Here is a 71,147-nt window from a genome sequence, read left to right as displayed (position 1 = left end):
TCAAAAGCGGTGTGCACATTTTTTGGCTTAAATCTGCCAGTATTGAAACTGAGGCATCCTACACCGCCAGGGCTGATACGGAATGAATTGATCAAATCAACTTTTATAATGCTGGGGAGGGATAGCATCTTTGAGGGGTCAAAGATAGACTCTGCTTGATTACATTTATACAACAAGGCAGGGTCTATTCTGAAGCAGCAAGCATACATTGTATTCCAAACCAACAATAAAAACGAAAATCCTCTGCAGGCTCCGTGATTCTGGGATTAAGCCTAATCTTCATTATCTGTTACTTAAATGTAGTTTTCACTCACGGACAATCTATGGTCAATAATATTAAGCTTTTCTTTTGAAATTGAAATCACCGATATATGTTTCTGTTTTTGTTTTTGTCTCTGTAACATTCAGATTTAAGTCAGTTTGGATTTTATCTGGTGCATGTCAATCCCTGGAGAAAATTTTATATTTCATTCGACATCTAATGCTGCCAACATAAGATTATGTTTCTATTCTCCTTTTAATCCCCACATTATCTGTTAAACCCTGCTATGGGTGCATGGAATATCTGTCTGTTCATGATATATGAAATGTGAACTTTAATCTGAAATGTATATTTTTCCAAAAAAAATAAAGCAGGGTAAAAAACAGGGAATTACAGACTGATTAGTCTACCCTCAGTGGTAGACTTAATACTAGAGTCAACTATGTGATAATAAGAGACTTAGAAAATGTCAAATATATTGGACAAAGATTGCATGCGTTTATGAAAGGGAAATCATGTTTGACAAACCTATTGTAGATTTTTTTGGGAATTAAATTGCAAAGTAGATAAGGGACAACCAGATGACGTGGTCTATATAGATTTTCAGAAACCTTTTGTTAAATGGCCACTTAAGTGGTTTGTGTACCAAATTGAAGTGCATGGGATGGCGGTTTGGATTGGCATATACTGAGAAAAGATTAGTAACAGGATAAAGAGAGCAGGAATAAAACAGTCTTTTTGAGAATGGCAGAAGTTGACAAGTGGTGTGCCTCAGGGATCAGTGCTTGGGTCCCAGTATTCAGAATAGACAAGAATGATTGTGATGAAGGAAGCAAAGGTAATATTTCCAAGGTTGCTGATGACACAAAGCTTTGAGGGAATGTGAGAGATGAGGAGGAAGTTAAGAGTGCCCAAGGAGATTTAGATAATTTGAGTGAGTGGGAAAAAACATGGCAGATGGAATATAATGTGGCTAGGTGTGAATTCATCCACTTGGGTACGAAAAACAGAATGGCAGAGTATTATCTACATAGAGATACGTTGGGAAATGTTGATATATGAAGAGACCAGTGTGCAGCACATGATCACCAGGCTGATTCATGGGCTGGCAGGATTGTCACATGATGGGGGAATGGGCCGATTCGGACTGTATACACTCAATGATTGTAGAATGAGAGGGGATGTATTTGAAATATATGAAATAGTGACAGCGCTGGTCAGGCTGGGTGCAGGGATGATGTTTCCTCTGGCTGAGAGGCCTAGCACATGTATTCACAATCTCAGGATCCGTTGTCGTCCATTTTGGGCTGTGTTGAGCAGAACGTTCTTCACTCAGAGGGTGGTGAACATGTGATTGATTTGCATTCATTTTGTAACCTCCAGTATCTTGTATTATATGTGAATGTATATATTTTTCCCTCCGTGTATCAGTCAGTATCTAAGACGTTTGCAAGAGTGGAATTAACTCTATCTTTAATATTTTAACGTGCTATCTCCAAAAGTGAGATTTCATTTAAATCTCTCCATATCTGGAACTAGATGTGAAGTTCAAATTGATATTCATATAGTCAACTGCTACAAGTATGTTTTCCTTGTGTGTCAATCGGTGATATATTGCCTGACTGTGGATTTGGCCCTGTAGCATTCGGATTTTTCTCATTGTTATGTTCTCAGTGTATGTTTGTGGTTTTATCCCTGTATTTCATTCACTGGTACTTTGCATCAGATGGGGATAGTTCATTGCTTCTCAGCATCTAGTATAATCTGTGAGTTTGGCCATGGTTCTATAATTGTCAGTCTCTCAAACTGAATGTGAGTGTGTAATAAATCAGTCTTTAATACCAACTAGCTGACAATGAGTGTGTGATTCTTTCAGCTGAACTGTGCACCTGGTTTGTATGGGAATGTGTCACTCTCTGCATATCTCTCAGTGCCCTTTACAGTGCATGATTTGGGGATTAATTTGAACACGACAGTTTCCAATAGGCGATGTGATTGTGCGGTTATTTCTGTATTTTTATGGTTTCAGCTATTCTATTTGAATGAGATCTTTTCTGCCTCATTCAGATTCAGGTAGTGTAGTGAGTGTGGGATTTATTATAAAGCTTTCAGACTTGGAAATTTGGGTGATTAACATCTGCATCATGGATTTTTCCTCCCCTGGCGCAATGTGTGTGGAGATAATTATGTAGTTGCCGTTCTCTGGTGTGCTTTGAATTTATTTTTGTTCATATAGCTGTATTTGGTCTGTGTTTGAACGTGTGAGTAATTTTGCACCTGAGAATTCTGCCCATCTAAGTAGGTATATTATTCAATCTGTTTCTGTTTTTCAACACTGTTGCAGGTAAGTGTGAGATAAGACTATATCTGGACTTTTATTGTAACGTGTTGGAATATATTTTTATGAAACCCTCAACATAGCAGTATTTGTTAACCTTTGGTTTAACCTATAATATTGGCTTCATGTGTTTTGTAGTCACAGGTTATATTCAATAGTTGCCCGGGATTGCCATTTGATTTTTAGCTCTGTGAAAACAATTGTGAATATTACAGCTCCTTTAATCAGATACACAGCCTCATATGTAATTTGTGCATTTTGGATAAAGGGATTGCTGTTGAATCTATACTGATGCCAGCATTTTTGGTGTGAAATATATAGATATGTCTAAATTCTAAGGGGCTGTGCTGCAATTTATTCAGTCCCTTCCAATCAGTTATTTCTTGCCTAATGATGCTCAGAATAATTAATTAATTTCTGACCAACGCAACACAATATAATTAAATCTGATATTTGGTGTGTTTTCTGTGAACATTTTGATTGATGTATGCTCCTCTCATCTAGGTTACATGGAAATAAAAACAAGCAACAGCAAAAAAATCAGACTGCTCAGTTTGTATCTTGCATTGAAAAGTTGTCTCTTCCCTTTGAAACAGTATGGGGATGAACAATTAATTGGTTGTGACTGTGGACATAATGACCTGGAAGTTTCTCTGCTCTCAGTGAAAGATGCTGTACCTACCTTGTGTTGCAGTTGGCTCACTTTTTAACCTTGGTCATTTTGTGACTTTTGAAGTTGTCACTATTATCGACCTTTGTCACTAACATCATCATGCACCAGGAATAACCATAGCACAGCTTGTGAGCTAAGATTTGTTTGTCTCTTTTCATGTTGTACCTTTCAACCATTATTCATTCCTGATATTTCGACTGCAGATTGATTTATTAATTTGGAGGCCTGTACTATTATTTCAGTAATTTTTCCATGTAGAAATATGAAGGTGAGTTTCACTTTTGGAACACATGGATGAAAATAGTATTTTGCCATTTTTATTTGAACAGTGATATCCTTCTTTGCTGGACCACTCCTCTGATTGCATTGACAATCACTGGGATGCATTTAAGTAGTTTATTCTGTATCTATTGTTTTCTGAGATGCAAAGGTGAAAGCTTTGTAACTGTTAATTTTTAAGTCTCATCACAATGTAAATGTCGAATTTAGTTTTGTCTGATTTTTCTCATAAATATTTAAATGCCAGGTTTGTTGTCCTCTAAGGCTGTGTTTCCGTCTCCATCTGCCAGTTTTTTTTATGAGTGTGAGTTTTAAACTGTCGGGTGTGCTTTCACATATGTGAGTATGAATTCCGTTTCTTAATCTGCTGCTGTATTTATCAGTTTCTGGGATTCTTAATGTGACTGCGACTCAGTACCTGTCAGGTTCTGGTAAGTGATTGCTGGTGTTAGAATGTCCATGTGAATGTCCAGTTGTTTTACTTTCTAGCACTTCCTTACTTGCTATTGAGCATTTTTTCCTCACTCTCTCCATTAGTTTGTGGCATGTGAATGTGAGTACTATTTTGTATCTGTCAATAACTGCATTGTGAGCATGGGTCATAATTGCAATTGACAGTTTTAGGTACGTGTCTGGAATGCAAATGTGAATTTTACACTGCAGTTCACACTTTTGAATGTCTGAACTTGTGTTTGAGATTACTTCACTGAGCCTGACAATGTAACTATGATTATCTCGTAATATTCTCAGTACATTTCCTATGAGTATAGCCTACATTCTTTATCTATTAGTGTCTTAGAAGCAAATGTAAGACTTATTCAAAATCTCTGAGTATTACAGAATTGTCATTGTGCGATTGATGATGTGTCTGTGCATGCCTGCTTTTATCTGTGTTTGTGTGTGTGTGAGAGACAGAGAGAGAGCACGTCTGAAGATGTGTGTGTGTGTGTGTGTTCACGGTGTGTTTTTGTGTTTACGCTCATTCTGTCTCTCTAATGTGTTTATGGACTTATCTTTTTATTTGTCATTGTTCAGTATAGAAATATGCATGTTGATTGGTACTCATAATTATCTGGCATGATGGCATGGATTCATTCTGTACATGTCCAATTCTTACCTTATCATTTATGACAGACTTGGCGTGTAAGCAGTAACTGTGAGGTTTGGTGTATGTAAGTTTGCATTTTATCAGTAGCTGACCTTTTCAGATATGAGAGTGTGGTATTCAATCTACCCACTCATTTTCAGTTTTTGTTGTGAGCATGTCTTTTACTTTGTTAAAGTGAACATGTAGTTTCTGAGACTCTGCATTTACAGTGAATGTGTTGTATGAATGAGGATTTTAATTTGTACCTATTTGATTCGGTTCCTTGTTTTATTTTCGTTGCTCAAAATCTCTGGTTTACAAGTGATATGTTCCATTCTGCTTGTGTCAATTTTTGAAGAACTGAACAATAGTTTTGCTGAGAATCTGTTGATTTTTTGTGTCTGAATATGGGATTTCCTTTGTACATGTCAGATTTTAGCATGAAGGAATGTTTATCAACTGCAACTAAGCAAAGCCAAAATATTCTCAGCTGGATGTTGGAAACCTCAAAAAAAGGGAAGAAAATTGCTGGGAATACTGACCAGGATTGTCCACATCTGTGGAGAAAAAGCTGAACTGCCCGTTATCTGAAATTCCTGATGTGATGGAAGGTCATTTGCCTGCAATGATCACTCTCAATCTTTCTCAACAGTTGTTGCCTTCCCTGCTGAATATTTCCAGCATTGTTAGTGTTTTTTGCCTTCCCCCTGTCTGTGTTAATTCCCAGCTGGTAAATATCACTCTGCAACTGACAGAGTCTGATAATTACGTTTCACATTTATTCTGTCAGAATCTCCAAGTGCATTTTACTCTGTGACTCTCATTTATGTGTGTGTCTGTGTCATTGTCGATTCTGTCAAACAAAAATATTTATGAATGATGGCCACATTTCAGTTTTCCATTTAGTATGAAAGCATGAACCTATTTTCCATGTCCCTCTCGGTTTATGGAACGGGGTGATTTGTTTTGATCAGCAACTTAAAATTTTTAATTCATATTCATGTGTGTTTTTACAGTAGCCATCAAGATCAGCGATGTGTGTAGCCATGCTTCTCCTGTTTTGAAAAGACTTATAGAAAATTTGATTTGTTTCTGCATCTCTATGTCCCTGGTATGTGCCTGTGGTTTTACAATGTAATTGTTTGTCTCTGTTATGGGAATCCGGGATAGTTCTGTTTTGGCAGATTCTGCTCCGAGAGTGGTTTTATATTATTCTCTGTACTTTTCAATATCTGCTTTGTGAGTTAAGTTTTAACCATTTTTTATTTGTAGTGATCTGTGGAAGTGAGTATTTATGACAATATTCCTCTGGCATGTCTATGCACGCCTCCATTAACAAAAATATACTCTATCTTGATTTCTGATATTGAATAAGATTTTTGGAATGGAATTTAACTTGTTGCTTTGCGAGAACTTTGCATGTATTCATGAATAATTCTGCAAACATTAATTGTCTGATATTTAAGTTGTAGCTAATGATCTACTCTTGTGACCTGAATGGACTGCCCTTCAATCTGATAATGGTTGCGATTTTGGACTGAAATTGGTGGTGTTGTACTTTCTTCTAAGAATCGACCACAGTGACACAGATACAGGTTTAGGACTGTTTATTAAAGGGGACAGAGGGAGGATCTGATCCCTTTGATTGTCTATAAACAGAACTCTACTGATTGCAGGATAACATTCTTTTTTAAACACTAAACCGTTCACGTACACATTACACTATTCTAATTCCAATCTTGGCAGTACATAATCACATGACAATCAGATGTCACCAGCCCGAGGAACATACCTTTGCTTTCGCAAGCAGGGCCTCTTCATCTCGTTCTAGCCTGGCTCTATCCCTGATACTTTTTGCCATCACACTGATGTGTTTATCTTCATCCCCCTTCTATCTCCTAACCAGTTAATCCCTTATGATCCCGAAGGTCTTCCTAGAGAGAGCTGCTGATACCGGCCCTTATGGTTTACAAGGTTTCACTGGAAAATTTTGCTGACCTTTGGTTTCACTAAAAACATAGAAATCGCTGCTTACCTCTTACAGTGGGTCTACCATTCAGCAGTACCGAGTAGTAGTGTTTTGTGGGGATTATAATTCAGTCTCCCCTGTGTGTTAGCCTACTGGATTGATCATGTGCATCAGGGTTTGAGTTCAATTCGAGTCTGACTATTTCTGCTCTGGGTGATGGTCACAGTGATGTTCTGTCTGTATCTGTGCACTCTTGGACCAGGATCGTACCTGCTGCCAGTTAGAAGGAGATAGCTGCACCTCTATGTTGGCTGGTGGAACTTGAGCTTGAAACTGATCCCTTCATTAACCTGCCAGAGAGGAAGAAAGATATCTCCAGTAACTCAAAATCAGCTGAGGTCAGGAAAAGGCAATAGATCAATGTAATATTTCAACTGATAATCAATATCAAAAACACTGTACATATCATGGCGGACAACGAAAAAACTACAGTGTCTGATTCCACTTCTAACTATTGAGAGACATTCAGAAACAACCCGCATCTGTACGGCTCCAAGGGTGTCACTACGCGGGCCCAGAGATATTGGTGCAGGACAGATTTCTATTTCCAGCTCCCTTTGTAAGAACCGCCAACTGAATCTAACTGTGGAAGGTACAATGTTTCTTTGAGACGCCTCAGCTGAACAGCTGGTGCCTGCAACACGTGTCGTTAACATTACTGCTCCACTCCTTACTCTCTGCCTGTTTCCACTATTCACTGTCCAAAAGCCAACAAGTTGTGTGAATCAGCAGCTAAACTTGGAATATGCATTACAGGGTTGAGGAGAGAAAAAGAAAATAGTAGTTTTCAATTGCAGCTTCCTCAGGTTCTGTCTCCCTCAGCAGGGCCACACACAGCCCCAGAAAGGCCTCTCCCCGTCCACCCGCTCACTCCAAGTTCTGGAACACGTTTCCGCTCCGCTCCGCCTCTTACAAACAGCCCCCGGTTCTCCCTGAACTTACCCCGAGTCAATGATGATTTCTGTGCCCACACTGACAAACCGGTGCCCTGCTGGAATCAGAACGCTGTTTACTCGCTTACCCGGGCCCCAGTATTTCCATTTCCGTCTGTTTGAAACAAAGGTCTTCGGCTCAGTGAGTAAAAGGCCGTCAAGGGCAGTGGTTGGGGGTGGAAGGGAAGCGCGCATGCGCTCGTCTTGTCACCGAGAAATTCCAGAACGCAGGGCTGCAATGCGCATGTGCTTTTGGAAACTAACTCCGAACAAACCAGGTCACCTGGTCCTTCCCCAAGTCAATTTCCTCAGGCTTGAGCATAGGAATTGCAATGTGGGAAAAGGCAGAGACGTTACGAGCGGGAGGGCCATCCCTGTATTAAATCCAAACTGGGCGTCTTTGCTGATCATTCCAGGATTCCGCAAATTAATCCTCATGTCGAATAGGTGTGTTTGCTGTTATAGCTCAGAACTTAATATCAGATCGTAAAAGTCTCAAGTTAATATAATCAGATTGAAAATGTCAGTCACTGACTGTCGTATTCAACAATTTTAGTCGAAGTTTTCCCGAGAGTTCCAGAGTTTATAGAATGTTACATTTCATTATTATTGCCTCAACATCTGTCACTTTCCTGGACTGTGGGACAGAAATGTCTCTGCCTCTCGTCCAATGTTAATGAGAGATGAGACCAGGCATCTCTCACCGCTGGTGGGATCTATAAGTGCCGGTCTTATTGATCAGCTCCAGAATATTGGGTGCTCCAATAAGGATAACTCTCAGTCTTCTAAGATCCAATGATTATAAATTCAACGTGTTCAAGATTTCCTAACCAGTCAACAAGATAATCGCAGGAAGCTGCTCATGAACATTCCCTGAACTGTACCAAGGGATCGATATTATCCTTTTGTTCTAGCGGATGTTTGAGACACAATTATGAATTGTGATATGTATATATTCTGTTGAAATAGTGACAGTGTGTCTTGTTTTCCCTCGATGATGGGTATGAGGGTCACTCATTGTTATATTGTCACACGGTAGAGAAATAGAGGCTAATTGCTCTCTCTCTCTCTCTCTCTCCCACACACTCACACACACTTACACACAGAATCACACACACACACTTGAACCCGCTCTTTGTCCCCCAACCCTCGAATTCTGTTGATGTGCATGTTACTAATGTTGTTGATAGGACAATGTCAACTAACACTCACACTCCATCCATGTGATGTGTAGGACTGTCACTGTTCATTCTCCTCTCAGAAATTCAGGTCTGATATTTCATCAGATTATCGCTAGTCAAAAATCGAAATGTGATCTGAGAAAATCTGTCACTGTCAGTAACGTGACGAGGCAGAACGTGCCTCCATTCATAACTGGACGTTGAGATTGGTGAAATTGTGACTTCTCAGTTCAGGAGGACCAACGTTAAATGGGAAATCTAGAGCGACTGGGAGCAGATAATTTGTATTGTCACCAGAAATAAACATCTTGATGTGAGCTATTCAGACAATTACCTGAAATCATATATAATTGGCTCGACCCCAGATTCTGCGAATCAGACTCTCTGCGGGTCCAATGCCTCAGAGAGTTTAATGTTCGCTGAATTCACAATAGACAGCAAATAAATAGAAACCGGAGCAAGGATCGAAAAGAGAAGGAAATCTCTACCGAGACATTCACAATTGTTCATCTTGTTGCCAATGAACCTTTAAATGTGAACATTGTGTAAGAGAGTGTTTGAAGTGGGCGGGCGAGTCAGAGGATTGAAACTGTGTTTGTGTGTCCGTTCTGATCAGGACATTTCCGAGTCCCGCTTAGGTAAAATAAAAATATTTTCCAAAGAAATACACCCCCTGCTCCCCAGCTTGACGCCAAGACAACTTATTTGTTGTTTTCTAGATTTCAGTCTAAAAGTAGAGGAGATGTCAGTGATCGGGTGAAGGAGCCGCAGTTAATAGGATTTAAATCGAAATTGGAGTCTTCAATTCGAGTGAAATATTTTCGACAGCGAACATTACAATGTCAGAGATAAGAAGGATTCAGTCTGGGACACTGCAGAGCCGGAATTTCAATGGAATTGGGGAGTTTGTGAGGAGAGAAAAACACAGAGAGGCAGCAGCAGCCTGGAGCTGACAGCAGCCTGTCTCCGCCCCGTCCGCTCGCTGCCTTTAAGTTGCTCAGTGCCGCCACCAGCGGCTTCATTTCTCAGCCCGTTCAGATCGACAGAGACACTTTTGTGCAGAGTCCCGGAACATGACCGATACTGCAGCCGCCGAAACGGCTCCTCCAGCCGCTCCCGCCGCCCAGGTCAAGACTCCCAAGAAGAAGAAGAAGGCGGCTCCCCGGAGCAGTGCAGCCGGTCCCAAGCTGGGCGAGCAGATCCTCAAGGTTGTGGCGGATTGCAGCGATCGCAAGGGGATGTCGCTGCCCGCGATCAAGAAGGCGCTGCGCGGCAAAGGGCTGGATGTGGAGAAACTGGGCTCCCAGATCAAGCAAAGCATCAAGAGGAATGTGAAGAATGGCTTCCTGGTTCAGGTCAAGGGCACGGGCGCCTCGGGCTCCTTCAAAGTCCCTAAGAACCCAACCCCGGGGAAAGTGGGAAAGAAGGCGAAGGTAGCAGCTGGCAAGAAATCTCCAGTGAAGAAAGCGGCAGCCAAGAAGGTGACAGCAAAGAAAGCAGCGGCCAAGAAGACTCCAGTCAAGAAAGCAGCGGCCAAGAAATCCCCAGCGAAGAAAGCAGCGGCCAAGAAATCCCCAGCGAAGAAAGCAGCGGCCAAGAAAACAGCCAAGAAGGCGGCAACTCCAAAAAAGCCGGTGAAGAAAGCAGCTCCCAAGAAAAAGTCTCCGGCCAAGAAGGTGACGGGCGTCAAAAAAGTGGCGATAGCGAGGGCCAAGCCCAAAACGAGATAAGCAAAGACAGAAAAGAAGGGAAAGATCCCGAGCAAATTGTAAACCTCTAAACCCAAAGGCTCTTTTCAGAGCCACCCACATTTCACATGAAAGAGCTGATCCCCTGATCATTTGATCCCTGTCTCCGCGCTGGGAACTGATTTCAGGTGGAAATGTTTTATTTTCCTGTAAATCCAATATTCCCGCTGAATCACTGAAATGCGCTTCACCCGCACTTCCACTCCCTCCCCCAACTCCGACTCTCATTCCTGCAATAACACACATCGATATCCTTTCCGATTAGTATCCGGGGTGTGTCCGAGAGCAGTTAATGTTTATCTTCCTTTCTTTATTCACATTTTCAGGGTGGGAGTCTGCAATAGAGAAACCAGGTGTAAAGGAAACTCCTCACAGCTGACACCCAAACCCATTATTTTCTCTCATTCGGTTGGGAGATGTTGGCAAAATTCCCAATCACCCTGGGAGGGGAGTTGTGGGTGGGGATGGAATTGGAGCTGGGGTTGAAATCGAAGCAGAATTTGACTCGTAAGGAAAGTTTATTATTGAGTCGGAAATGATCCGGACAAGACGATGTTTAATAGATTCGAGTTGCTAATTAGCTGCTTCATGATATTCAAGTGTGTAAGTTCTGTTCAAAAGACTCTGTTCACTTCCCTTTAGAATTTGACAAATACAATTCTGTTTCTGGCAGGCAGGAGGAGGAGCTGGTTTACCAAAGACGTTGTTCTGTCTGTCACTCAGTCTCTCCCGCCCCCCCTCTCTCTCTCTCTCTCTCCCTTCCTCAGTCAGGTCGGGGCGGGCTGTATAAAAGCAGAACGTGAAGCAGCTCCCCACTCATTCAGCAGCGATTTGACTGAAGAAGCATCATGTCTGGCAGAGGGAAAGGAGGCAAAGGACTGGGGAAAGGCGGAGCAAAGCGGCACCGCAAAGTGCTTCGCGATAACATCCAGGGCATCACCAAACCAGCCATCCGCCGCCTGGCTCGCCGTGGCGGTGTCAAGCGCATTTCGGGCCTGATCTACGAGGAGACCCGCGGGGTGCTGAAGGTTTTCCTGGAGAATGTGATCAGGGATGCTGTCACCTACACCGAGCACGCCAAGCGGAAGACGGTCACCGCCATGGATGTGGTGTACGCTCTGAAACGCCAGGGCCGCACTCTCTATGGATTCGGCGGCTAAACAAATCGACCCGACTCTATAACAAAACCCAAAGGCTCTTCTAAGAGCCGCCCACAACCTCACATTGAGAGCAGTGACTTCTGAAGGGGGAGAGGGGAAAATAAATCTTTGTATTTTTTTATTAAGAGGCACTGCTTTGCCACCAATGCATCCTCTTTTCACAATACCATCGTGAGTCCCAAAAATGCCTTGGTTTTATTTAGATCAGTTTTCACGAATTACCGATCTTCCTACCCGAGGACCACGGCTGTACCCAATGTAATGTCGAATTTCATCAGGAGAAACTATTCTCAAACCTTGTATTCCCCCTTCGTCGCTCTAACTTTATTTTTTTTTCCATCGGTTTCTATTTCTGGGTCTTTGACGCATGACAGGACCTGGGAGGTACCAGCTTTATACGGATCAGCCTGTATCGATGCAGCATGTTGTCTGAACAGAGCTTTATTCTGGCCTCCCTCTGAACAATCAGAAAAATAATCCGAATTCAAGACGGGTTATAAGGCAGACATTGACTGGCTCTTGCTGCCGATTCTATTCAGATCAGATTTTACAGCCGGCATGAATCAGACCAATATCGATTTACAGACATGAAAAATAAAACTACCCTTAATCACCTCTATTCTGCAACACGGGCCGAACAGAAGGTTTGAACAGATAGCTGTTTGATGGCCGCCCAGGACACGATGGACTGTTTCTATGTTGTACAACTTTATGACTGTATCAGAAGGGAAAACTCTGCTTTTGGCGCTCGGTTTGGACTATACTAAACATGCATTTCGGAATAATTGTGGAAGAGAGTTTGAATGAAAGTGGGGTATTGGATAAATCCATTAAATTGTGGTCCGCCGGGCAACGGCACATGGTTGTGATGTACAGTCAAAGGCCAAATGTTATTCACACCCAACACATAATGAAGCCGGAATGAGAGAGGGATGCAGTTTCCGCCAGTTCATTTTACCTAATACAATAATAAGAACATAATCGTTCATCAATGTAAATTTCGACAGATACACGGTTTAAATAAACGGTCTGCAAGCCCCCCTCCCCCATAAAGACCCCACGGCGCATCCATTCACCAGCAGAAACAGGAATCACACCATTTTCCCTTTAACATCTATAGAGCGTTGACATGAATAAACCCAGTCAGTTGATGAGGTTGATGTGTGAGGGCCAAAATTTCCCCCATCAATAGGAGTTTTATTCCAGCCTGTTGCAAACCGATCAGGGAATGAATGAGAATTTAATCCGAGTTCCAAACCAGGAAGTCGGAGCTGGGACCGAATTGGGACTCTCAAACATCGAGATTTTATGATATTTCTACTTTGAGATTGATTTTATCTGCCTTCAAACTAGGTTTATTTTAATGTCAGTTACTCGTCCCTCTGAAATTGGCGGGCATTTTGAAATTGATGAACTGTCAGTTTCTGCTCCACCAATCAGGGCCCAGAAATCCATGCAACCCCGCTGCTCTTTTCAAATTTCTCGGCGGAATTCCTTCTTATAAATCCTTCTTATCTCTAACACTGTAATGTTCGCTGTCGAAAATATTTCACGCGAATTGAAGACTCCCATTTCGATTTAAACCTGATTTACAGCGGCTTCTTCAACCGATCGCTGACATGACCTCTACTTTTAGACCGAAATCTTGAAAACAACAAAGAAATTGTCTTGAAATCTCACTTTGGGGTTAAGCTGGGGAGCAGGGGGTGTATTTCTTTGGAAAATATTTTAACCTTACCCAAGCGGGGCTCGGAAATTTCCTGATCAGAGCGGACACACAAACACAGTTTCATTCCTCTGACTCTCCCGCCCACTTCAAACACTCTCTTACACAATGTTCACATTTAAAGGTTCATTGGCAACAAGATGAACAATTGTGAATGTCTCGGTAGAGATTTCCTTCTCTTTTCGATCTTTGCTCCGATTTCTATTTATTTGCTGTCGATTGTGAATTCAGCTAACTTTAAATACTCTGAGGCATTGGAAGAAGGGAAAGATCCCGAGCAAATTGTAAACCTCTAAACCCAAAGGCTCTTTTCAGAGCCACCCACATTTCACATGAAAGAGCTGATCCCCTGATCATTTAATCCCTGTCTCCGCGCTGGGAGCAGTTTTTAGATGGAAATGTTTCTTTATCCTTCCACGTAAATCCTATTTTCCCGCTCAGTCACTGACACACTCTCCACCCGTCCCCTCCCGCACTGTGCAATAAGACACAGGGATATCCTTACAGCTCCCTAACCGGGATGTGTCCGAGTGTATTCAATGTTTATCTTTACTTCATTCACATTTTCAGGGTGAGAGTCTGCAATGGAGTGAGCATCGCTCAAAATTCCGCCTCACAACTAAGGCCCATACCTGTTGTTTCTCTAATTTTATTGGAAGAAATGTTAGCGAATTTCTCAATCCCTTTATTTCATTCTGGAGGGGAGAGGTCGGGGGCGAGTCTAGAGTTGTGTTGGTATAGAATAGGAGAGGGATTGAAATAGATGCAAACATTTGACGCTTAATAGAATTGCAGTATCGAGGGGGGCGGGGATATTACTGAGAGGATTGGATTTTTAACCCACGATTTTCTAACCAGCTGGTTTCAGTTACGTTTATCGAGGTGGTGGGGTGGGGTGGGGTGGGGGTGGGGGGGGTGGGGGGGGTGTGTGGGGGCGGGATATTACTGAGAGGATTGGATTGAATAAATTCGATTTTCGAGTTAATGATGTTGAAGTATTTCAGTTACGTTTAAAGCTCTTTGTTCAATTCTCTTCAGAATTTGATAAATAAATGTATTTCGGGTCGGCAGGAGGAGGAGCTGGTTTACCAAAGAGGTTGTTCTGTCTGTCACTCAGTCTCTCCCGGCCCGCCTTTCACACACACTCTCTCTCTCTCTCTCTCTCACTCTCCGTTCCTCAGTCAGGTCGGGGCGGGCTGTATAAAAGCGGAACGTGAAGCAGCTCCCCACTCATTCAGCAGCGATTTGACTGAAGAAGCATCATGTCTGGCAGAGGGAAAGGAGGCAAAGGACTGGGGAAAGGCGGAGCAAAGCGGCACCGCAAAGTGCTTCGCGATAACATCCAGGGCATCACCAAACCAGCCATCCGCCGCCTGGCTCGCCGTGGCGGTGTCAAGCGCATTTCGGGCCTGATCTACGAGGAGACCCGCGGGGTGCTGAAGGTTTTCCTGGAGAATGTGATCAGGGATGCTGTCACCTACACCGAGCACGCCAAGCGGAAGACGGTCACCGCCATGGATGTGGTGTACGCTCTGAAACGCCAGGGCCGCACTCTCTATGGATTCGGCGGCTGAACAAATCGACCCGACTCTATAACAAAACCCAAAGGCTCTTCTAAGAGCCGCCCACAACCTCACATTGAGAGCAGTGACCTTCGAGCGGGAGAGGGAAAGCGATATGTAGTTTTATATAAACACACAGCGTTTCTATCTGCGCATTTTCCATTAACAATATGATCGTGAGTCACACAAGTTTCATGGTTTAATTTAGTTCGGTTTTCAGGAATTCGCTTCCTTTATACCTGCCGAATCTCGATTCAAAGCTTGACTGAGGAACACGACAGCTCCCAAACTAACACCGAGTTCACAAGATAAAGGCCATCATTTATTACACTTTGATCAGGAGTAACTATTTTGGGATCTATCATTCTCGCTTGTTCGCACTGTTTACACCCTGTCTTCTTTCTTCGCCATCTGTTCCTGGGTCGTTGAGACATGACAGGGTCTGGGAGGTACCAGAATACGAGCGTTAAATGGATCAGCCTGTATCGATGCAGCATGTTGTCTGGTTCCTGGGAGCACTGAACAGATTTATTCTGGCCTGTATCAGGGCGATCAATGAAATAACCCAAATTTAAGCGGGAATGTAAGGCGAATATTGAGAGGCTGATTGAAAAATATGACGACACTTTATCACCTCGATTCTGCAACCCAGGACGGACGGAAGGGTGAAGTGGAAGCTCTGATTTTGGTGCATGGTTTGCACTGCGAAGATGCATTTACGCACATTGTGGAAGATAGTTCAAATATATAAACTTCGAGATAAACTTGATTTACAGAAAGTGTGCGCAATCCGCCCACCCACATCGCCTCCCCCAGCCAAAAAACACTAGAAACAAGAGCCAAGCCATTCTCTCTATAACACCTATAGGGCTTTGACATGAATAAACCGATAACGTTGATCAGGTTTATACGGGAGTCCAAAATTCCGCCCATCAATAGAAGTTTTAAACCAGCCTGCTGTAAACCGATCAGGGAATGAATGAGAATTTAGTCCGTGTTCGAAAGCAGGAAGTCGGAGCTGGGACCGAAATGGGGCTCGAAAACATAGAGACCTTGTGATATTTGTCCATTCAGATTGATGTTATCAGCATTCAAACTAGGTTTATTTTTAATTTCAGTTACTCGTCCCTCTGAAATTGGCGGGCATTTTGAAATTGATGAACTGTCAGTTTCTGCTCCACCAATCAGGGCCCTGAAATCCATGCAGCCCGCTGCTCTTTTCAAATTTCTGGGCGGGATTGCGCTGCATCCAATCAGGACAGGAGGGAGGTGACGGACATGTCTTAAATAGACAGACACAGAGCGGCTTGATCATTCTCAGAGTCTGTGTTCCACAGCGTTTGTTATCATGGCCAGGACCAAGCAGACAGCGCGCAAGTCGACCGGAGGGAAAGCTCCCCGCAAGCAACTGGCTACCAAAGCTGCCCGCAAGAGCGCTCCAGCCACGGGCGGCGTCAAGAAGCCCCATCGCTACAGGCCCGGCACTGTGGCTCTGCGGGAGATCCGCCGCTACCAGAAATCCACCGAGCTGCTGATCCGCAAACTGCCCTTCCAGCGCCTGGTGCGAGAGATCGCTCAGGACTTCAAGACCGACCTGCGCTTCCAGAGCTCGGCCGTCATGGCCCTGCAGGAGGCCAGCGAGGCTTACCTGGTGGGGCTCTTTGAGGACACCAACCTGTGCGCCATCCACGCCAAGCGAGTCACCATCATGCCCAAGGACATCCAGCTGGCCCGCCGCATCCGCGGGGAGCGCGCCTAGACTGAACCCTACCCGACTCTAGACTTACCCCGAGAACCACAAAGGCTCTTTTAAGAGCCACCAAGTCGGTCAGAGAAAGAGCTGCGATCTATTGTTAAAAGACGCCACCTCTTCTGCATATAATTTCCATTTTTTTTCACCCTATACCTTTCCTTTGCTGCCTTTGTTGGGCTTTGGAGAGACGGTTATTTTATTATTCCAGGAACGTTTTCCCAAGTAGTGACAATTGAGGAAAACACACATCCCATTGGCTTCTGCACGTTATCAGTCAGATCTCTGTTTGAGTGACCAATGTGGAGGATCCACGCATTCACTCATTTTATACCTTCGGGAGGAATGGCGGTGCGGTCAATGCTTATTGGTCCATTTTATTACAGCTGCTAATGTTCTTCCTATTACCAATCAGATCCCTGCATGATTCACCAACGTGGAGCCGTCACGTGGTTGACGTCCGAAAGTAATGGCGCCAAATCGTCAGTTACCGACCCATTATATATTTCAAATTTGCAAGACCGCCAAAAAAATACGGCACAAAAATCGTAATAGCTAATTCCCTTTTTAAATTATAACAATGCGCGATTCACCCAATTCTCTCCAACTTTTGGACATCCTGCAGTTTACCTGTATCTGTTAGTTTCTGACTTTTGAGTGCGGAGTTTCATGTATCTGACATGAAGCAGAAATTAAAGGCGCCAATTTTGCAGGAACCGAGCCTTTGTTTTATTGAACATTGAAAAGCCCGACGAAACGTGTGTAAAACGAATAAGTAATTTGATACAGAATATTGCCTTAACATATAACACAGTCATTTCCATAGTTTAAAAGATTGGTCTCCCTTATTGCACTATATCATATTTGATCACAAGCCCCAAATTGGCTATTAAAATCCGGAATCCATTCGGGTTTAATCTCGGACCGTTTTTCCAGTCCTCTTAGTCTATGTTCAACAGATTCTGGCATGTGAATATGGGCTTTTGTTAGGACTCTCTGCACCTTGTATATCATTGTCCGTTCTTTGAATATGATGCTCACTTTTCAACTTTTTAATGTAGCATGTGAACATGGATTTTAATCAGGACTTATCAGTTGTTGACTGTGTATAAGTGTCATATTCCTTCTGTATGTATCAGCCTCTGGTGCTGTGTATGAATCTTGCTAACCTTTGTTATGTGCCTGTTGTGGTTCTGGAAATGGCTGCAGAATTAATACTCTAAATGTAAATTTTGGACACTGTGGGCATTGAATTCGTTTTTTTCTTTCACCATATCTGTTAAGAATTGATGAATTGTGTGTTTTATTATGTGTTTTCACTTAGTTGAATACTGTGATAGAGTTGAATTAATCCTGTACCCACCAGTGTGTTGTATTGTATGTGGATGAATACATTTTGCCCTCTGTGTAGGACTCTGTACCTGCTATGTATGGAAGAGTGCATTCATTCTATCTGCAATATTTTCTGGTACTATCCGTGAGAGGGATTCCATCTGAATCTGTCAATATCTGGAACTAAATGTGAGAATGAAGTTGATACGGATCCAGCCAAGCTGTTTGAGAGCAATATTTTTTTTGTGTGTCAGTCAATCTGGGCAATTTTATGTCATTGTGGGTTTTTGGCTCTGCGTCCTTAAGACTTTTCTAAAAAGATTTGTGTATGTCTGTGGCTCCTGCTCTCCATTTAATTCCCTGTGGTTGAATAATGCATTGCTTCCCAATATATTGTTAGTTTCTTGCTCTATATTTATTAGTCCCTTAAATTGATGGAGTGTGTATTCACTCATTTAGCTGACAGTGAGTGTGATTCATTCAAATTATCCCTGCATCTGCTATTGCATGGGAATGTGCCACTCTCTGCATGTCTTTCAGTGCCTGGTACAATGCATGATTTTGGGATTAAATTGTACATGACAGCGTCCGGTAAGGTATGTGTTTGTGGAGTTATTTCTATAATGTTATGGCCTCTATGATTCTATATGAATGAGATTATTTTGGTATACTTCAGTTTCAGGTAGGCTAAGTGAATGTGGGGTTCATTATTTATCTTTCAGCCTTGGTGCTTTCCAAGAGTAAGTGCTAAGGGTAAACAAGAAGTGTTCAGAGAACTTACATTATGATTCTTAGTGAGAATATTGATATGGCACGTGTTGTGTATTAAGGTCTGTATTCATTAAAATTATATTTTACCTTTATTTCAGATATTGTATGAGATCTTTGGTGTGGAATTTAATATGTTGTTCTGTGGGGCGTCTGGGTACATTCTTAGCTTCACATATACAGCTGATTGAAATGCACAGATTTAAAGCTAAGACTCCACTCTTGTGAAAGGAATGGATTGTCTTGCAATCTGAAAATGTTTTTGGATAAGATTGATGGGCCTACCATTCTGTGACACTCAATGAGTGTGAATTGGGGATAATATTCTGTCTCCCCTGTCGTGTTTGAATGTTGTATTGAACATGTCTGCCCATTTTTGGTTTAACCTATAACATGGGTTCTACCAATGTTATAGCCATAGGTTATATTCTGTAGTTGCATCGGAGTTCAAGAATGGTGCTCAATTTGTAGCTCTGTGAAAACAATTGTGATTGCTGCATCCCCTTCAATCAACTATATAGCCTCACATGTAATTGATGCAGTTTGTAGTCAAGGAATTACCATTGTACCTTTATTCATGCAGAGCTTTTCATAGAATCACAGAATCACACAGTGCAGAAGAGGTCCTTCAGCCCATCGAGTCTGCAACAACACGTGAGAAACACCTGACCTACCTACCTAATCCCATTTACCAGCACTTGGCCCATAGCCTTGAATGTGATGATGTGCCAAGTGCTCATCCAAGTACATTTTAAAGGATGTGAGGCAACCCGCCTCCACCACCCTCCCAGGCAGCGCATTCCAAACCGTCACCACCCTCTGGGTAAAAATTTGTTCCTCACATCCTTCATAAACCTCTTGTCCCTCACCTTGAACTTACGCCCCCTCGTGACTGACTCTTCAGCCAAGGGGAACAGCTGCTCCCTATCCACCCTGTCCATGCCCCTCATAATCTTGTACACCTCGATCAGGTCGCCCCTCAGTCTTCTCTGCTCCAACGAAAACAACCCAAGCCTATCCAACCTCTCTTCATAACTTCAATGTTTCATCCCAGGCAACATCCTGGTGAATATTTTGTTAGACTGCTATGAAATATATAGCCCTGTCTAAATTCTGAGGCACTGCTTTGCGTTTTATTAAGTACCTTACAGTGAGCTATCTTATTTTCTGTTCTGGCTAAGAGCAGTTAAATAATATCTGATGAGAATGAAAGAGTGAATATGATATTTGTTGTGTATTCTGTTAATCCTTTGATATTCTGCTGGATTAGATGCTAGATGGATATATAAAGCAAGTTAATGAAGACTCACCGGATCTGTTTGTCTCTTGGATTGAACAGTTGTCTCTTCCCTTTGAAACAGTGTGGGAATGAATGATTATTTATTTGTGACAGTGGACATAATGACCTGGCAGCATCTCTGTTCTCTGTGAGCGATGCTGCACCTACCTTGTGTTGGAACAAGCTCACTTTTCATCTTGCTTATGTTATAACTTTTATAGTTATCACTATTATGTATCCACCTTAGTTACTAGCCTCATCTGTCAATGCATAGCATTGTTTGTGAGCTGAGATTTGTTCACTTCTTTTTAAATTGATCCTTTCAACCATTTTATGTTTACTATTGTTTCCACTCCATATTAATTTATTAATTTGCAGGCCTGTACTATTATTTGAGTAATGTTTCCATTTTAAAAAATGAGGCTGAATTTCACTTTCATAACACATGGGTGATAAGATTATTTTGTCATCTTATTTGAATTAGGATCCCCTTCTTTTCTGCAATTAATTCTATGAATTGCATGTAAAGTCACTGGGATACATTTAGGTATTTTAACTTGTATCAAATATATTTTTTTCTCTGGAATGGAAGTGTGATGTTGGTCTGTAACTCTCAGGCTGTATTTGCAATTACACTGCACGTTAATTTTGTTGTGAGTGAATGACTTTTTAAAAAATCCATCCATGTCTTTTTTTTTTAGCATAAGATGTGTTTCATTCTCTATTTTCCAGTTTTCTTTTAGATAATGAGTGTAAGTTCTGTATAATTGTGTGCATTTTCAGGTATGTGAGTATGATTAGTTTTTCTCCTCCAGTTGTATTTATTAATTTCTCAGAGGCTAAAATGTGACTTTGCCATGGTACCTGTCAGTTACTGGTAAGTGAGTGCTGGTGTTACACTGTCCCTGTGAATATCTGGTGTATGAGCATTACTTTGTAGCACTTCATTACTTGCAAGTGACTTTTTTTTCTCCCTCTGTCAGTTTGTGGCATGTGAGTTTGAATGTGTGTGTTGGGCTTACTTGGCATTTGACTGTTTTGTTACGTGTCTGCTAAGTTAATGTGAATATACACTTTTTTTTTCAGTTTTTAAAATGTAAACATGTGTTTGAGTCTTATTCCCGGTCTCTGACATGAAAATGAGGAAATACCATAAACGTTTCAGATTTTTTTTCTGTATGTGTCACATATATTCTTTAATCATTCGTCTCTTGTAAAGAAATTCTAAGATTTACTCAGATTCTCTCAGTAAAGTTATGTCATTGTGTGATTGTTGAACTGTGTGTGAGCCTGTCTGTGTGTGTGCGCCTGTCTGTGTGTGTGCGGGTGTGTGTGTGCGCCTGTCCTTGTGTGTGGATGTGTGTGCCTCCCTGTGTGTGTGCGCCTGTCTGTCTCTTTGCGTGCCTGTCTGTGTATGCGCTTGTCTGTGTGTGTGTGCCTGTCCTTGTGTGTGGGTGTGTGTGCCTGTTTATGCTCCTTTTGTCTCTCTTATGTGTGAATGGACTTTTCTCTCTATCTGTCATTTTTCAATATGTACTTGTGCACATTGACTGGCACTCACAAGTATCTGGCATGGTGTTAAAGGCTAATTTTGTACATATCCAGTTTTAGCCTTTCTCTTAGGATAGCCTTGGCTTTAAGTTGTAATATTCGGCTTCTGGTATGGAAGTGCACATTTTACCTGTACCTGACCCTTTTAGATATGAGATTCTGGTACTGAAATTGTCTGCTCGTTTCTAGCCTCTGATGTGAGCATGATTTTTACTTTTGTTAAAGTTAGCATTTTTAATGAGACTCTGCATTTACTGTGAATTTCAGTATCTGATCTACGATTGTGGATTTTAATCAGTCCTGATTTGTTTCTGTTTGGGATTGATATCTCTGTTATAGGAGTGATATATTCCATTCTGTTATTGTCTCTTTCTAATGAGGTGAACGATCCTTTTTGATCAGAATCTGTTTAATTTGGTGCCTGAATATGGGATTTGCTTTGCAATTGTCAGATTTTGACATGAAGGAATGTTTATAATCTGTAGCAAAAGCAAAAACAAAATATCTACAGGTGGATTCTTGAAATCTCAAGAAAAAGGAAACACAATTGCTGGGAATACTGAGCAGGCCAGACAACATCTGTGGAGACAGGAGCTGAATTACCCTCCACCTGAAAATTCTGATATCAGAAAAGGTCATTGAACTGTCATGTTCACTCTCATCCTGTCTCCACAGGTGTTGGCTTCCTTGCTGAGTATTTCCTGCATTGTTGGTGTTTCTTCCTCCCCCTGTACGTGTTAATTTCCAACAAGTGAATATGGCATCACTGATCACCTGCCAATGTCTGACAAATATGTTTCACTTCTATTCTGACAGGGTTTCAATGTAGAATTTGGTGTGCGTGTGTGCACATGTGCATGTTTCTAGAATGGAAGAAATTTATTTTTTCTGCACTTTACATAGAATGCTATGCGAATGTCAGTTCACCCTGTATCTGTCACTTTTTAACATGTTACTACGAGTCTTATTCTTTACCTGTCTATGAATGGGGATTTTAAAATGCACCTAGTTATTTGCTGCTGTGTGACTTTTTTCTTTTATAGATGTTTGGAATTAATTATGGGTTTTTTTAAAAAATATATACTTTATTCAAAAATTATCTGAAAGAACATTTCTAAATCGCCATCACAAAAAGTGCAATCAGATTCAACTTTTACACATGGATCAAGAGTTGCTTCAATACAATCAATGAATATTACAATCAATTCAATATGGTCATTACAGGCAGTCAGACAGCGCAATGATATTGGAGTTATCAACATACATCATGTTGCACTTTTGAGGTGTTTCAATACTATTACTATTCAGTGCAGATATTTTTTTGTGAGCCGTACAGCTTTACTCTGGGTATTTAACTCTCTGTAATGCACTTGTGGCTATTACTCTGCACCTGCCAGTGCCTGACATGTGAGGATGCATTTTGCATTCACTGTTGCTGACATGTAAAGCAAATTTTACTACTTAACTCTCAGTTACTGGTATATAGATGTGCAGATTTTATTCTGTATCTGTAATTCTGTGATATGTCAGTTTGATTCATTTTCCTGTTGTTTGGCTCAGGGTCAGAAATATGAGCATGGAAAAAAAAATATGTTGAAACACTTAGGCTATTTTAAATGAATGAGAATTTAATTATTTGCTTTCAATCCCCAGAATGAGAATGTGCCCTATGCTTATCATATTCTTGTATGTGAGTATTGTCTTTCCTCCAGGTCTGTATGCACCTTGTAGGTCATGGTCGGTTTTGCTGTGAACATGTCAGCCTGTATTACTTGATTGTGATGTTCACATTGCAGCATTCAATTTAGTGTGTGAGCATGGACCATTCGCTCCCTCCCCACAACCCCTCAACCCAAACCTACAGATTTTGATGCATGTTCATGTGTGATTTTACCGTAGCTATCAACGTCTGCTTTCTGGGTATCCATTTTCTTCCTATTTTTCAAATTCTGTTATGGGAAACTTGATTTTATTCTACACCTTTCTATCGCTGGTATGTGTCTGTGGTTTTACAATGTAAGCATCTGCCCCTGTCATGGGAATTCAGGTTTCTTCTGTATCTGTCAGTCTCTCCTATGACAAAGCTGTAATGTTATTTGCCGTACTTGTCAATATCTGCTTTGTCAGTTAAGGTTTAACCTATCTTGTTTGTAGAGATCTGTTGATATAACTATTAGTGAGTATATTGACCTGGCACGTGATGTGTATGTGTGTCTGTCTTAATGAATATGTACTTTATCATTATCAGGGGGAGGCGATGGTGTTGTGATGTTGTCATTGTTGTCACTATTAATCCAAAGACCTAGGGTAATACTCTGGGGACCCGGGTTCGAATCCTGCCGAGGTTTGGCGGATTGTGAATTCAATAAAAATCTGGAATTAAAAGAATAATGGTGACCATTGTCGATTGTTGTAAGAACCCACCTGGTTGACCAATGCCGGAAACCTGTTGTCCTTACTTAGTCTGGTCTACATGTGGTGTTGTGTTAGACCCACTTGGCCACTCACTTGTAATAAACTGCTAAAAAGTCACAAAAATGGAATGGAATCAGATGGACCACCCGACACTGACTGAGGCACCGGAAACAAAAATGACTAAATTCAGCCCTGTCGACCCTGAAGGTAGATGGGAACACCTCCAGCTAGAATTTCCCCTCCAAGTCACTGCACGATCCTGAATTGGAAATATATCCTGTTCCTTCACTGTCGCTGGGGAAAAATTTTGGAACTGCCTCCCTAACAGCACTGTGGGTGTACCTACACCACGTGGACAGCAGGAGTTCAAGAAAGCAGCTCACCACCACCTTCTCAAGGGCAACTAAATGGTGGCACAGCCAGAAAAGCAAACATCCCGTGAATGAATTTAAAAAAAGATATTATATGGGATCTTTGGTGTTGAATTTATGGTGTTGCTTTATGAATGCTGGGTGCACTCAAGGATTAATCCTGTAAATTTCAATCAGTTTTAATACCTGGTATTTAAATTGCAGGCGATGTTCTACTCTTGTGACATGAATGGGCTGCCCTTCAATCTGATAATGGCTGTGATTGTTGACTGCAATTGGTGGACCTGCAATTCAGCAGTACTGAGTAGGAGTGTACTGTGGTAAAATTATTCCACCTCCCCTGAGTGTCTGACCATTGGATGGAGCATTTGTACCTGGGTTTGAGATCAATTTGAGCCTGACTATTTCTGTTCTTGGTGATGGTGGAGCTGATGTTCTGTCTGTATCTCCGCACTCTCGGAGTAACATCGTACCTGTCAGTTAGAAAGAGGTGGCTAGACGTTTATTTTTCCTGGGATATCATCAGCTTGAAACTGATCCCTTCATTGATTTGCCTGGAGGAAGAAACAAAAGTCTTGTAACACAAAATCAGCAGAGGACATTGAAAGACAATAGGTCAACATAATCTTTCAACTGACAATAAATAAAAAAATATATATCTAGATGCAAAACATAACGATACAATAAATACTACAGTGTCTGATTCCACGTCAGCAACCTGCTTTGGTAGTTTTCAAGCAATTGAGTGATACTCAGAAACAATCCATATCTGTATGGCTCCAAGGGTGACACTCCCCGAGGATACAAAGACAGTTCAGATATCAATATCCAGCTCTCAGCCGGTGCTAAAATGTTTATATCTTAATAGCTGGTGCTTCCAAAGCGTGACCCCTACATGGTTACTCTCCTCCTTACTCTCTGCCTGTTACCACTGTTCACTGTCCAAATGCCGACAAGTTGCATGAATCAGCAGCTATACTTGGAATATGCATTACAGGTTTGAGGGGAGAAAATCCCAATAGTTTTCAATTGCAGCTTGCTCAGGTTCTGTCTCCCTCAGCAGGGCCACACACAGCCCCAGAAAGGCCTCTCCCCGTCCACCCGCTCACTCCAAGTTCTGGAACACGTTCCCGCTCCGCTCCGCCTCTTACAAACAGCCCCCGGTTCCCCCTGAACTTACCCCGAGTCAATGATGATTTCTGTGTCCACACTGACAAACCGGGGCCCTGCTGGAATCAGAACGCTGTTTACTCGCTTACCCGGGCCCTAAGATTTCCATTTCTATCTGTTTGAAACAAAGGTCTCCCGCTCACTGAGTGAAAGGCCCTCAAAGGTCAGTTCTTGGGAGAAATGAGGGGCGCATGCGCTCTTCTAGCCATGTCTGAGGAAACTGAAGGAGGGCAGCAATGCGCAAGCGCTTCCCTGGAACAGACGTCACAGAACAAACGTCTTGTGCTCCGCCCCTCATTCAATGTTCTCCAGCTTGAGCATCACAATGGGGCTGTGTGGAACGGGCAGAGTTTCAGGCAGGTAGACGATTCCTGAATGAAGCTCAAACTGATATCGCTCCCTGCAGCATCTTTGCTGTTCATTCACCGGTTTAGGAAATCAATCCGCCCAGTGAATCTATGTCAAAAAAAAACAGAATTACCTGGAAAAACTCAGCAAGTCTGGCAGCATCGGCGGAGAAGAAATCAGTTAACGTTTCGAGCCGTCTCAATTTCTCTGCTCCTCTCACCCATTCTAATCTGTCTCTCTCTGAACTCACTGCACTCCGTTCTCTCAGGTCCAACCCCAACATTGTCATCAAACCCTCTGACAAAGGTGGTACTGTTGTTGTCTGGCGCATGGACCTCTACCTCGCGGAGGCTGAGCGTCAACTCGCAGACGTTTCCTCCTACCTCTCCCTGGACCATGACCCCACCACAGAACATCAAGCCATTGTTTCCAGGACTGTCACTGACCTCATCTCCTCTGGAGATCTTCCTCCCACAGCTTCCAACTTGATAGTCGCCCAACCTCGGATGGCCTGCTTCTACCTCCTACCCAAAATCCACAAACAGAACTGTCCTGGCAGACCGATCGTGTCAGCCTGTTCCTGCCCCACGGAACTCATTTCTCGTTATCTTGACTCCCTTCTCTCTCCCCTTGTCCAGTCCCTTCCCACCTACATCCGTGATTCCTCTGACACCTTACGTCACATCAACAATTTCCAGTTCCCTGGCCCCAACCGCTTCCTCTTCACCATGGATGTCCAATCCCTCTACACCTCCATCCCCCACCAGCATGGTCTGAGGGCCCTCAGCTTCTTCCTTGAACAGAGGCCCCAACAATCCCCATCCACCACTACTCTCCTCCGCCTGGCTGAACTTGTTCTCACACTGAACAATTTCTCCTTTAACTCCTCTCACTTCCTCCAAATAAAAGGTGTGGCTATGGGTACCCGCATGGGCCCCAGCTATGCCTGTCTCTTTATGGGGTATGTGGAACATTCCTTGTTCCAGTCCTACTCCGGCCCCCTCCCACAACTCTTTCTCCGGTACATCGATGATTACTTCGGTGCTGCTTCATGCTCTCGTCGGGACCTGGAAAAATTTATTAATTTTGCTTCCAATCTCCACCCCTCCATCATCTTCACATGGTCCATCTCTGACACTTCTCTTCCCTTCCTTGACCTCTCTGTCTCAATTTCTGATGATAGACTGTCCACCAATATCCATTACAAGCCTACCGACTCCCACAGCTACCTCGACTACAGCTCCTCACACCCCGCTTCCTGTAAAGACTCCATCCCATTCTCTCAGTTCCTTCGCCTCCGTCGCATCTGTTCTGATGACGCTACCTTCAAAAACAGCTCCTCTGACATGTCCTCCTTCTTCCTTAACCGAGGTTTTCCATCCACGGTCGTTGACAGGGCCCTCAACCGTATCCGGCCCATATCCCGCGCATCCTCCCTCACGCCTTCTCCTCCTTCCCAGAAACATGATAGGGTCCCCCTTGTCCTCACTTATCACCCCACCAGCCTCCGCATTCAAAGGATCATCCTCCGCCATTTCCGCCAACTCCAGCATGATGCCACCACCAAACACATCTTCTCTTCACCCCCCTTGACGGCATTCCGTAGGGATCGTTCCCTCCGGGACACCCTGGTCCACTCCTCCATCACCCCCTACTCCTCAACCCCCACTTATGGCACCTCCCCATGCCCACGCAGAAGATGCAACACCTGCCCCTTCACTTCCTTTCTCCTCACCGTCCAAGGGCCCAAACACTCCTTTCAAGTGAAGCAGCATTTCACTTGCATTTCCCCTAACTTAGTCTACTGCATTCGTTGCTCCCAATGCGGTCTCCTCTACATTGGAGAGACCAAACGCAAACTGGGCGACCGTTTTGCGGAACAACTGCGGTCTGTCCGCAAGAAAGACCCAAACCTCCCTGTCGCTTGCCATTTTAACACTCCACCCTGCTCTCTTGCCCACATGTCTGTCCTTGGCTTGCTGCATTGTTCCAGTGAAGCCCAACGCAAACTGGAGGAACAGCACCTCATCTTCCGACTAGGCACTTTACAGCCCACTGGGCTGAATATTGAATTCAACAACTTTAGATCTTAAACTCCCCCTCCCCCCATCCCCACCCCGTTTCTTTTCCCCCCCCCCCACCCGCTTTTTTTTCAATAATTTATATAGATTCTTCTTTCCCCACCTATTTCCATTATTTTTAAATCTAAAACTAAAACCTTTAGTCTTTCCACCCCCACTAGAGCTGTACTTTGAATATCCTGTTTTCCATTCTTAATTAGCACTTTTCTCAGACAAAGACCACCACCTTCAACACCTCTTTGATCCTTTTGTCTGTGACATCTTTTGATTATCTGCTCACACCACACCCTCAATGTGTCTCTTCCCCCCCCCCCCACCCCCCACCCACCTTAAACCAATTTATATTTCTCCCTTGTTGAAACTATGCTGCAGTTCTGCTGAAGGGCCATGAAGGCTCGAAACGTTAACTGATTTCTTCTCCGCCGATGCTGCCAGACTTGCTGAGTTTTTCCAGGTAATTCTGTTTTTGTTTTGGATTTCCAGCATCCGCAGTAGCTTTTAGCTTTTTGTTTTTATCAGTGAATCTATGTGTTTGCTGTGACCAGGCAGAAGTTAATGTCTGGTCTTAAAAGTCACTGTTTAATATAATCCGTTTGAACCTCTCAGTCACTGAGTGTCAATTCGAACATTTTGTGTCCAAAGTTTAAAGAGAGCTCCAGAGATTATGGATCATTACATTTCGGATACTATTCACCTCACCCACTGACATTACTTCTGTTTGTGTGATAGAAATGTGTCTGCCTTTGGCCCAGTAATAGCTGGAGCTGAATCACGTCATCTCTCACCTCTGTGGGTCTGTCAGTTTTAAATTAGTTTTCCCTATCAGGTTCAGAATCTTCGGTGTTTCAAAAAGGAAACCTCTCAATCTTCTAAGTTCCAATGATTAAAAGTTCAACTTGTTTATGATTCCCTCATCAGCCCACAGCATCATTTCAGGAATCTAGTCAGGAAAATTCACTGAATAATTTCAATATAATTATATCCCTCTCTGGTTCTAAAAGATGTTTGGGACAAAATTATTAATTATCATATTTTTATAATCTTTTGAAATAATTATAAAATGTATGCCTCTATCCGATGATAGATGCGAGGGCCACTCATTGCTATATTGACACGTGGTAGCAATAGAGAGAGCGATTTCTCTGTTTCTCCCTCCCTTGCTCCTTTTATCTCCTTCACTCTTGCTCCCTCCCCCCCCTATCTCGCGACTTCTGTTACTAATGTTAATGATAGGTCAATATACACTGGCAATGTGAACACTCGCCCCGTGTTATGAGTCAGAATGTCACTGTTCCTTCTCCTCTCGGAAATTCAGGCCTGACATTTGATCTGATTACTAAATTGATTTCAGGTGAAGAAGAGTCAGACTGACTCGAAAAGTTAACTCTGTCTTCCTCTCCACAGAGGCTCTCAGACCTGCTGAGTTTTTCCAGCTATTTTTGTTTTTGTTTCAGATTTCCAACACCCGCACTATTTTACTTTTATTTCATCGGATCATCTCCAAACAAAAATCAAAACAAACTCTGAAAACACCTTTCATTTTCAGGAACGTGACTATGCACGTCTTTGTGTTCATATATAACTGGCCCGCTCTGGTTGTTGAGGTAGGGGTACATTGCAAACTGTGAAATTGTGACCTGTCAGTTCAGGAGGAGCAACATAAACAGGGAAGTCTGGAGGGACCAGTTGCAGTAAATTTATATTGTCACCAGAAATAAACATCTTGATGTGAGCTTTTCAGATAATAGCGTGAAATGACATATCACAGAATCACACAAAGTGCAGAAGAGGCCCTTCGGCCCATCGAGTCTGCACTGACACGTGAGAAACACCTGACCTACCTACTTAATCACATTTACCAGCACATAGCCCATAGGCCTGAATGTTATGACTTGCCAAGTGCTCATCCAGGCACTTTTAAAAGGATGTGAGGCAACCCGCCATGACCACCCTCCCAGGCAGTGCAATCCAGTCCGTCACCACCCTCTGGGTTAAAAAAGTTATTCCTCACAGTCGCCATGAACCACCTGCCCCTCACCTTGAACTTATACCCCCTTGTGACTGATCCTTCAGCTAAGGGGAACACCTGCTCCCTATCCATACTGTCTATGTCCCTAATAATCTTGTACACCTCGATCAGGTCGCCCATCAGCCCTCTCTGCTCCAACGTAAACAACACAAGAGAATCCAACCTCTTTTCATAACCTAAATGTTTCATACCAGGCCACATCCTGGTGAATCTCCTCTGCACCACCTCCAGTGCAATCACATCCTTCATATAATGTGGCCACCAGATTGTACTCCAGCTGTAGCCTCACCAAGGCTCTATACAACTCCAACATGACCTCCCTACCTTTGTAATCTATGCCTCGATTTATTAAGGCAAGTGTCTCATGTGCCTTTCCCCCACCCCACTAACATGCCCCTCCACCTTCAGAGATCTAGGGACGCACACGCCAAGGTCCCTTTGTTCCTCAGATCTTCCTAGTGTCATGCCGTTCATTGAATACTTCCTTGTCAAATTACTCCTTCCATAGTGTATCACCTCACAGTTTTCAGGGTAAAACTCCATCTGCCACTTATCTGCCACTTGACCATCCCGTCTATATCTTCCTGTAGCCCAACCCACTCAACCTCGCCGTTAAACACCAATTTGCGAATGAGACCATCTACGGCTCCCATGCCTCAGAGAGCTAAACGTTCGCTGAGTTTACAATCGACAATATTCTTCATAGAAAAGGGAGAAAAGTACGAAAAAGAGGAGGAATTCACGCCTGAGAGATTCACATTATTGACCGTTGTTGCCTGTAAACATGTAGATCTGAACATTGTGTAAGAGAGTGTTGGAACTGGGCGGGCGAGTCAGAGGAATGAAACTGTGTTTCCGTATCCGTTCTGATCATGAGATTTCCGAGTTCTGCTTGCCTAAACTAAAAATATTTTATATTCAAAAGTTCCCTCTTTTCCCCAGCTTGACGCTAAAGTGAGATTTGAAGACAATTTCTTTGTTGTTATCTAGATTTCAGTCGATAAGTAGAGGATATGTCAGAGATCGGGTGAAGGAGCCGCAGTAAATCCGGTTTTAATCGAAATTCGAGTCTTCAGTTCGCGTCAAATCTTATCAACAGCGAACATTACAATGTCAGAGATAAGAAGGATTTAGTCTGGGACACTGGAGAGCCGGAATTTCCATGGAATTGGGGAGTTTGTGAGGAGAGAAAAACACAGAGAGGCAGCAGCAGCCTGGAGCTGACAGCATCCTGTCTCCGCCCCGTCCGCTCGCTGCCTTTAAGTTGCTCAGTGCCGACACCAGCGGCTTCATTTCTGAGCCCGTTCAGATTGACAGAGACACTTTTGTGCAGAGTCCCGGAACATGACCGATACTGCAGCCGCCGAAACGGCTCCTCCAGCCGCTCCCGCCGCCCAGGTCAAGACTCCCAAGAAGAAGAAGAAGGCGGCTCCCCGGAGCGGTGCAGCCGGTCCCAAGCTGGGCGAGCAGATCCTCAATTTGGTGGCGGATTGCAGCGATCGCAAGGGGATGTCGCTGCCCGCGATCAAGAAGGCGCTGCGCGGCAATGGGGTGGATGTGGAGAAACTGGGCTCCCAGATCAAGCAAAGCATCAAGAGGAATGTGAAGAATGGCTTCCTGGTTCAGGTCAAGGGCACGGGCGCCTCGGGCTCCTTCAAAATCCCTAAGAACACAACCCCAGGGAAAGTGGGAAAGAAGGCGAAGGCAGCAGTTGGCAAGAAATCTCCAGTGAAGAAAGCGGCAGCCAAGAAGGTGACAGCAAAGAAAGCAGCGGCCAAGAAAACTCCAGTCAAGAAAACAACGGCCAAGAAGACTCCAGTCAAGAAAGCAGCGGCCAAGAAATCCCCAGCGAAGAAAGCAGCGGCCAAGAAAACAGCCAAGAAGGCGGCAACTCCCAAAAAGCCGGTGAAGAAAGCAGCCCCCAAGAAAAAGTCTCCGGCCAAGAAGGTGACGAGCGTCAAAAAAGTGGCGAAAGCGAGGGCCAAGCCCAAAGGGAGATAAGCAAAGACAGAAAAGAAGGGAAAGATCCCGAGCAAATTGTAAACCTCTAAACCCAAAGGCTCTTTTCAGAGCCACCCACATTCCACATGAAAGAGCTGATCCCCTGATCATTTGATCCCTGTCTCCGCGCTGAGAGCAGATTTCAGATGGAAATGTTTCGTTTTCCTCCCACGTAAATCCTATTTTCCCGCTCACTCACTGACACACTCTCCACCCGTCCCCTCCCGCACTGTGCAATAAGACACAGGGATATCCTTACAGCTCCCTAACCAGTGATGAAAACAAAAATAAAAACAAAAATTAAAAAGACAAAAATAACTAAAAAACTGCAGATGCGGGAAATCCAAAACAAAAACAGAAATACCTGGAAAAACTCAGCAGGTCTGGCAGCATCTGCTGAGAGGAACACAGTTGACGTTTCGAGTCCTCATGACTCTTCAACAGAACTAAGGAAAAATAGGAAAGGGGTGAAATATAAGCTGGTTTAAGGGGGCGCGGTTGTTTGGGACAAGCAAACAGTGTTAGGAGGAGATAACGAAAAGATGTCATAGACAAAGGGTCAAAGAGGTGTCGAAGGTGATGATATTATCTAAAAGGATGTGCTAATTAAAATTGGAGCGCAGGACACGCAAGGTAGCTCTAGTGGGGGAGGGGTGAAATAAACCATGGGTGGAATACATTTAAAATTAATGGAAATAGGTGGGAAAAGAAAAATTATATAAATTATTGGAAAAAACAAAAGGGAGGAGGAAGAAACGGAAAGGGGTTGGGAATGGAGGAGGGAGTTCAAGATCTAAAGTTGTTGAACTCAATATTCAGTCTGGAAGGCTGTAAAGCGCCTAGTCGGAAGATGAGGTGCTGTTCCTCCAGTTTGCGTTGGGCTTCACTGGAACAATGCAGCAAGCCAAGGACAGACATGTGGGCATGAGAGCAGGGTGGAGTGTTGAAATAGCAAGCGACAGGGAGGTCTGGATAATTCTTGCGGATAGACGAAAGGTGTTCTGCAAAGCGGTCGCCCAGTCTGCGTTTGGTCTCTCCAATGTAGAGGAGATCGCATTGGGAGCAACGAATGCAGTAGACTGAGTTAGGGGAAATGCAAGTGAAATGCTGCTTCACTTGAAAGGAGTGTTTGGGCCCTTGGACGGAGAGGAGAGAGGAAGTGAAGGGGCAGGTGTTGCACCTTTTGCGTTTGCAATGGTAGGTGCCGTAGGTGGGGGTTGAGGAGTAGGGGGTGATGGAGGAGTGGGCCAGGGGGTCACGCTCCCTAAGCGGGATGTGTCCTAGTGCATTCAATGTTTATCTTTTCTTTATTCACATTTTCAGGGTGAGAGTCTGCAATGGAGTGAGCATCGCTCAAAATTCCGCCTCATAACTAAGGCCCATACCTGTTGTTTCTCTAATTCTGTTGGAAGAGATGTTAGCGAATTTCTCAATCCCTTTATTTCATTGTGGAGGGGAGGGGTCGTGGGCGAGTCTAGAGTTGTGTTGGTATAGAATAGGAGAGGGATTGAAATAGATGCAGATGTTTGACACTTAATAGAATTGCAGTATCGAGGGGGGGATATTACTGAGAGGATTGGATTTAATACCTACGATTTTCAGAATAGCTGGTTTGTGATGTTGAAGTATTTATTTTACCTTTAAAGCTTTTTGGTCAGCTCTCTTCAGAATTTGAGAAATAAATGTATTTCGGGCAGGCAGGAGGAGGAGCTGATTTACCAAAGACCTTGTTCTGACTGTCACTCAGGCTGTCTCGCCCCGCCTCTCTCTCACACACACACACACACTCTCTCTCTCTCTCTCTCTCTCTCCCTTCCTCAGTCAGGTCGGGGCGGGCTGTATAAAAGCGGAACGTGAAGCCGCTCCCCACTCATTCAGCAGCGATTTGACTGAAGAAGCATCATGTCTGGCAGAGGGAAAGGAGGCAAAGGACTGGGGAAAGGCGGAGCAAAGCGGCACCGCAAAGTGCTTCGCGATAACATCCAGGGCATCACCAAACCAGCCATCCGCCGCCTGGCTCGCCGTGGCGGTGTCAAGCGCATTTCGGGCCTGATCTACGAGGAGACCCGCGGGGTGCTGAAGGTTTTCCTGGAGAATGTGATCAGGGATGCTGTCACCTACACCGAGCACGCCAAGCGGAAGACGGTCACCGCCATGGATGTGGTGTACGCTCTGAAACGCCAGGGCCGCACTCTCTATGGATTCGGCGGCTGAACAAATCGACCCGACTCTATAACAAAACCCAAAGGCTCTTCTAAGAGCCGCCCACAACCTCACATTGAGAGCACTGACCTCAGAGCGGGAGAGGGAAAGCGAGATGTAGTTTTATATAAACACAGCCTTTCCATCTGCGCATTTTCCATTAACAATATGATCGTGAGTCACACAAGTTTCAAGGTTTAATTTAGTTCGGTTTTCAGGAATTCGCTTCCTTTATACTTGCCGAATCTCGATTCAAAGCTTGACTGAGGAACACGACAGCTCCCAAACTAACACTGAGTTCACAAGATAAAGGCCATCATTTATTACACTTTAATCAGGAGTAACTATTTTGAGACCCATCATTCTCGCTTCATCGCCCCATTATCACCCTGTCTTTTTTCTTCGCCATCTGTTCCTGGGTCGTTGAGACATGACAGGGTCTGGGAGGTACCAGTATACCAGCTTTATATGGATCAGCCTGTATCGATGCAGCATGTTGTCTGGTTCCTGGGAGCACTGAACAACTTTATTCTGGCCTGTATCAGGGCGATCAATGAAATAACCCAAATTTAAGCGGGAATGTAAGGCGAATATTGAGAGGCTGATAGAAAAATCTGACTACAATTAATCACCTCGATTCTGCAACCCAGGACGGACTGAAGGGTGAAGTGGAAACTCTGATTTTGCTGCATGGTTTGGACTGTGAGATGCATTTACGCACATTGTGGAAGATAGTTCAAATATGTAAACTTAGATATTAACTTGATTTACAGAAAGGGTGCGCAATCCGCCCACCCACATCGCCTCCCCCAGCCATAAAACACTAGAAACAAGAGCCAAGCCATTCTCTTTATAACATCTATAGGGCTTTGACATGAATAAACCGATAAGGTTGATCAGTTTTATATGTGAGACCCAAAATTCCGCCCATCAATAGGAGTTTTATTCCAGCCTGCTGTAAACCGATCAGGGAATGAATGAGAATTTAATCCACGTTCAAAAGACGGAAGTCTAAGCTGGGACCGAAATGGGGCTCGCAAACATTGAGACCTTGTGATATTTGTCCATTCAGATTGATTTTATCTGCCTTCAAACTAGGTTTATTTTAATGTCAGTTACTCTTCCCTTTGAAATTGGCGGGCATTTTGAAATTGATGAACTGTCAGTTTCTGCTCCACCAATCAGGGCACAGGAATCCATGCAGCCCGCTGCTCTTTTCAAATTTCTCGGCGGGATTGCACTGCATCCAATCAGGACAGGAGGGAGGTGACGGACATGTCTTAAATAGACAGACACAGAGCGGCTTGATCATTCTCAGAGTCTGTGTTCCACAGCGTTTGTTATCATGGCCAGGACCAAGCAGACAGCGCGCAAGTCGACCGGAGGGAAAGCTCCCCGCAAGCAGCTGGCTACCAAAGCTGCCCGCAAGAGCGCTCCAGCCACGGGCGGCGTCAAGAAGCCCCATCGCTACAGGCCCGGCACTGTGGCTCTGCGGGAGATCCGCCGCTACCAGAAATCCACCGAGCTGCTGATCCGCAAACTGCCCTTCCAGCGCCTGGTGCGAGAGATCGCTCAGGACTTCAAGACCGACCTGCGCTTCCAGAGCTCGGCCGTCATGGCCCTGCAGGAGGCCAGCGAGGCTTACCTGGTGGGGCTCTTTGAGGACACCAACCTGTGCGCCATCCACGCCAAGCGAGTCACCATCATGCCCAAGGACATCCAGCTGGCCCGCCGCATCCGCGGGGAGCGCGCTTAGACTGACCCTACCCGACTCTAGACTTACACCGAGAACCACAAAGGCTCTTTTAAGAGCCACCAAGTCGGTCAGAGAAAGAGCTGCGATCTCTTGTTAAAAACTCCAGCACCTAAAACCCTCAAACCTACAATTTATTTTCTTTCCTTCTGTTTACCCGTTTCCCTCCCTCTGATGCATTTGGGGATATGAGGTGATTCCGTTTATATTTGTTTGTAATTTTACATCATTTAATTGGAAATGGGATGAGTTAATTATTCAAAGAACGTTTTCCTGAACATTGTCAATTGATCATATATAGATGCAGCACAGACTCCTGGTGTCTGGTACAGGCAACAGCACCAGCGTCTCGTTGTAACCAGCGCTTTCACAGATCGCATTAGAAATATAATGTCATTCCGAATCGATAGGGATGTTATCGCGCATCCGGATAGACAACAGGTCGCCCCTTTCACTGATCAAGTGAGTGGCTCTGAAAAGAGCCTTTGGGTTCTCAGTTTAAAGAATGGTCGCTTCACTTGGTCTTGGTGGCTGCAGAGGCGCCGCTTTTCTTGGGCAGCAGCACGGCCTGGATATTAGGCAGCACCCCGCCCTGAGCGATGGTCACCCCTCCCAGCAGCTTGTTGAGCTCCTCGTCGTTGCGGACGGCCAGCTGCAGGTGCCTGGGGATGATGCGGGTCTTCTTGTTGTCCCGGGCCGCGTTGCCGGCCAGCTCGAGGATTTCAGCCGTCAGATACTCGAGCACGGCGGCCAGATAGACCGGGGCTCCGGCACCCACACGCTCAGCGTAGTTCCCCTTCCTCAGCAGTCTGTGAACGCGGCCCACCGGGAACTGCAGTCCGGCCCGGGAGGAGCGAGACCTGGCCTTGGAACGAACTTTCCCACCGGTCTTTCCTCTTCCAGACATTATAACAATCTCACAAGCACTTTCACAGAGAATGCTGATATCCGCCTTCTTTCAGTTCTCTTATACCCTCAGGAGGAATGGTGGTGCGCTCAGAGCTGATTGGTCAATTATATTTTAGCTCATAATATTCTTCATGTTACCAATCAGATTTCTGCCTGACTCACCAATGCGGGCAAGCAACGTATGAAGTCGGAAGTTAAGGACGCCAAATCATCAGTTAAACAAACGGTTATATATTTCAAATTGGAAAAGACAGACAAAAATTTAATCAAAGGAAATATCGCACAGAAATCGTCTTAGCTAAACAAAGGATAATTCCTTTACAAATCGTTCTAATGCTTAACATTAAAGCAGTTCTCTTACAGAATGTTAGAAGGTTTCTCGCTCTCTTTTCCTCGATAACAGTTTACCCGAAACTGTCAGTTTCTGGTTTTGCCTGTGGACAAGAGGACAATAAAGGATCCAATTTTCCAGATTCAAAACTGTTGTTTTATACAAGTTCGTGAGTGTCAAAAGCGGAGTGCACATTTTTTGGCTTAAATCTGCCAGTATTGAAACTGAGGCATCCTACACCGCCAGGGCTGATACGGAATGAATTGATCAAATCAACTTTTATAATGCTGGGGAGGGATAGCATCTTTGAGGGATCAAAGATAGACTCTGCTTGATTACATTTATGCAACAAGGCAGGGTCTATTCTGAAGCAGCAAACATACGTTGTATTCCAAACCAACAATAAAAACGAAAATCCTCTGCAGGCTCCGTGATTCTGGGATTAAGCCTAATCTTCATTATCCGTTACTTAAATGTAGTTTTCACTCACGGACAATCTATGGTCAATAATATTAAGCTTTTCTTTTGAAATTGAAATCACCGATATATGTTTCTGTTTTTGTTTTTGTCTCTGTAACATTCAGATTTAAGTCAGTTTGGATTTTATCTGGTGCATGTCAATCCCTGGAGAAAATTTTATATTTCATTCGACATCTAATGCTACCAACATAAGATTATGCTTCTATTCTCCTTTTAATCCCCACATTATCTGTTAAACCCTGCTATGGGTGCATGGAATATCTGTCTGTTCATGATAGATAAAATGTGAACTTTAATCTGAAATGTATATTTTTCCAAAAAAAATAAAGCAGGGTAAAAAACAGGGAATTACAGACTGATTAGTCTACCCTCAGTGGTAGACTTAATACTAGAGTCAACTATGTGATAATAAGAGACTTAGAAAATGTCAAATATATTGGACAAAGATTGCATGCATTTATGAAAGGAAAATCATGTTTGACAAACCTATTGTAGCTTTTTTTGGGAATTAAATTGCAAAGTAGATAGGGGAAAACCAGATGATGTGGTCTATTTAGATTTTCAGAAAGCTTTTGTTAAATGGCCACTTAACTGGTTTGTGTACCAAACTGAAGTGCATGGGATGGCGGTTTGGATTGGCATGTACAGTGAAAGGATTAGTAACAGGATAAAGAGAGCAGGAATAAATCAGTCTTTTTGAGAATGGCAGAAGTTGACAAGTGGTGTGCCACAGGGATCAGTGCTTGGGTCCCAGTATTCAGAATAGACAAGAATGATTGTGATGAAGGAAGCAAAGGTAATATTTCCAAGGTTGCTGATGACACAAAGCTTTGAGGGAATGTGAGAGATGAGGAGGAAGTTAAGAGTGCCCAAGGAGATTTAGATAATTTGAGTGAGTGGGAAAAAACATGGCAGATGGAATATAAAGTGGCTAGATGTGAATTCATCCACTTGGGTACGAAAAACAGAATGGCAGAGTATTATCTACATAGAGATACGTTGGGAAATGTTGATATATGAAGAGACCAGTGTGCAGCACATGATCACCAGGCTGATTCATGGGCTGGCAGGGTTGTCACATGAGGGGGGAATGGGCCGATTCGGACTGTATACACACAGTGATTGTAGAATGAGAGGGGATGTATTTGAAACATATGAAATAGTGACAGCGCTGGTCAGGCTGGGTGCAGGGATGATGTTTCCTCTGGCTGAGAGGCCTAGCACATGTATTCACAATCTCAGGATCCATTGTCGTCCATTTTGGGCTGTGTTGAGCAGAACGTTCTTCACTCAGAGGGTGGTGAACATGTGATTGATTTGCATTCATTTTGTAACCTCCAGGATCTTGTATTATATGTGAATGTATATATTTTTCCCTCCGTGTATCAGTCAGTATCTAAGACGTTTGCAAGAGTGGAATTAACTCTATCTTTAATATTTTAACGTGCTATCTCCAAAAGTGAGATTTCATTTAAATCTCTCCATATCTGGAACTAGATGTGAAGTTCAAATTGATATTCATATAGTCAACTGCTACAAGTATGTTTTCCTTGTGTGTCAATCGGTGATATATTGCCTGACTGTGGATTTGGCCCTGTAGCATTCGGATTTTTCTCATTGTTATGTTCTCAGTGTATGTTTGTGGTTTTATCCCTGTATTTCATTCACTGGTACTTTGCATCAGATGGGGATAGTTCATTGCTTCTCAGCATCTAGTATAATCTGTGAGTTTGGCCATGGTTCTATAATTGTCAGTCTCTCAAACTGAATGTGAGTGTGTAATAAATCAGTCTTTAATACCAACTAGCTGACAATGAGTGTGTGATTCATTCAGCTGAACTGTGCACCTGGTTTGTATGGGAATGTGTCACTCTCTGCATATCTCTCAGTGCCCTTTACAGTGCATGATTTGGGGATTAATTTGAACACGACAGTTTCCAATAGGCGATGTGATTGTGCGGTTATTTCTGTATTTTTATGGTTTCAGCTATTCTATTTGAATGAGATCTTTTCTGCCTCATTCAGATTCAGGTAGTGTAGTGAGTGTGGGATTTATTATAAAGCTTTCAGACTTGGAAATTTGGGTGATTAACATCTGCATCATGGATTTTTCCTCCGCTGGCGCAATGTGTGTGGAGATAATTATGTAGTTGCCGTTCTCTGGTGTGCTTTGAATTTATTTTTGTTCATATAGCTGTATTTGGTCTGTGTTTGAACGTGTGAGTAATTTTGCACCTGAGAATTCTGCCCATCTAAGTAGGTATATTGTTCAATCTGTTTCTGTTTTTCAACACTGTTGCAGGTAAGTGTGAGATAAGACTATATCTGGACTTTTATTGTAACGTGTTGGAATATATTTTTATGAAACCCTCAACATAGCAGTATTTGTTGACCTTTGGTTTAACCTATAACATTGGCTTCATGTGTTTTGTAGTCACAGGTTATATTCAATAGTTGCCTGGGATTGCCATTTGATTTTTAGCTCTGTGAAAACAATTGTGAATATTACAGCTCCTTTAATCAGATACACAGCCTCATATGTAATTTGTGCATTTTGTATAAAGGGATTGCTGTTGAATCTATACTGATGCCAGCATTTTTGGTGTGAAATATATAGATATGTCTAAATTCTAAGGGGCTGTGCTGCAATTTATTCAGTCCCTTCCAATCAGTTATTTCTTGCCTAATGATGCTCAGAATAATTAATTAATTTCTGACCAACGCAACACAATATAATTAAATCTGATATTTGGTGTGTTTTCTGTGAACATTTTGATTGATGTATGCTCCTCTCATCTAGGTTACATGGAAATAAAAACAAGCAACAGCAAAAAAATCAGACTGCTCAGTTTGTATCTTGCATTGAAAAGTTGTCTCTTCCCTTTGAAACAGTATGGGAATGAACAATTAATTGGTTGTGACTGTGGACATAATGACCTGGAAGTTTCTCTGCTCTCAGTGAAAGATGCTGTACCTACCTTGTGTTGCAGTTGGCTCACTTTTTAACCTTGGTCATTTTGTGACTTTTGAAGTTGTCACTATTATCGACCTTTGTCACTAACATCATCATGCACCAGGAATAACCATAGCACAGCTTGTGAGCTAAGATTTGTTTGTCTCTTTTCATGTTGTACCTTTCAACCATTATTCATTCCTGATATTTCGACTGCAGATTGATTTATTAATTTGGAGGCCTGTACTATTATTTCATTAATTTTTCCATGTAGAAATATGAAGGTGAGTTTCACTTTTGGAACACATGGATGAAAATAGTATTTTGCCATTTTTATTTGAACAGTGATATCCTTCTTTGCTGGACCACTCCTCTGATTGCATTGACAATCACTGGGATGCATTTAAGTAGTTTATTCTGTATCTATTGTTTTCTGAGATGCAAAGGTGAAAGCTTTGTAACTGTTAATTTTTAAGTCTCATTACAATGTAAATGTCGAATTTAGTTTTGTCTGATTTTTCTCATAAATATTTAAATGCCAGGTTTGTTGTCCTCTAAGGCTGTGTTTCCGTCTCCATCTGCCAGTTTTTTTTTATGAGTGTGAGTTTTAAACTGTCGGGTGTGCTTTCACATATGTGAGTATGAATTCCGTTTCTTAATCTGCTGCTGTATTTATCAGTTTCTGGGATTCTTAATGTGACTGCGACTCAGTACCTGTCAGGTTCTGGTAAGTGATTGCTGGTGTTAGAATGTCCATGTGAATGTCCAGTTGTTTTACTTTCTAGCACTTCCTTACTTGCTATTGAGCATTTTTTCCTCACTCTCTCCATTAGTTTGTGGCATGTGAATGTGAGTACTATTTTGTATCTGTCAATAACTGCATTGTGAGCATGGGTCATAATTGCAATTGACAGTTTTAGGTACGTGTCTGGAATGCAAATGTGAATTTTACACTGCAGTTCACACTTTTGAATGTCTGAACTTGTGTTTGAGATTACTTCACTGAGCCTGACAATGTAACTATGATTATCTCGTACTATTCTCAGTACATTTCCTATGAGTATAGCCTACATTCTTTATCTATTAGTGTCTTAGAAGCAAATGTAAGACTTATTCAAAATCTCTGAGTATTACAGAATTGTCATTGTGCGATTGATGATGTGTCTGTGCATGCCTGCTTTTATCTGTGTTTGTGTGTGTGTGAGAGACAGAGAGAGAGCACGTCTGAAGATGTGTGTGTGTGTGTGTTCACGGTGTGTTTTTGTGTTTACGCTCATTCTGTCTCTCTAATGTGTTTATGGACTTATCTTTTTATTTGTCATTGTTCAGTATAGAAATATGCATGTTGATTGGTACTCATAATTATCTGGCATGATGGCATGGATTCATTCTGTACATGTCCAATTCTTATCTTATCATTTATGACAGACTTGGCGTGTAAGCAGTAACTGTGAGGTTTGGTGTATGTAAGTTTGCATTTTATCAGTAGCTGACCTTTTCAGATATGAGAGTGTGGTATTCAATCTACCCACTCATTTTCAGTTTTTGTTGTGAGCATGTCTTTTACTTTGTTAAAGTGAACATGTAGTTTCTGAGACTCTGCATTTACAGTGAATGTGTTGTATGAATGAGGATTTTAATCTGTACCTATTTGATTCGGTTCCTTGTTTTATTTTCGTTGCTCAAAATCTCTGGTTTACAAGTGATATGTTCCATTCTGCTTGTGTCAATTTTTGAAGAACTGAACAATAGTTTTGCTGAGAATCTGTTGATTTTTTGTGTCTGAATATGGGATTTCCTTTGTACATGTCAGATTTTAGCATGAAGGAATGTTTATCAACTGCAACTAAGCAAAGCCAAAATATTCTCAGCTGGATGTTGGAAACCTCAAAAAAAGGGAAGAAAATTGCTGGGAATACTGACCAGGATTGTCCACATCTGTGGAGAAAAAGCTGAACTGCCCGTTATCTGAAATTCCTGATGTGATGGAAGGTCATTTGCCTGCAATGATCACTCTCAATCTTTCTCAACAGTTGTTGCCTTCCCTGCTGAATATTTCCAGCATTGTTAGTGTTTTTTGCCTTCCCCCTGTCTGTGTTAATTCCCAGCTGGTAAATATCACTCTGCAACTGACAGAGTCTGATAATTACGTTTCACATTTATTCTGTCAGAATCTCCAAGTGCATTTTACTCTGTGACTCTCATTTATGTGTGTGTCTGTGTCATTGTCGATCCTGTCAAACAAAAATATTTATGAATGATGGCCACATTTCAGTTTTCCATTTAGTATGAAAGCATGAACCTATTTTCCATGTCCCTCTCGGTTTATGGAACGGGGTGATTTGTTTTGATCAGCAACTTAAAATTTTTAATTCATATTCATGTGTGTTTTTACAGTAGCCATCAAGATCAGCGATGTGTGTAGCCATGCTTCTCCTGTTTTGAAAAGACTTATAGAAAATTTGATTTGTTTCTGCATCTCTATGTCCCTGGTATGTGCCTGTGGTTTTACAATGTAATTGTTTGTCTCTGTTATGGGAATCCGGGATAGTTCTGTTTTGGCAGATTCTGCTCCGAGAGTGGTTTTATATTATTCTCTGTACTTTTCAATATCTGCTTTGTGAGTTAAGTTTTAACCATTTTTTATTTGTAGTGATCTGTGGAAGTGAGTATTTATGACAATATTCCTCTGGCATGTCTATGCACGCCTCCATTAACAAAAATATACTCTATCTTTATTTCTGATATTGAATAAGATTTTTGGAATGGAATTTAACTTGTTGCTTTGCGAGAACTTTGCATGTATTCATGAATAATTCTGCAAACATTAATTGTCTGATATTTAAGTTGTAGCTAATGATCTACTCTTGTGACCTGAATGGACTGCCCTTCAATCTGATAATGGTTGCGATTTTGGACTGAAATTGGTGGTGTTGTACTTTCTTCTAAGAATCGACCACAGTGACACAGATACAGGTTTAGGACTGTTTATTAAAGGGGACAGAGGGAGGATCTGATCCCTTTGATTGTCTATAAACAGAACTCTACTGATTGCAGGATAACATTCTTTTTTAAACACTAAACCGTTCACGTACACATTACACTATTCTAATTCCAATCTTGGCAGTACATAATGACATGACAATCAGATGTCACCAGCCCGAGGAACATACCTTTGCTTTCGCAAGCAGGGCCTCTTCATCTCGTTCTAGCCTGGCTCTATCCCTGATACTTTTTGTCATCACACTGATGTGTTTATCTTCATCCCCCTTCTATCTCCTAACCAGTTAATCCCTTATGATCCCGAAGGTCTTCCTAGAGAGAGCTGCTGATACCGGCCCTTATGGTTTACAAGGTTTCACTGGAGAATTTTGCTGACCTTTGGTTTCACTAAAAACATAGAAATCGCTGCTTACCTCTTACAGTGGGTCTACCATTCAGCAGTACCGAGTAGTAGTGTTTTGTGGGGATTATAATTCAGTCTCCCCTGTGTGTTAGCCTACTGGATTGATCATGTGCATCAGGGTTTGAGTTCAATTCGAGTCTGACTATTTCTGCTCTGGGTGATGGTCACAGTGATGTTCTGTCTGTATCTGTGTACTCTTGGACCAGGATCGTACCTGCTGCCAGTTAGAAGGAGATAGCTGCACCTCTATGTTGGCTGGTGGAACTTGAGCTTGAAACTGACCCCTTCATTAACCTGCCAGAGAGGAAGAAAGATATCTCCAGTAACTCAAAATCAGCTGAGGTCAGGAAAAGGCAATAGATCAATGTAATATTTCAACTGATAATCAATATCAAAAACACTGTACATATCATGGCGGACAACGAAAAAACTACAGTGTCTGATTCCACTTCTAACTATTGAGAGACATTCAGAAACAACCCGCATCTGTACGGCTCCAAGGGTGTCACTACGCGGGCCCAGAGATATTGGTGCAGGACAGATTTCTATTTCCAGCTCCCTTTGTAAGAACCGCCAACTGAATCTAACTGTGGAAGGTACAATGTTTCTTTGAGACGCCTCAGCTGAACAGCTGGTGCCTGCAACACGTGTCGTTAACATTACTGCTCCACTCCTTACTCTCTGCCTGTTTCCACGATTCACTGTCCAAAAGCCAACAAGTTGTGTGAATCAGCAGCTAAACTTGGAATATGCATTACAAGGTTGAGGAGAGAAAAAGAAAATAATAGTTTTCAATTGCAGCTTGCTCAGGTTCTGTCTCCCTCAGCAGGGCCACACACAGCCCCAGAAAGGCCTCTCCCCGTCCACCCGCTCACTCCAAGTTCTGGAACAGGTTTCCGCTCCGCTCCGCCTCTTACAAACAGCCCCCGGTTCTCCCTGAATTTACCCCGAGTCAATGATGATTTCTGTGCCCACACTGACAAATCGATGCGCTGCTGGAATCAGAACGCTGTTTACTCGCTTACCCGGGCCCCAGTATTTCCATTTCCGTCTGTTTGAAACAAAGGTCTTCCGCTCAGTGAGTAAAAGGCCGTCAAGGGCAGTGGTTGGGGGTGGAAGGGAAGCGCGCATGCGCTCGTCTTGTCACCGAGAAATTCCAAACGCAGGGCTGCAATGCGCATGTGCTTTTGGAAACTAACTCCGAACAAACCAGGTCACCTGGTCCTTCCCCAAGTCAATTTCCTCAGGCTTGAGCATAGGAATTGCAATGTGGGAAAAGGCAGAGACGTTACGAGCGGGAGGGCCATCCCTGTATTAAATCCAAACTGGGCGTCTTTGCTGATCATTCCAGGATTCCGCAAATTAATCCTCATGTCGAATAGGTGTGTTTGCTGTTATAGCTCAGAACTTAATATCAGATCGTAAAAGTCTCAAGTTAATATAATCAGATTGAAAATGTCAGTCACTGACTGTCGTATTCAACAATTTTAGTCGAAGTTTTCCCGAGAGTTCCAGAGTTTATAGAATGTTACATTTCATTATTATTGCCTCAACATCTCTCACTTTCCTGGACTGTGGGACAGAAATGTCTCTGCCTTTCGTCCAATGTTAGTGAGAGATGAGACCAGGCATCTCTCACCGCTGGTGGGATCTATAAGTGCCGGTCTTATTGATCAGCTCCAGAATATTGGGTGCTCCAATAAGGATAACTCTCAGTCTTCTAAGATCCAATGATTATAAATTCAACGTGTTCAAGATTTCCTAACCAGTCAACAAGATAATCGCAGGAAGCTGCTCATGAACATTCCCTGAACTGTACCAAGGGATCGATATTATCCTTTTGTTCTAGCGGATGTTTGAGACACAATTATGAATTGTGATATGTATATATTCTGTTGAAATAGTGACAGTGTGTCTTGTTTTCCCTCGATGATGGGTATGAGGGTCACTCATTGTTATATTGTCACACGGTAGAGAAATAGAGGCTAATTGCTCTCTCTCTCTCTCTCTCTCCCACACACTCACACACACTTACACACAGAATCACACACACACACTTGAACCCGCTCTTTGTCCCCCAACCCTCGAATTCTGTTGATGTGCATGTTACTAATGTTGTTGATAGGACAATGTCAACTAACACTCACACTCCATCCATGTGATGAGTAGGACTGTCACTGTTCATTCTCCTCTCAGAAATTCAGGTCTGATATTTCATCAGATTATCGCTAGTCAAAAATCGAAATGTGCTCTGAGAAAATCTGTCACTGTCAGTAACGTGACGAGGCAGAACGTGCCTCCATTCATAACTGGACGTTGAGATTGGGGTTAAATGCAATTGGTGAAATTGTGGCTTCTCAGTTCAGGAGGACCAACGTTAAAAGGGAAATCTAGAGCGACTGGGAGCAGATAATTTGTATTGTCACCAGAAATAAACATCTTGATGTGAGCTATTCAGACAATTACCTGAAATCATATATAATTGGCTCTACCCCAGATTCTGCAAATCAGACTCTCTGCGGGTCCAATGCCTCAGAGAGTTTAATGTTTGCTGAATTCACAATAGACAGCAAATAAATAGAAACCGGAGCAAAGATCGAAAAGAGAAGGAAATCTCTACCGAGACATTCACAATTGTTCATCTTGTTACCAATGAACCTCTAAATGTGAACATTGTGTAAGAGAGTGTTTGAAGTGGGCGGGCGAGTCAGAGGAATGAAACTGTGTTTGTGTGTCCGTTCTGATCAGGACATTTCCGAGTGCCGCTTAGGTAAAATAAAAATATTTTCCAAAGAAATACACCCCCTGCTCCCCAGCTTGACGCCAAAGTGAGATTTCAAGACAACTTATTTGTTGTTTTCTAGATTTCAGTCTAAAAGTAGAGGAGATGTCAGTGATGGGGTGAAGGAGCCGCAGTTAATAGGATTTAAATCGAAATTGGAGTCTTCAATTCGAGTGAAATATTTTCGACAGCGAACATTACAATGTCAGAGATAAGAAGGATTTAGTCTGGGACACTGGAGAGCCGGAATTTCAATGGAATTGGGGAGTTTGTGAGGAGAGAAAAACACAGAGAGGCAGCAGCAGCCTGGAGCTGACAGCAGCCTGTCTCCGCCCCGTCCGCTCGCTGCCTTTAAGTTGCTCAGTGCCGACACCAGCGGCTTCATTTCTCAGCCCGTTCACATTGACAGAGACACTTTTGTGCAGAGTCCCGGAACATGACCGATACTGCAGCCGCCGAAACGGCTCCTCCAGCCGCTCCCGCCGCCCAGGTCAAGACTCCCAAGAAGAAGAAGAAGGCGGCTCCCCGGAGCAGTGCAGCCGGTCCCAAGCTGGGCGAGCAGATCCTCAAGGTTGTGGCGGATTGCAGCGATCGCAAGGGGATGTCGCTGCCCGCGATCAAGAAGGCGCTGCGCGGCAAAGGGCTGGATGTGGAGAAACTCGGCTCCCAGATCAAGCAAAGCATCAAGAGGAATGTGAAGAATGGCTTCCTGGTTCAGGTCAAGGGCACGGGCGCCTCGGGCTCCTTCAAAGTCCCTAAGAACACAACCCCGGGGAAAGTGGGAAAGAAGGCGAAGGCAGCAGCTGGCAAGAAATCTCCAGTGAAGAAAGCGGCAGCCAAGAAGGTGACAGCAAAGAAAGCAGCGGCCAATAAGACTCCAGTCAAGAAAGCAACGGCCAAGAAGACTCCAGTCAAGAAAGCAGCGGCCAAGAAATCCCCAGCGAAGAAAGCAGCGGCCAAGAAAACAGCCAAGAAGGCGGCAACTCCAAAAAAGCCGGTGAAGAAAGCAGCTCCCAAGAAAAAGTCTCCGGCCAAGAAGGTGACGGGCGTCAAAAAAGTGGCGATATCGAGGGCCAAGCCCAAAACGAGATAAGCAAAGACAGAAAAGAAGGGAAAGATCCCGAGCAAATTGTAAACCTCTGAACCCAAAGGCTCTTTTCAGAGCCACCCACATTTCACATGAAAGAGCTGATCCCCTGATCATTTGATCCCTGTCTCCGCGCCGTGAGCTGATTTCAGGTGGAAATGTTTTATTTTCCTGTAAATCCAGTATTCCCGCTGAATCACTGAAATGCGCTTCAGCCGCACTTCCACTCCCTCCCCCAACTCCGACTCTCATTCCTGCAATAACACACATCGATATCCTTTCCGATTAGTATCCGGGGTGTGTCCGAGAGCAGTTAATGTTTATCTTCCTTTCTTTATTCAAATATTCAGGGTGGGAGTCTGCAATAGAGAAACCAGGTTTAAAGGAAACTCCTCACAGCTGACACCCAAACCCATTATTTTCTCTCATTCGGTTGGGAGATGTTGGCAAAATTCCCAATCACCCTGGGAGGGGAGTTGTGGGTGGGGATGGAATTGGAGCTGGGGTTGAAATCGAAGCAGAATTTGACTCGGATAGAAAGTTCAGTATTGAGGCGGAAATGATACGGACAAGACGATGTTTAATAGATTCGAGTTGCTAATTAGCTGCTTCATGATATTCAAGTGTGTAAGTTCTGTTCAAAGCGTCTGTTCACTTCCCTTTAGAATTTGACAAATACAATTCTGTTTCTGGCAGGCAGGAGGAGGAGCTGGTTTACCAAAGACGTTAGTTGTGTCTGTCACTCAGTCTCTCCCGCCCCGCCTCTCTCTCTCTCTCCCTTCCTCAGTCAGGTCGGGGCGGGCTGTATAAAAGCGGAACGTGAAGCAGCTCCCCTCTCATTCAGCAGCGATTTGACTGAAGAAGCATCATGTCTGGCAGAGGGAAAGGAGGCAAAGGACTGGGGAAAGGCGGAGCAAAGCGGCACCGCAAAGTGCTTCGTGATAACATCCAGGGCATCACCAAACCAGCCATCCGCCGCCTGGCTCGCCGTGGCGGTGTCAAGCGCATTTCGGGCCTGATCTACGAGGAGACCCGCGGGGTGCTGAAGGTTTTCCTGGAGAGTGTGATCAGGGATGCTGTCACCTACACCGAGCACGCCAAGCGGAAGACGGTCACCGCCATGGATGTGGTGTACGCTCTGAAACGCCAGGGCCGCACTCTCTTATGGATTCGGCGGCTAAACAAATCGACCCGACTCTATAACAAAACCCAAAGGCTCTTCTAAGAGCCGCCCACAACCTCACATTGAGAGCAGTGACTTCTGAAGGGGGAGAGGGGAAAATAAATCTTTGTATTTTTTTATTAAGAGGCACTGCTTTGCCACCATTACATCCTCTTCACACAATACCATCGTGAGTCCCAAAAATGCCTTGGTTTTATTTAGGTCAGTTTTCACGAATTCGCGTTCTATCCATCCGAGGACCACGGCTTTACCCAATGTAATGTCGAATTTCACCAGGAGTAACTGTTCTGAAACCTTGCATTCCCCCTTCGTCCATCTAATTTTATTTTTATTTTTCCATCGGTTTCTATTCCTGGGTCTTTGACGCATGACAGGACCTGGGAGGTACCAGCTTTATTTGGATCAGCCTGTATCGATGCAGCACGTTGTCTGAACAGAGCTTTATTCTGGCCTGTCGCTGAACAATCAGATAAAGATTCCGAATTCAAGACGGGTTATAATGCAGACATTGACTGGCTCTTGCTGCCGATTATATTCAGATCAGATTTTACAGCAGGCATGAATCAGACCAATATCGATTTACAGACTTGAAAAATAAAAATACCCTTAATCACCTCTATTCTGCAACACGGGCCGAACAGAAGGTTTGAACAGATAGCTGTTTGATGGCCGCCCAGGACACGATGGACTGTTTCTATGTTGTACAACTTTATTTCTCTATCAGAAGGGAAAACTCTGCTTTTGGCGCTCGGTTTGGACTATACTAAACATGCATTTCGGAATAATTGTGGAAGAGAGTTTGAATGAAAGTGGGGTATTGGGTAAATCCATTAAATTGAGGTCCGCCGTAGCAAGGGCACATGGTTGTGATGTACAGTCAAAGACAAAATGTTGTTCAAACCCAACACATAATGAAGCCGGAATGAGAGAGGGATGCAGTTTCCGCCAGTTCATTTTACCTATTACAATAATTAGAACATAATCGTTCATCAATGTAAATTTCGACAGATACACGGTTTAAATAAACGGTCTGCAAGCCCCCCTCCCCCATAAAGAACCCACCGCGCACCTATTCACCAGCAGAAACAGGAACCACACCATTTTCTCTTTGACATCTATAGCGCGTTGACATGAATAAACCGAGTCAGTTGATGAGGTTTCTGTGTGAGTGCCAAAATTTCCCCCATCAATAGGAGTTTTATTCCAGCCTGTTGTAAACCGATCAATGAATGAATGAGAATTTAATCCACGTTCCAAACCAGGAAGTCGGAGCTGGGACCGAAATGGGGCTCCCAAACATCGAGATATTATATTTCTACTTTGAGATTTATTTTATCAGCTTTCAAACTAGGTTTATTTTAATGTCAGTTACTCGTCCCTCTGAAATTGGCGGGCATTTTGAAATTGATGAACTGTCAGTTTCTGCTCCACCAATCAGGGCCCAGAAACCCATGCAGCCCGCTGCTCTTTTCTAATTTCTCGGCGGGATTCCTTCTTATAAATCCTTCTTATCTCTAACACTGTAATGTTTGCCTTCGAAAATATTTCACGCGAATTGCAGACTCCCACAACTCTTTCTCCGGTACATCGATGATTACTTCGGTGCTGCTTCATGCTCTCGTCGGGACCTGGAAAAATTTATTAATTTTACTTCCAATCTCCACCCCTCCATCATTTTCACGTGGTCCATCTCTGACACTTCCCTTCCCTTCCTTGACCTCTCTGTCTCAATTTCTGATGATAGACTGTCCACCAATATCCATTACAAGCCTACCGACTCCCACAGCTACCTCGACTACAGCTCCTCACACCCTGCTTCCTGTAAGGACTCCATCCCATTCTCTCAGTTCCTTCGCCTCCGTCGCATCTGTTCTGATGATGTTACCTTCAAAAACAGTTCCTCTGACATGTCCTCCTTCTTCCTTAACCGAGGTTTTCCACCCACGGTCGTTGACAGGGCCCTCAACCGTGTCCGGCCCATCTCCCGCGCATCCGCCCTCACGCCTTCTCCTCCCTCCCAGAAACATGATAGGGTCCTCCTTGTCCTCACTTATCACCCCACCAGCCTCCGCATTCAAAGGATCATCCTCCGCCATTTCTGCCAACTCCAGCATGATGCCACCACCAAACACATCTTCCCTTCACCCCCCTTGACGGCATTCCGTAGGGATCGTTCCCTCCGGGACACCCTGGTCCACTCCTCCATCACCCCCTACTCCTCAACCCCCACTTATGGCACCTCCCCATGCCCACGCAGAAGATGCAACACCTGCCCCTTCACTTCCTCTCTCCTCACCGTCCAAGGGCCCAAACACTCCTTTCAAGTGAAGCAGCATTTCACCTGCATTTCCCCTAACTTAGTCTACTGCATTCGTTGCTCCCAATGCGGTCTCCTCTACATTGGAGAGACCAAACGCAAACTGGGCGACCGTTTTGCGGAACACCTGCGGTCTGTCCGCAAGAAAGACCCAAACCTCCCTGTCGCTTGCCATTTTAACACTCCACCCTGTTCTCTTGCCCACATGTCTGTCCTTGGCTTGCTGCATTGTTCCAGTGAAGCCCAACGCAAACTGGAGGAACAGCACCTCATCTTCCGACTAGGCACTTTACAGCCTTCTGGGCTGAATATTGAATTCAACAACTTTAGATCTTAAACCTCCCTCCCCCCATCCCCACCCCGTTTCTTTTCCCCCCCCACCCGCCTTTTTTTCAATAATTTATATAGATTCATCTTTCCCCACCTATTTCCATTATTTTTAAATCTAAAACTAAAACCTTTAGTCTTTCCACCCCCACTAGAGCTGTACTTTGAATATCCTGTCTTGCATTCTTAATTAGCACTTTTCTCAGACAAAGACCACCACCTTCAACACCTCTTTGACCCTTTTGTCTGTGACATCTTTTGATTATCTGCTCACACCACACCCTCAATGTGTCTCTTCCCCCCCACCCACCTTAAACCAATTTATATTTCTCCCTTGTTGAAACTATGCTTCAGTTCTGCTGAAGGGCCATGAGGGCTCGAAACGTTGACTGATTTCTTCTCCGCCGATGCTGCCAGATTTGCTGAGTTTATCCAGGTAATTCTGTTTTTATTTTGCAGACTCCCATTTCGATTTAAACCTGATTTACAGCGGCTCCTTCACCCGATCGCTGACATGACCTCTACTTTTAGACCGAAATCTAGAAAACAACAAAGAAATTGTCTTGAAATCTCACTTTGGGGTTAAGCTGGGGAGCAGGGGGTGTATTCCTCTGGAAAATATTTTCATTTTACCCAAGCGGGGCTCGGAAATTTCCTGATCAGAACGGACACACAAACACAGTTTCATTCCTCTGACTCGCCCGCCCACTTCAAACACTCTCTTACACAATGTTCACATTTAGAGGTTCATTGGAAACAAGATGAACAATTGTGAATGTCTCGGTAGAGATTTCCTTCTCTTTTCGATCTTTGCTCCGGTTTCTATTTATTTGCTGTCGATTGTGAATTCAGCTAACTTTAAACACTCTGAGGCATTGGAAGAAGGGAAAGATCCCGAGCAAATTGTAAACCTCTAAACCCAAAGGTTCTTCTCAGAGCCACCCACATTTCACATGAAAGAATTGATGCCCTGATTATTTGATCCGTGTCTCGGAGCTGGGAGCTGATTTCAGATGGAAATGTTTCGTTTTCCTCCCACGTAAATCCTATTTTCCCGCTCACTCACTGACACACTCTCCACCCGTCCCCTCCCGCACTGTGCAATAAAACACAGGGATATCCTTACAGCTCCCTAACCGGGATGTGTCCCAGTGCATTCAAAGTTTATCTTTTATATATTCACATTTTCAGGGTGAGAGTCTGCAATGGAGTAAAACCCCGCCTCACAACTAATACCCATATCAGTATATTTTATCTTATTTTGTTGGATGAGGTGTCAGCGAATTTCTCAATCCCTTTTGGCGGTGTGGAGGGAAGGGTGAGGCGTGAGTTTAGAGATGTGTGAGTATAGAATTTTACAAGGATTGAAATAGAAGCAGGCATCTGACTCTTTATAGAAAGTGTAGTATTGAGGGGGGAATATTACTGACAGTATTGATTTTAATACGATTTTCTAAATAGCTGGTTTATGATGTTGGCGTGTTTAAGTTACTTTAAAAGCTTTCTGTTCAGCTCTCTTCAAAATTTGATAAATAAATGCGTTTCTGGCAGGCAGGAGGAGGAGCTGGTTTACCAAAGACGTTAGTTGTGTCTGTCACTCGGTCTCTCCCGCCCCGCCTCTCTCTCTCTGCCTTCCTCAGTCAGGTCGGGGCGGGCTGTATAAAAGCGGAACGTGAAGCAGCTCCCTTCTCATTCAGCAGCGATTTGACTGAAGAAGCATCATGTCTGGCAGAGGGAAAGGAGGCAAAGGACTGGGGAAAGGCGGAGCAAAGCGGCACCGCAAAGTGCTTCGCGATAACATCCAGGGCATCACCAAACCAGCCATCCGCCGCCTGGCTCGCCGTGGCGGTGTCAAGCGCATTTCGGGCCTGATCTACGAGGAGACCCGCGGGGTGCTGAAGGTTTTCCTGGAGAATGTGATCAGGGATGCTGTCACCTACACCGAGCACGCCAAGCGGAAGACGGTCACCGCCATGGATGTGGTGTACGCTCTGAAACGCCAGGGCCGCACTCTCTATGGATTCGGCGGCTGAACAAATCGACCCGACTCTATAACAAAACCCAAAGGCTCTTCTAAGAGCCGCCCACAACCTCACATTGAGAGCAGTGACCTCGGAGAGGGAGAGGGAATGCGAGGTTTTTGTATTTTGCCATTAGTTCCTTCTCCTTTCTGAATACAATCATCAGTCACACAAATTTCACTGTTTAATTTGGTTCGGTTTTCATGAATTTACTTCATTTCTTCCTCCCGAGACTAGATTCCAATCTTGGCTGAGGAATACGTCAGCTCCCAAAATAACACCGAGTTCACAAGAAAAAAAATCATCATTTATTGCACTTTGATCAGTAGCAACTATTTTGAGACACATCATTCTCGCTTCTTCGCTCTGTTTTTACCCTGTCTTTTTTAGCCGCTTCTCTTCCTAGGTCTCTGACGAATGACAGGACCTGGGAGGTACCAGTAGATGAGCTTTACATGGATCAGCCGGTATCGATGCAGCATGTTGCCTGGTTCCAGGGAGCACTGAGCAGAGCTTTATCCTGATAAAAGCAAAAAAACAGCGGATGCTGGAAATCCAAAACAGAAACAAAAATACCTGGAAAAACTCAGCAGGTCTGACAGCATCTGCTGAGAGGAACACAGTTAACGTTTCGAGTCCGCATGACTCTTCAACAGAACTAAGGAAAAATAGAAAAGAAGTGAAAGATAAGCTGGTTTGAGGGGGTGGGACATGTAGAGCTGGATGGAGGGCCACTGGCCTGTTTCAGGACGATCAATGAAAGAATCCGGATATAAACGGGAATGTACGGCAAATATTTAGTGGCCCTTGACGCGAAATACTTTTAAAACAGATGTTGCAGCAAACATGACACAGAATATTACCGATTCATTGATTGAAGGATAAAATGCTGTTGATCACGAAGGATCTGCATCCTATACCGTACGGAAGGGTGAAGTGGAATCTCCGCTTTTGGTGCATGGTCTGGACTGTGAAGATGCATTTACGCACATTGTGGTAGATCTTTCAAATATATAAAGTTAGAAATAAAGATGGTTTACACAAAGTGTCCGCAAGCTCCTCACCCACAATCGCCTCCCCCAGTCATAAAACACTGGAAACAGGGCCCACACCATTCTCTCTATAACATCTATAGCGATTTGACATGAATAAACCGATACCGTTGATCAGGTTTATATGTGAAACCCAAAATTCCGGCCATTAATAGGAGTTTTATTCCAGCCTGCTGTAAGCCGATCAGGGAATGAATCCGTGTTCGAAAGCAGGAAGTCGGTGCAGGGACCGAAATGGGGATCGAAAAGATTGAGAGCTTATTATAATTTTCATTGAGATTGATTTTACCTGCTTTCAAACTAGGTTTATTTTAATGTCAGTTACTCGTCCCGCTGAAATTGGCGGGCTTTTTGAAATTGATGAACTGTCAGTTGCTGCTCCACCAATCAGGGCCCAGAAATCCATGCTGCCCGCTGCTCTTTTCAAATTTCTCGGCGGGATTGCGCTGCATCCAATCAGGACAGGAGGGAGGTGACGGACATGTCTTAAATAGACAGACAAAGAGCGGCTTGATCATTCTCAGAGTCTGTGTTCCACAGCGTTTGTTATCATGGCCAGGACCAAGCAGACAGCGCGCAAGTCGACCGGAGGGAAAGCTCCCCGCAAGCAGCTGGCTACCAAAGCTGCCCGCAAGAGCGCTCCAGCCACGGGCGGCGTCAAGAAGCCCCATCGCTACAGGCCCGGCACTGTGGCTCTGCGGGAGATCCGCCGCTACCAGAAATCCACCGAGCTGCTGATCCGCAAACTGCCCTTCCAGCGCCTGGTGCGAGAGATCGCTCAGGACTTCAAGACCGACCTGCGCTTCCAGAGCTCGGCCGTCATGGCCCTGCAGGAGGCCAGCGAGGCTTACCTGGTGGGGCTCTTTGAGGACACCAACCTGTGCGCCATCCACGCCAAGCGAGTCACCATCATGCCCAAGGACATCCAGCTGGCCCGCCGCATCCGCGGGGAGCGCGCCTAAAAACCCGACCCCCCAGCACCAAGTGCAACAAAGGCTCTTTTAAGAGCCACAAAGTCGGTCAGAGAAAGAGCTGCGATCAATTGTTAAAAGACGCCACCTCTTCTGCATATAATTTTCATTAGGGCTAAAACCCGGATTCAGCTCCCAGTGCAACAATTCAGCTCTGAAATATTTCATCCGGTTCCTCCCCTCTGCTGCATTTGGCGGATTTGAGGTGATTCCGTGAACAATTGTGTGTAATTTCACATTTAATTGGAATTGGGATCAGTTAATTATTCAATGAACATTTTCCTGAACATTGTCAATTGATCATATATAGATGCAGCACAGACTCCTGGTGTCTGGTACAGGCAACAGCGCCAGCGTCTCGTTGTAACCAGCGCTTTCACAGATCGCATTAGAAATATAATGTCACTCCGAATCGATAGGGATGTTATCGCGCATCCGGATAGACAACAGGTCGCCCCTTTCACTGATTAAGTGAGTGGCTCTGAAAAGAGCCTTTGGGTTCTCAGTTTAAAGAATGGTCGCTTCACTTGGTCTTGGTGGCTGCAGAGGCGCCGCTTTTCTTGGGCAGCAGCACGGCCTGGATATTAGGCAGCACCCCGCCCTGAGCGATGGTCACCCCTCCCAGCAGCTTGTTGAGCTCCTCGTCGTTGCGGACGGCCAGCTGCAGGTGCCTGGGGATGATGCGGGTCTTCTTGTTGTCCCGGGCCGCGTTGCCGGCCAGCTCGAGGATTTCAGCCGTCAGATACTCCAGCACGGCGGCCAGATAGACCGGGGCTCCGGCACCCACACGCTCAGCGTAGTTCCCCTTCCTCAGCAGCCTGTGAACGCGGCCCACCGGGAACTGCAGTCCGGCCCGGGAGGAGCGAGACCTGGCCTTGGACCGAACTTTCCCACCGGTCTTTCCTCTTCCAGACATTTTAACAACCTCACAAGCACTTTCACAGAGAATGCTGATATCCGCCTTCTTTCAGTTCCCTTATACCCTCAGGAGGAATGGTGGTGCGCTCAGAGCTGATTGGTCAATTATATTATAGCTCATAATATTCTTCATATTACCAATCAGATTTCTGCCTGACTCACCAATGCGGGCAAGCAACGTATGAAGTCGGAAGTTAAGGGCGCCAAATCATCAGTTAAACAAACGATTATATATTTCAAACTGGAAAAGTCCGCCAAAAAATTAATCAAAGGAAATATCGCACAGAAATCATCTTAGCTATCGAAGGAAAATTCCTATACAAATCGTGCCAATGCTTAACATTAAAGCAGTTCTGTTACAGAATGTTATAAGATTTCTCGCTCTCTTTTCCTCGATAACATTTTACCTGAAACTGTCAGTTTCTGGTTTTGCCTGTGGACAAGAGGACAATAAAGGCGCCAATTTACCAGAATCAAAACTTTTGTTTTTTACATGTTCGTGAGTGTCAAAAGCGGAGTGCACATTTTTTGGCGTAAATTTGCCAGTATTGACACTGAGGCTTCCTACACCGCCAGGACTTATACGGAATGATTTAATCAAATCAGCTTTTATAATGCTGGGGAGGGATAGCATCTTTGAGGGGGTCAAAGATAGACTCTGCTTGATTACATTTATGCAACAAGGCAGGGTCTATTCTGAAGCAGCAAGCATACATTGTATTCACAGTTTTGGTCCCCTCGCTTGAGGAAGGATGTAGTTGCACTGGAGGCGGTTCGGGGGAGGTTCACTAGATTGATTCCAGAGATGCGAGGCTAGTCTAACGAGGAGAGGTTGAGCAGTTTAGGCCTATAGTCGCCCGAGTTTGGAAGGATGAGAGGAGATCTAATTGAGGTACATAAGATGCTAAATGGGATAGACAAAGTTGACATAGAGCGAACGTTTTCCCTCGTGGGGCATTCTAGAACGAAAGGCCATAGTTTTAGGCTAAGAGGTGGTAGATTTTAATCAGAGATTAGGAGGAATTCCTGTTCTCAAAGGGTCATGAACCTGTGGAATTCACTACCTCAGAACGCAATGGATGCCTGGATGCTGAATAAATTTGAGGATGAGGTGGACAGATTTTTAATTAGTAACGGGTTGAAAGGTTATGGGGAGAGGGAGGGAAATTTTCGTTGAGGCCAAAATGAGATCTTAAAGAATGGCAGGGCAGGATCGAGGGGTTTAATTGCCTACTCCTGCTCCTTGTTCTTATGTGTTTTATGTATTCCAGACAAAAAATAAAAATAACAATTCTCTGCAGGCTATGTGATTCTGGGGTTAAGCCTACCAATCATTATCTGGTATTTAAATGTAGCTTTCATTCACTAACACTCTATGGTCAATAATAGAGTTTTTCTTCCTAAATTTAAATCCGAAATGTGTTTCTGTTTTTGTTTTTATCTCTGCAAAATTCAGTTTTAAGTCAGTGTGGATTTTACCTGGTGCATGTCAGTCCCTGGACATTATTTTATATTTCAGTCGACATATGTTACTACAAATATCAGAGTATGTTTCTATTGTCATTTTATTTCCCACATTATCTGTCCAATCCTGCTATGGGTGTATGGAATACCTGCCTCTTCATGATATATAAATGTGAACTTTAATCTGTAATGGCAATTATTCCAAAACACATTAGGGAAAAAACAAGGAATGTCAGACCAATTGTCTATTATTTCATAACAGGACACTTAGACAATATCAACGAAATTGGACAAAGACAGCATGCATTTATGAAAGGAAATCATGTTGGATAAATCTATTGGAGCTTTTTTGGAGAGGTAACTAGCAAAATAGACAAGGGAGAACCAAATGATATGGTGCATTTGGATTTTCAGAAAGCTGTTGATAAAGCCCCACAAAAGACGTTAGTGTACTACATTGAAGTGCATTGGATGGGAGTAATAATATATGGGCATGGATTGAGAAAAGATTAGCAAACAGGAAACAGAGAACAGGAATAAATCAGTCTTTTTGAGATTGGCAGGAGGTGACAAGTGATGTTGCAAAGAGATCAGTGCCTGGGCCCCAGTATTCAGAATATACAACAATTATTTTGATGATGGAACCAAAGGTAATATTTCTAAGATTGCTGATGACACAAAGCTAGGAGGGAATGTGAGAGATGAGGAGGAAATTAAGAGTGTTCATGGAGATTGAGAGAAGATGCGAGAGTGGACAAAAACAGGGCAGATGCTGTATAACGTGGATAGATGTGAATTTATCCATTTTGGCTGGTAAAAAAAGAATGGCAGAGTTTATTTAAATAGTGATAGGTTGGGTAATTTTGATATATGAGGGTACCTCCGTGCAGCAAATGATCACCAGGCTGATTCAAGGGCTGGCAGGTTTGTTGCATGAGGAGAGATTGAACAGTTTCGGTCTGTATTCACTCAAATTTTGTAGAATGAAAGGGGGATGTATTTGAAATACTGACAGGGCTGGACAGACCTGGTGCAGGGATGATGTTTTTTCTGAGTGCGAAGCCTAGAACAAGTGTTCATAATCTCAGGATAGGGGGTAGGCCATTTAGGACTGTGATGAGCAGAAACCTCTTCACTCGGAGGGTGGTGAACATGTGATCAAGCTGCATTCATTTTGTTACCTCCAGTATCTTGTATTATATGTGAATGAATATATTTTCCCCTCTCTGTATCACTCAGTATCTGTGATTTTTGCATGAGTTGGATTAACTCTATATCTAATATGTTACGCTATCCACAAAAGTGGGATTTCATTTGAATGTCTCAACATCTGGAATTAGATGTGAAGTTCAAGTTGTTATTCATATAGTCAATCAGTTTCTGTGATTCTGTATGTGACTGCGACTCAGTACTTGTCAGGTCTTGGTAAATGATTGCTAGTGTTAGCCTGTCGATTTGATTAATGCATTGAAGAAATAGATTTCACAAACATGCAAGGGATAAAAGTTAGGTAAAGACAAAATCTACACATGTACAATAATGGATTCATATACACAGAGCACAAATTTGAGATACACAATCAGTGCAATAATTGAGATTTATGGAATTAATTCCAACACAGCTGACGGTCAGGAGGTAGACAATTAAATTTCATGTAAATTAATTCCAAAACTACATTCTGTACCAGAGAAAGACAAATGGGAAATTAGCCCTGCCCACTCCCACACAAACACGCACACAACCGCAGAATCATGCACTAACACAAACAGACACACATGCAAAGCATGTAGTTTTATAAAAACACAGCGTTTCCATCTGCGCGTTCAACATTCACAAAACTATCGTGAGTCACACAAGTTTTCATGGTTTAATTTAGTTCGGTTTTCAGGAATTCACTTCCTTTCTACCTCTCGATGTTCGACTCCAAGCTTAGCTGACAGCTCCCAAACTAATACCGAGGTCACAAGATAAAGGCCATCATTTATTATAATATGATCAGGAGGAGCTATTTTGAGACGCATTATTCTCGCTTCTTCGCAATATTTTCACCCTGTCTTTTTTTCATTACAAACTGAATCAAACAGATATGACATACATAACATGAGTTCCTGAGTCTCATTCACAAAGACTTTGCCGGAGTTGCAGACTGAAGGCTACACCTTAGTTCACACAAAACCAATGAATGAAACCTGTCTTTGATAAAAACAAAGTTTCATGTTTAAATGTGCATCAGAGCCGGGAAACAGTAATAGATTAATTTCTGGCAGAAAATCGTCGTTAAAGTTAACCCAGTCAGTTCCAAACGATTAAAAGATAGGCCTCCCTTATTGTACTATATCATATTTAATTGCAAGTACCACACTCGCTTTTAAAATCAGGAATCCATCCGTGTTTAAACTCAGACCTTTTTGCAGTCCTAACAGCCGGCGGAATTTCACGTTTACCGAGTGCTGCGGTTAAGCAATATCGGCCTGGATGTACAAGTGTGATATTATTTTAAAAATAATAAAATTATATTATAATATTGTATCCAGATTGCAGGTTATTAATTCACTCCAATTTGCAGTGGTTCCGAATGAGTATTTATCTTGTTGCACGACTCGTGTTCGGTCTGCAGATGGAGCCAGGTAACAATAACTTGCACCTTATCGTTTCTGAACACACGTCGAGAAGCAACGGGCCTAATGCTGCTCTTGGAACTTGCCTAGCTAGCCCCCCGCCCCCCGTTAAAGAGGCAATGGCAGTGGCCAACTAATCGCCCTCCATACTGATCGGAACAAGCTGTTATATTCTGCACTTGCTGTTTTCTGCAATGGAATAGTGACTTTAGCTCTGAACCTCTCCGTCACTGCAATTGATTTATGCATTTTATTCTATAGCTGTCAGGGCCTGGAAGTGACTGAGAGGTGGACTTTGCTTCTGCTGCCATCAGCTTTTGACAAGCTGCAAAAATGTCAGATTCATTCCGTGTGTATCAGTCTCTGGTGCTACAGACGAAAGGTGTTACCCTTCAGCACCTGTCAGTTTGTGGTACTGTGTATGACTGCAGGATTAATACACTAAATGTCATTTTTGTCAACCTTGCGGTGTAGAATTCATTTCGTTTCACAATGTTTGTTTAGGATTGGGAAATTGTGTATTTCATTATGTCCTCTCGCTATCTGTGTACTGTGATCGAGTTAATTTTGCACTAAGCAGTACTCTTGTATTATAGGTGGATTTAATTGTACCTCTGTGTATCGCTAAGTATCTCTTAAGTACTCAAGAGTAGGATTAATTCTATGCCCTGGTGCAACCAGTGAGAGTGAATTCCATCTGAATCTGTCAATATCTGGAACTAAGTGTGAGGTTCAAAGAGATACTGATTGATTCAACAACTTTGAGTGAGAGTTGTTTTGTGTTCGTCAATCTGTGGCATGTTATGTGACTGTGGGTTTCCTCTGTGTCTTTTTGACTGTTTTTCCTTTTTTTGTCGTGTGTCTGTATACGTGTTTGTGTGTGTGTGTGTGTTTGTGTGTGTGTGTTTGTGTGTGTGTGTTTGTGTGCGCGCGTGTTTGTGTGTGTGTGGCTCTATCTCTGCATTTAATTTTCTGCTACTCTGTTTGTGATTGGATTAATGCTTTGTTTGTTCTGGGTGTGCCTGTGTTTATATTTTTGTGTGCGTGTGTTTGTGTAAGTATGCAATAGATCTTGTGCGCATGTGTGTTTATGTTTGTGTGTGAGTTTGCTTTGCATGTGTGTCTGTGTGTGTTAGTGCATGAGTCTGCGAGTGTGTGAGTGTTTGTGTGGGAGTGTGCAGGAATCATTTCCCATTTGTCTTCGTCCAGTACAGGATGTAGTTTTGGAATTAATTTACATGAAATTTAATTGTCAATCCTGTGATCGTCACCTATTGTGGAATTAATTCCCTATATCTCAATGATTGTACCGATCGTGTATCTCAAATTTGTGCTCTGTGTATATTTTTCCTTTATTGTACATGTGTAGGTTCCTCCTGTACCCAATATGGATCCCATGCATGTGTGTGAAAACTATTTCTTCAATTCCTTAATCTGTTACTGTTTCCCGGCTCTGTTGCAGATTTAGACATGAAACTTTGCATTTATCAAAGACCGGTTTTATTCATTTGTTTTGTTTGAACTAAGGTATAGCATTCAGGCTGCAACTCGGCAAAAACCTTTGTGAATGATAATGAGACCCTTGAAATTACATGCTTTGTATGTCATATCTGATTGATTCGGTTTGTAACGATTTTACGTTATGAATCATAGTGAGCATATTGACCTGGAACGTGTTGTGTATTCAGGCTGTACTAATTAAAATTACACTTTCTCCTTATTTCAGATATGGCATGAGATCTTTTGAGGGGAATTTAACGTGCCCCCAGACTCTTGGTCTTTGGTACGGGCTGTTATGTTTTAATTATCAACTTACATATTTTGATGCATTTTCACATGTGATTTTACTGTAGTTATCAACACCTGATCTCTCTGTACCCAATCTCTGCCTATTTTGAAAAGTCGGTATTGAAAAAAATCATTTTATTCTGCACCTCTCCATCTCTGGTATGTGTCTGTGGCTTTTTAATGTGGGTGTCTGCCCCTGTTACCAGAATCCAGCTTTCTTCTGTATCTGTCAGTGCCCCCTATGAGAGTGGTGATACGTTATTGACTGTACTTGTCAATATCGGCTTTATGAGTGCGGCAGCGCCCCGAAGCCGAATTTCACACTGGGAATACATCAACGATCGTGCTGATTTATCTCTTTTTATTCATTAGCAGCGGCCTCCTTCTGTGCAGAGATTAGTTCTCTGATTTGCATGGACAGGATGGTCAATAACCATCCAGTGCAACAGGCAGTTGTCAAACTATGGTCAACTGCTTGTAAGGCAGGTATGTTAATCCCTGTCTGACCATCAGACTCTATCCTACGCTACACCATCTGCATGTAGGAACACATTACACTATAGAGTTTTGGAGTTTTGAATTTGATTTTGTCACTTCCCTGTTACATCATCTAATTTAAATTGCTTCTGCTGCGTACGTATGTTGTTGCACGGCTCATCTTCTGTCAGGAGGTGGCAGCAGTTCACTATAACTTGGATCTGGCCCTTTCTGATTAAACATCTAGAAAACAAGATCATGGCTGATTTCTTTGTGTTTCAGTCCCCATATTATCATCTACCCCCATAACCTTTGATTCCCTTGCCTATTAAAAATCTATCTACCTCTGCCTTAAAAGTTCTCAATGACCCTGCCTCCACTACGTTCTGAGGCAGAGATTTCCAAAGTCACACAGCCCTCTGAGAGAGAAAAAAATATCCTCACCCATGTCCAAAGAGGGCGATATCTAATTTAAAAACAGAGCCCCCTATTTGTGGAAACATCCTCTTGGTGTCCACAATTTCAAGGCCATTTAGGATCTTGTATACATCAATCAATCACCCCTCACTCTACTGAGACCCAGTGGAAACAAGCACAGTCTGTCCAACCTTTTCTTATAAGACATCACACTCATTCCAGGTATCTATCTAGTAAATCTCCTCTGAACCACCTCCAATTAGTGTGAAGTTATCCACATCAGTTGAAAAGACAGCATGGGAGAGTGTTATTTAAATGGTGATAGACTGGGAAAGGTTGACGTAAAAAGTGAGCTGGGTACCCATGCACAACAATCACTGAGAGCAAGCATGCAGGTGCAGGTAGCACTTAAGAAGGCAAATGATATGTTGGCCTTCATCGTGACATGGTTGATTGCAGGAGCAAGGATGTCTAACTGCAGCTATACAGGGCCTTGGCAAGACCACTCCTGGAGTATTGTGTGCAGCTTTGGTCTCCTTGCCTAAGGGAGGATATATTTATCATAAGAGGAGTGCAGCGAACGTTCACCAGAGTGATTCCTGGGATGGCAGGATTGTCCTCTGAGGAGAGTTTGGGTCGAGTAGGCCTGTTTTCACTGGAGTTTAAAAGGATGAGTGGGGGTCTCAATGAAAGGTGTAACATTCTGACAGGGCTGGACAGATTGGGTGCAGGGATGATGATTCCTCTGGCTGGGGCTCTAGAACAAGGGGTCACAATCTCAGGATGCAGGGTAGATGGTTTAGGAAAGAGATGAGGAGAAACTTCTTCAATCAGAGGGTGGTAAACCTGTGCAATTCTCTATGATAGAAGAGTGTGAAAGGCAAGTCACTGAATATATTTAAGAGCGAAATGGATTGATTTCAAGACTCCAAATGGACAAGGCTATGATGCCAGTGTGGTTGGATGGTGTTGAGATATAGGGTCAGCCATGATTGAATTGAATGGCAGAGCAGGCTCAACAGGGCAAATGACCTACTCCTGCTCCTATTTTCTCTCTTTCCATGCCTGATATGTGATAATAGATTTCAGCTGTACCAGTTAGTTCATGTTTGGGATGTGTGTATTTTGTTCTGTATTCATATCACTGATTTGCAAGTGGTATATTTTGCTGTGTTCCTGATAATTTCTGATGAGCTGAACGGTGGTTCTGTTTAGAATCTGTTGATTTCTGCTATGTGAATATGGGATTTCCTTTGTCCTTGTCAGTTTATGGCATGAAGGATTAAATCTGCAGCTAATGCAAATTCCAAATACTGTGGATATTGGAAATCTCAAGAAGAAAAGTCAAAAATGCTGGAAATACTGAGCAGCTCTGGCAAGATTTGTGGAGACAGAAACAAAATTGCCATTTGTTTGAAAACTCCGACCTGATGAAGGATCATTGACCTGAAATGTTCAGTCTCATTTTTTTCTCCAGAGATTCTCACAAACTTGCTGATTATTCCCCACATTTTCTTCGCTTTTCCCTCATGTATGTTATTTTCAGCAAGTGCATCTGGCAGTTTCTAATGCTTATGTTTGTCTTTCATTCTGACAGTTTGCAATAATTGAATGGAGATTTTGCTCTGTAACTCTCAGTTGTTTCTTTGTGCGTATCTGTGTTTTCTGTACCTGCCAGTTTCGAGTATGTGAGGATTTATTTGTACTGCAAATTTTATATTGTGCCAAATGGATGTGTATTCATTAGCTTCTCTGAGCTTACTGTGTTTTTTATTCTTTACCTGTCTGTGAACTGGGATTCTGCACTTTTCCCTGTTATTTACTCTTGTGTGACTGTATTTATCCCAACACACTTATAGTTCCTGCTGGCCTTTACTATGCATATGTCAGTCTCTGTAATGTGAGTGTAGCTATTACTCTGCACTTGCTTGTGCCTGATTTGTGAGTATATGTTTGAGTATTTTTGCCTGCATCTTACATGGAATGTGTGTTTTACTATTAACTCTCATTTGCTAAAATGTGTGTATGTGGGTGGGCCTAATCCTGTACCTGTACCTCTGTGATATATCAGCATGATTGTATTTCCCCCCTAACATTTCAGGGTCATCTATGTGATCATGAAAATTATTCTGTGTCCCTTAGTTTACTGTAAATAAGTTTCTCTTTGTGTGTGTGTGTGTGTGTGTGTGTGTGTGTGAGTATTTGTGTCAGCAGGTGTGAATGTTTGTGAATATCTGCGTGACTGTGTATGTTGGATAGAAAGTGCAAGTTTGTTACTGTGTGCATGTATTTATGCATGTGTGTGTTTGTGCTTGTGTGTGTGTGAGGGCCTGTGTGTATGTTTGTGTGCATGTGTGTGATTTTGTGTGTGTGTGTTTTTGTGTATGTGTGCAACAGATGGTGTGCGCATTTGTGTTTATGTATGTTTGTCTGTGTGTTAGTGCATGAGCCTGCGACTGTTTGTGTGGGAGTGTGCAGGGCTCATTTCCAATTTGTCTTTGTCTGGTACAGGATGCAGTTTTGGAATCAATTTTAATGAAATTTAAGTGTCTACCCTGTGACCATCAGCTCTGTTGGAATTAATTCCCTAAATTTCAGTTATTGTACTGTTTGTGTATCTCAAACTTATGCTCTGTGTATATGACTCCATTATTGTACATGTGAAGGTTTCTCCTTTACTTAACATGTATCACATTCATGTTTCTGAAAACTATTTCTCCAATGCATTCATCTATTACTGTTTCCAAGCTGTGTTGCAGATTTTAAAATGAAACTTTGCATTTATCAAAGACAGGTTTTATTCTTTTATTTACTGAGAACTCAGGAATAGCATTCAGGCTGCAACTAGGCAAAAGTCTTTGTGAATGATAATGAGACGCTTGAACTCACATGCTGTGTATGTCATATCTGATTGATTCAGTGTGTAATGATCTTACGTTATGAATCATAGTGAGAATATTAAACCGGCATGTGTTGTGTATCCATGCCGTATTAATTAAAATTTCACTTTCACTTAATTTTAGATATAGTATGAGATCTTTGGAGGGGGATTCAATGTGTTCCTCTGTGAGAAACTAGGTACATTTTACAGATTAATTTGGTACGTTCCAGTCAGTGGTACTATCTGTAGCTAAGACTGCACTCTTCTGAAATGAATGATGTGCCTTTCAATCTGATAGTGTTTGTGGTTTTGGACTGAGATTGATGAACCTACCTTTCTGCGGTGCTCAGTGAGTGTGAATTGGGAAGAAATATTCTGTTTCCCCATTTTTATTTAACTGTTGCGTTGAACACGTCTATCTTAAACTTGAGATCAATGTGAATCTGATTCCTGCTCTCAGTGATGGTGGAACTGCTGTTCTGTCTGTGCTCTTTGAACAATAATGTACCTATGTCAATTCGAAGCAGAGAGCTGCATGATTATTTTAGATGGGAAATCTGTAGCTTGGCGTTGGGGCTCAAGGAGAAATGATGGCCCAATGTTATATAATTTTGAGATTGCAGGTGTGTGTGTGACTGTGCATGTGTGTATGTATGTGCGTGTACATTTACCTGCCGGTCTTTAGTATGGGAGAAATTTATTTCTTCTCCACTATTTATATTCCGCTATGTCAATGTGGGATCACACTGTATCTTTCACTTTTTAACATCTTACTATGGGGTTTATTTGTTTCCTGCCTGTGAATGGGGATTCCAAAATGCACCTAGTTATTTGCTGTTGTGTGACTGTGTGATTTGTATTATGAATGTTTGTAATTGATTCTGGGCTTCACTCTGGATCATTGACTCTCTTTAATGCATTTGTGGCTATTACTCAGCACCTGCCTGTGCCTGATTTGTGAGTAAGCATCTTACTTTCACTGTTTCTGACATGTAATGCATATTTTTACTCATTGCCTCTTAGTTACAGGTATGTGGATTTGCATATTATGATCTGTATCTGCAATGCTGTGAAATGTCAGTGTGATTCATTTCCCTGTTCTTTGTGTCAGGATCAGATATGTGAGCATGGAAAAATTTTGCTGAAACTCAGGTTATTTCAAATGAGTGAGAATTTAATCATTTGCTGTCAATCCCTGGTATGAGAAGGTATGGTCTAGTCTATGCCTATCATATTCTTGTGTGTGAGTTATGTCTTTTCCCATGGTCTGCATGCACCTTGTAGGTCATTGTCGATTTTGCTGTGAACATGTCCGCCTGTATTACTTAAGCGTGATATTCACATTGTAGCTTTCAATTTAGTGTGTGAGCAAGGACCTCTCCCCACACTAACATCCCCCGCGCCACCCCCAGCTGTATCTCTTGGTCTTTCATACAGGCTGTTATGTTTTAATCAGCAGCTTATGGGTTTTGATGCATTTTCAGGTCTGATATTACTGTAGCTATCAACATCTGATTTCTCGGTACCCATTCTCTTCCTATTTTGAAAAGTCTGTCATTGAAAAATTGATTATATTCAACACCTCTCTATCTCTTGTATGTGTCTGTGGTTTCATAATGTGTCTGCCCCTCTTACGGGAATGTAGCTGTATCTGTCAGTCCCTCCTATGAGAGTGGTGTTATGTTATTCACTGTACTTGTCAATATCTGCTTTGTGAGTTAAGTTTTAAAATTTCTTGTTTGTTGAGATCTGTTGATATAATTATTCTGAAAATATTGCTCAGGCATGTGATGTGTATTCACGGCTGTATTAATGAATAAGTACTTTATCATTAACCGGGGGAGGTGATGGCGTAGCTGTATTGTCATTGCACTAATAATCTGGCCAGCCAGGGTAGTGCTTTGGGTTCGAACCCTGACACTGCAGATGGTGTAATTTAAAATCAATAAAAATATGAATTGAATTAATGATCACTACGAAACCATTGTCGATTGTGGTAAAAACCCTTCTGGTTCACTAATACCCTTTAGAGAATGAAATTTGTCGTCAATGTACATGTGACTCAACACCCACACTTAAATGCCCTCTGAAATGGACTAGCTAGCCACTCAGTTGTAACAAATGGCTACAAACAGATAATCGACAACAGTAATCTCAGCCCTGTTGATCCCATGGGACAAGGGATGAGAACACCACCACCTGGAAGTTCCCCTCCAGGTGCCTCACCATTCTGACATGGAAATATGCTGCCATTGCTGGGTCAAAAATCTGGAACTCCATTCCTAACAGCACTGTGGGTGTACCGACACCACAGAGACTGCAGCGGCTCAAGAAAGCAACTCATAAATCAACTTCTCAAGGGCAACTAAATGCTGTCCCAGCCAGCAAAGCAAACGACTCAAGAATGAATAAAAAGTATGATACTGTGTGGGATCTTTGGCGTTGTGTCTAGTGCGTTGCTTTATGAATGCTGGGGAATTTCAAGGATTAATTCAGTGAATTTTAATCAGCTTTATTACCTGATATTTAAATTGCAGCCAATGTTCCACTGTTGTGACATGCATGGAGTGAGTTTCAATTTGAAATTGGTTGTGAGTTTGGACTGAAATTGGTGGACCTGCCATTCAGAGGTACTAAGTAGGAGTGTATTGTGATTATTCCAAACACCTTCCCACCCTCGACCCCCTCTGAGTGTTTGACAATTGGATTCAGCATATGTATCTGTAATGATATCAATTTGACTCTGACTATTTCTGTCCGTGGTGATGGTGGAAATGATGTTCGATCTGTATCTCTGCACTCTGTGAGTAATATCATACCTGCTGTCAGTAAGAATGAGATGGCTGCACTTTTATTTTGGTTGGGAAATCAACAGCTTGAAAACCATCCCTTCATGTATTTGCCTAGAGGAAGAAACATATCTCTTGTAAGTCAAGATCTGCTGAGGTTTTGAAAGAAAATAGGTCAACGTAACCTGTCAACTGATAATCAATTTGATTAATGCGCTACAAATTATAAAGAATAATAAAAAAGTACAGTCCCTGATTCCACTTCAGCAATCTGCTTCGGTACTTTTCAAACATTTGAGTAAAATTCAGAAACAGTCCTGACCTGTCCTCCTCCAAGGATGTCACTACCCGAGGGGACAGATACATTGATGCAAGTCAGGTTTCAATTTCCAACTCCCATTGTAAGAGCCGTCAACTGAAACTAACAGGCGCTGCGACAGTGTTTCTTTAACACATCACTTGAAAAGCTGGTGCCTGCGATAGGTGATATTTAATTGATTGTTCCCCATCCTCACTGTCCGCCTGTTTCCACTGTTCATTGTCCAAATGCCGACAAGTTTCATGAATCAGCAGCTATACTTGGAATATGCATTACAGGATTGAGGGGAGAAAATCCCAATAGCTTGCTCAAGTTCTGTCTCCCTCAGCAGGGCCACACACAGCCCCAGAAAGGCCTCTCCCCGTCCACCCGCTCACTCCAAGTTCCGGAACACGTTCCCGCTCCGCTCCGCCTCTTACAAACAGCCCCCGGTTCCCCCTGAACTTACCCCGAGTCAATGATGATTTCTGTGTCCACACTGACAAACCGGGGCCCTGCTGGAATCAGAACGCTGTTTACTCGCTTACCCGGGCCCGAAGATTTCCATTTCTATCTGTTTGAAACAAAGGTCTCCCGCTCACTGAGTGAAAAACCTTCAATGGTGGAGTCTGTGAGAAGCGAAGCGCATGCGCTATTCTAGCTATGTCTGAGGAGTTGAATGAGGGCAGGAATGCGCACGCGCTTCTCTGAATTAAACGTCACCGAACAAACGTCATTTGCTCCGCCCCTCAGTCAATGTTCTCCAGCTTGAGCATCACAATGGGTCTGTGTGGAACGGGCAGAGTTTCAGGCAGGTGGACGATTCCTGGATGAAGCTCAAACTGATATCGCTCCCTGCAGCATCTTTGCTGTTCATTCACCGGTTTAGGAAATCAATCCGCCCAGTGAATCTATGTCACAAAAAAAAACATAAAATGCTGGAAAAACTCAGCAGATCTGACGACATCTGTGCAGAGGAAGACTGTCTCCATCCCTGCCTCCCACATATGCTGAGGATATCCAGTATTTTTTGTTTTTGTTTCAGAATTCCAGCACCCGCAGATTGTTGCCTTTATCCCAGTGAATCTACTTGTTTTTTGTGACCGCGCAGAAATTCATATCTGATCTTAAAGGACCCAGTTTAACAGAATCAGATTGAAACTGTCAGTCACTTAGTGTCATAGCGAACAATTTTAGGCGAATTATTCCAGAGAGCTCCAGAGGTCATCGAAATTACATTTCGGATTCTATTTACCTCACCCTCTGGCATTTCCCTGTTTGTGTGAAAGATATGTGTCTACCTCTGGCCCATTATTAGCTGCAGCTGAATCGCGTCAACTCTCACTATTGGGGATCTGTCAGTTTTAAATTAGTTTTACCGATCAAGTTCAGAATCTTCGGTGTTTCAAAAAGAAAACTTGCCAATCTTCTAAGCTCCATTGATTATAATTCAACTTGCTCAAGATTTCCTCATCAGTCAACAGTATCATTCCAGGAATCTACCATTAACATTCACTGAACTATTTCAATGGAAGTATATCCCTCTATGGTTCCAGCCGATATTTGCAACACAATTATTAATTGTGATGTGCGCATATTCTATTCAAACGTTGATAATATGTCTTCCTCTATCCGATGATAGATACGAAGA

At 43.1% G+C, this 71,147-nt stretch overlaps 7 protein-coding genes across 7 annotated transcripts; 5 read left to right on the top strand and 2 right to left on the bottom strand.

Annotated features, from left to right (window-relative positions):
• Positions 1–9,854: 9,854 nt before the first annotated feature.
• Positions 9,855–10,523, top strand: LOC144672349 (histone H1-like). The gene has a single exon (XM_078534195.1). The coding sequence runs from the start codon at positions 9,855–9,857 to the stop codon at positions 10,509–10,511; it is 657 nt and encodes a 218-aa protein (XP_078390321.1). The 3' UTR covers positions 10,512–10,523.
• A 20,892-nt stretch (positions 10,524–31,415) lies between these two features.
• LOC144672501 (histone H1-like) lies at positions 31,416–32,072 on the top strand. The gene has a single exon (XM_078534344.1). It carries the CDS (start codon positions 31,416–31,418, stop codon positions 32,070–32,072), a length of 657 nt encoding a protein of 218 aa, XP_078390470.1.
• A 3,483-nt stretch (positions 32,073–35,555) lies between these two features.
• On the top strand, positions 35,556–36,030 carry LOC144672407 (histone H3). Its single transcript, XM_078534252.1, has one exon. The coding sequence runs from the start codon at positions 35,620–35,622 to the stop codon at positions 36,028–36,030; it is 411 nt and encodes a 136-aa protein (XP_078390378.1). The 5' UTR covers positions 35,556–35,619.
• Positions 36,031–36,525: 495 nt separating this feature from the next.
• On the bottom strand, positions 36,526–36,955 carry LOC144672471 (histone H2AX-like). Its single transcript, XM_078534315.1, has one exon. It carries the CDS (start codon positions 36,932–36,934, stop codon positions 36,542–36,544), a length of 393 nt encoding a protein of 130 aa, XP_078390441.1. The 5' UTR covers positions 36,935–36,955; the 3' UTR covers positions 36,526–36,541.
• Positions 36,956–47,324: 10,369 nt separating this feature from the next.
• Positions 47,325–47,981, top strand: LOC144672500 (histone H1-like). Its single transcript, XM_078534343.1, has one exon. It carries the CDS (start codon positions 47,325–47,327, stop codon positions 47,979–47,981), a length of 657 nt encoding a protein of 218 aa, XP_078390469.1.
• Positions 47,982–55,426: 7,445 nt separating this feature from the next.
• LOC144672511 (histone H3) lies at positions 55,427–55,841 on the top strand. The gene has a single exon (XM_078534350.1). It carries the CDS (start codon positions 55,427–55,429, stop codon positions 55,835–55,837), a length of 411 nt encoding a protein of 136 aa, XP_078390476.1. The 3' UTR covers positions 55,838–55,841.
• A 461-nt stretch (positions 55,842–56,302) lies between these two features.
• LOC144672462 (histone H2AX-like) lies at positions 56,303–56,774 on the bottom strand. The gene has a single exon (XM_078534306.1). The coding sequence runs from the start codon at positions 56,760–56,762 to the stop codon at positions 56,370–56,372; it is 393 nt and encodes a 130-aa protein (XP_078390432.1). The 5' UTR covers positions 56,763–56,774; the 3' UTR covers positions 56,303–56,369.
• Between the last annotated feature and the right edge of the window lie 14,373 nt (positions 56,775–71,147).

This window comes from Cetorhinus maximus, chromosome 38 (assembly GCF_964194155.1).
Source record: "Cetorhinus maximus chromosome 38, sCetMax3.hap1.1, whole genome shotgun sequence".
Lineage (NCBI taxonomy): Eukaryota > Metazoa > Chordata > Chondrichthyes > Lamniformes > Cetorhinidae > Cetorhinus > Cetorhinus maximus.
The sequence above is the reverse complement of the archived record's forward strand: the minus strand, read 5'-3'. Positions and strand labels throughout refer to the sequence as shown.

What these genes read in the sequence shown, in the direction of transcription:
- LOC144672349 (XM_078534195.1), top strand. Translation starts at nt 9,855, where the DNA reads ATGACCGATACTGCAGCCGCCGAAACGGCTCCTCCAGCCGCTCCCGCC.
- LOC144672501 (XM_078534344.1), top strand. Translation starts at nt 31,416, where the DNA reads ATGACCGATACTGCAGCCGCCGAAACGGCTCCTCCAGCCGCTCCCGCC.
- LOC144672407 (XM_078534252.1), top strand. Translation starts at nt 35,620, where the DNA reads ATGGCCAGGACCAAGCAGACAGCGCGCAAGTCGACCGGAGGGAAAGCT.
- LOC144672471 (XM_078534315.1), bottom strand. Translation starts at nt 36,934, where the DNA reads ATGTCTGGAAGAGGAAAGACCGGTGGGAAAGTTCGTTCCAAGGCCAGG.
- LOC144672500 (XM_078534343.1), top strand. Translation starts at nt 47,325, where the DNA reads ATGACCGATACTGCAGCCGCCGAAACGGCTCCTCCAGCCGCTCCCGCC.
- LOC144672511 (XM_078534350.1), top strand. Translation starts at nt 55,427, where the DNA reads ATGGCCAGGACCAAGCAGACAGCGCGCAAGTCGACCGGAGGGAAAGCT.
- LOC144672462 (XM_078534306.1), bottom strand. Translation starts at nt 56,762, where the DNA reads ATGTCTGGAAGAGGAAAGACCGGTGGGAAAGTTCGGTCCAAGGCCAGG.